Genomic DNA, 71,744 nt, shown 5'->3' with positions numbered 1-71,744 from the left:
CTCTTCCCTCTCACCTTAAACCTATTCCCTCTAGTTTTAGACCCCCCCTACCTTTGTAAAAAAAGTTTATTTATTAGTCACAAGCAGGTTTACATTCACACCGTAATGAAGTTACTGTGAAAATTCCCTACTCACCACACTCCAGCACCTGTTCTTTATTATCTACCTTATCGATGCTCCTCTATCTTATAGACCTCTTATAGGATCACCTCTAAGCCTCCTCTGCTCTAGGGAAAAAAGTCCTGGTATATCCAGCCTATCCTTATAATCAATCAGTCAAGTCCTGGTAGCATCCTAGTAAATCTTTCCTGCGCTCTTTCTAGTTTAATAATATCCTTTCTATAATAGGGGGATCTGAACTATACATTATTCCAAGTGTGGCCTTACCAATGTCTTGTACAACTTCAACAAGACGTCCCAACTCCTGTATTTAATGTTCTGACAAATGAAACCAAGTATGCTAAGTGCCTTCTTCACCACTCTGTCCACCTGTGACTCTACTTTCAAGGAGCTATGAACCTGTACTCCCAGATCTCTTTGTTCTGTGACTCTCGCCAGTGCCCTGCCATTAACTGACTAAGTCCTGCCCTGGTTCAATCTACCAAAATGCATCACCTCGCATTTATCTAAATTAAACCCCATTTGCCATTCGTCAGCCCACTGGCCCAATTGATCAAGATCCTGTTGTAATTGGAGATAACTTTCTTCACAGTCCACAATGCCGCTAATCTTGGTGTCATCTGCAAACCATGCCTCCTAAATTCTCATCCAAATCATTAATATAAATTCATAGATTCATAGAATCCTAAATTCTCATCCAAATCATTAATATAAATGGCAAGTAATAGTGGATCCAGCACCGATCCCTGAGGCACACCGCTGGTTACCGCCTCCAGTTTAAAAAACAACCCTCTACAACCACCCTCTGTCTTGTCAACAAGACAATTTTGTGTCCAATTAGATACCTCACCCTGGATCTCATGATGTCAATTCACCAGCTGGAGTCTAACCAAGCACAGAGACGGGTGAAAACTCTGTCTTTCTAGTCTCTGTTACTTGAAGCATTTTCCCGGTGAGGCACAGGGAGGGAGCAATGTCAATTGAAAGCTACTCTTGATTTTCGATGAGTTGTGAGGGGCTCTCCCTTCTCCCAGTTCCCAATCGTGCAGTCAGCTGCACAAAGGGGAGTTAATGTGACAAAGCTTCACCACAGTGTCCATTTATCCGTTTCTCACCCGTCTGTCCATTGTCACTTCACCAGTTTTGTTTACCTGTTCAGATATCTGTTGTCGACAGCAGCCTTGCTGGGGATCTGCTCCAGTGTCTGTGTGTGTATCGATCTACCTCTGGATATCTGTCTGTGCTGAGCATTTATTGTCCAACTGTAATTGTCCTTGAAAAGGTGGTGGTGAGCTGCTGTGTGTTGGTCTTTGTATGTTAGTCTGTGTTTGTATGTGTGTCCATGTGTCTGTGTGCACATCTGTCTCTATCTATTGGTGTGTGTGTGTCTCTGTGTGTGCATGTGTGTGTTCTGTTGTCTGTCTGTGTCTATGTGTGTGCATTTATCTGTGTCTGTCCATCTGTGTGTCTATATGTGTGCGTGTGTGCCTGGGTCTATCTCTGTCTGTCTACTGGTGTGTGTGTGTGTATGTGTATGTGTCTCTGTGTACGTACATGTGTGTGTGTATCTCTGTCTGTTCACCAATGTGTATGTCTGTGTGTGTGTGTGTGTGTGTGTGTGTATCTCTGTCTGTTCACCAATGTGTATGTCTGTGTGTGTGTGTGTGTGTGTGTGTGTGTGTGTGTGTGTGTGTGTGTATATGTGCATGTGTGTGTGTATCTCTGTCTGTCTACTGGTGTGTGTGTGTGTGTATGTCTGTGTGTGTGTGTATGTGTGTGTATGTCTGTGTGTGCGTGTCTGTGTGTGTATGTCTGTGTGTGTGTATGTCTGTGTGTGTGTCTGTGTGTCTGTGTGTGTGTGTGTGTCTGTGTGTGTGTCTGTGTGTATGTCTGTGTGTCTGTGTGTGTGTGTGTGTCTGTGTGTGTGTGTCTGTGTGTGTGTGTGCCTGTGTGTCTGTGTGTGTGTGTGTGTGTCTGTATGTCTGTGTGTGTGTGTGTGTGTGTGTGTCTGTCTGTGTGTGTGTGTCTGTGTGTGTGTGTGCCTGTGTGTCTGTGTGTGTGTGTGTGTCTGTATGTCTGTGTGTGTGTGTGTGCGTGCGTGTGTTTATCTGTTGTCTGTCTCTGTCCATCAGGCTGTGTGTTTGTTGCAGTTTCTGATGTTACTGTTTTAAACTCACCGAAGTAGAAGGAGCACTGTTTGTGTTTCTTGTTGCGGAAGAAGCTGCCTTTGGCCATGGCATCAACAGCAGCACCGTTTTCCACCAGGAGTTTGACCAGGTCACACCGCCTTCTCTCCACAGCGATATGAAGACTCGTCTGCCCTGGAAACAGGGGCACAGCACGGATTACACTGAATCCTACATAGACTACATGTGTGGGGTGGGTGGGTGTGTGAGTGTTTGTGTGCATGTGACTGTGTGTGTGTGTAAGTGTGTGTGTTGTGAGTGTGTGTGGGAGTGCAAGGGAGTGTGTGTGTGTATGTGTGTGTGAGAGTGTGAGTGTTGGAGTGTGCGTGTGTGTGTGAGTGGGTGTGTGTGTGTAGTGTGTGCGCGTGAGTGTGTGTGTTTGTGAATTTGTGTGTGTCTGTGTGTGCATGTGAGTGTGTATGGGAGTGGGAGTGTGTGTGTGTGTTGTGAGTGTTGTGGGGGAATGTAAGAATGTGTGTGAATGTATGTGTGTATGTGTGGGAGTGTGTGTGTGTATGAGGGTCAGTGTGTGAGTATGTATGTGTTTGTATGCATGTATGTGTGTGAGTGTACATATGAGTGTGCGTGTGTGTGTGTTTGTGAGTGTGTTTGTCTGTGTGTGTGTGTGGGAGTGTGTGAGGGTGTGTGTGTGTGGGAGTGTGTGAGGGTGTGTATGTGTGTGTGTGTGAGGGAGTGTGTGAGGGTGTGTGTGTGTGTGTGTGTGAGGGTGTGTGTGTGTGGGAGTGTGTGAGGGTGTGTGTGTGTGTGTGTGTGTGTGTGGGAGTGTGTGTGTGTGTGTGTGTATGTGTGTATTCCTCTCAGAAAGCGATGAAAAGGAACGATCCCGCACACTTTCTCACCTCTGTAGATCTTGTCGGTGTACGCCGCGTTGATGAAGGCTTTCAGGTCTCCTGTCTTCTCTGAAAAGGAAACTAACTTCTTGACAATTTCCACCATCTTATTATCTTGAGCTAGTTCCTCAGGTTTGTTGGTTATTTTTAGCAGGGCTTTCATCAGACAGGTTTGGCCAGTGTTTGGATCTGTGGTGTGAGAAAGTGTTGGAGTGAGGGAAGATCCATATACCCTGTCCAACCAGCATCCGTCCGATCCCAATCCCAGAGATAACACCCTGCTAATGAACTGAGATACTTCCCAACAGCAAAGTGCCTGAGCACTCAGTCACAGGCACACCTGGGCAGATCACAAAGACATCCTTTGAACCTCTTTTATATCATCCGTCCCAGATACCAACCCTACTGTCCCCATCTGGCTTTCCGGAGTCCAGCTGCCTGGATTCAATCATTTTTCTCACAAATATTCCAGCAGTGGCTGCAAAACTGCATCGATAATCCAACGTTGCCCACCCCTGCAAACACAAACGTGACAGAAAGTTCCCCAAAACCTCATCTCAGTTGATAGTCTCAATAATTTCATGTTTCAAAGTTTGAAACAAGGTTAATGAGTTGACGGCAGAAATCATTGTGAATGAGTATGATTTGGTGACCGTTACAGAGACCTGGTGGCAGGGTGGTCACGATTGGGAGTGAAATATCCAGGGGATTCAGACTGTTTGGAGGGACAGACAGGGAGGTAAGGGCGGTGGTGTAGCTCTGATATTTAAGGATGATATCAGGATGGTAGTGAGAGATGGTATTGGTTCTATAGAAAAAAAAGGTTGAATCCATTAGGATGGAAATTAGAAATAGAAAGGAGAAGAAGTCACTGATAGGCGCAGTCGATAGACCACCAAATAATGACATCACGGTGGGGTGAGAAATAAACAAAGAAATAACTGATGCGTGTAAAACTGGTACAGCAATTATCATGGGGAATTTTAATCTACATATCAAATCAGGTTGGCCAGGCAGCCTTGAAGGGTAGTTATAGAATGTATCCGCGATAGCTTCCCTGAACAGTATATAATGCAACTGACTAGGGAGCAAGCTATCCTAGATCTGGTCCTTTGTAATGAGACAGGAATAATTAGATTCTGGGTGAAGAATTTCCTCCATAACTCAGTCCTAAATCTGCTCCCACTTATTTTGAGGCTATGCCCCCAGTTCTAGTTTCACCCGCCAGTGGAAACAACCTCTCTGCTTCTATCTGATCTATTCCCTTCATAATATGATATGTTTCTATAAGATCCCCTCTTCATACTGAACCCCAATGAGTATAGCCCCAGTCTACTCAGTCTCTCCTCATAAGCCAATCCTCTCAACTCCAGAATCAACCTAGTGAGTCTCCTCTGCACAAACCTGTACACAGTAACTCCAGGTGTGGTCTCACCAGCACCTTACACAGCTGCAACATAACCTCCCTGGGGCACACCCGAGTCACTGATCCCCAACCAGAAGGACACCCATTTACCCCCACTCTTTGCTTTCTGTCAGCTTGTTTGGAGTTTGTACAATTAGCGAGTCACCGCACTTCAATAAAAATCAGCAAATGTAGAGTTTTGAAGAAGTTTCTGAGAGACGGGATTTGGATGTTTTAAAACCACAACTTCTCTATCATCTTTACCTTTTAACTTTTGGTGAGAGAGACAACCATTCGACTCCTCAATCTTTTGAAGTAGAGTGTCGATGGTGTGTAGATCTCCTTCGAATATGGCATCAAATAGCTGAATCCTGTATGCTTTGTAGTCGTGCTGATACCTTGACAGGAGAAGACAAGTTCAGTTTTCTATCAATGTCTTAGTATTTTTGTTATTTGCTAACTGCCCCCTCCCCCATCAACCGCCTGACCCCTTCCAGCAATCACTCCGAGCATCATTGTTTCGCACATCAGTAAGGCGTGGGTTCTGGTTGTATCACAGCTTGGTCTGGGCTCCTGCTCTGTCCACCACCGCTAGAAACTACGAAAGGTCGTGAATGTAGCCCAGTCCATCACACAAACCAGCCTCCCATCCATTGACTCTGTCTACACTTCCCGTTGCCTTGGAAAAGCAGCCAGCATAATCAAGGACCCCACGCACCCCGGACATTCTCTCTCCCACCTTCTTCCCTTGGGAAAAAGATACAAAAGTCTGAGGTCACATACCAACCAACTCAAGAACAGCTTCTTCCCTGCTGCTGTCAGACTTTTGAATGGACCTACCTCGCATTAAGTTGATCTTTCTCTACACCCTCGCTATGACTGTCACACTACATTCTCCACTCTCTCCTTTCCTTCTCTACGTACAATGTGTTTTGTCTGTATAGCGCACAAGAAACAATACTTTTCACTGTATACTAATACATCTGACAATAATAAATCAAATCAAATCAAGCCCCAGCTCAGAATATCGAATACTCGGATGGTGATGGTGACGGTGGTGATACCAGGCTGGCAGCCCCCAGTTTGTGTGTTCAAGAAAAGTGCTGGAAAAACCCAGCGGGTCTGGCAGCATCTGTGGAGAGAGGAACAAGAGTTAACATTTTGAGTCCAATGTCACTCTCCTTCAGAACTTTCTCCTTTGGTTTCAGATCTCCAGGATCCACAGCATTTTGCTTTCTTGGGTTCTTCCCAACTGCGCTGGAGGCTCCTGGGAATATAACTACAAGGATTGCCGGGTGGTTGTAAGATCCTGTCAGAGTAAATGCCAGCAAGAAAGTATTGTCGATTGTGGGAAAATCCTACCTGGTTCACTAGTGTCTTTTAGGGAAGGAAATCTGCCGTCCTTACCCGGTCTGGCCTACATGTGACTCCAGAGCCACGGCAGTGTGGTTGACTCTCAAATGCCCTCTGAAATGAAGGGCAGTTAGGGACGGGCAGTAACTGCTGGCCCAGCCTGAGATGCCCAGGTCCCATAAAAATGAATTGAAAAGGAAATTCTCCCACAGTGAACTCCTGATACTCCGAGGACAAAGTATTTACCCTAAATAGAGAAGAAACAATAGCCCCCCCCAGAGGTTTGAACACGTAGCTCAAGCGGATACTCTTGGGGTCACTACTGAGGGAGTGCTGCCTTGTCAGAGGTGCCGGCTTCCAGATGCGATATTAAACCAAAGTCCTGTCTGGTTCTCTCAGTTGGCGACAGTTGCTATTGGAAGAGGATCAGGGCAGTTCTCCTCAGTGCCCTGGCCAACATTTCTCTGATCTTTAATCACATGCCTTCCTGTGGGACCTTGCCATATGTAAGTTGAAGTCCCAAGTTTCTCTGTTACAATAGTGACTATTCTTCGAGAGTGTTTATTTGGTTTAAAACACTTTGGGTTGTGAAAGGCGACATGGAAATGCAGTTCCTTTCTTTCATTCCATTCTGGTCCTCCCTCCTGAGAAATATGAGGGCCCAGGATGTTTACCATCACTGCCAACAGAGGAAGGAGGAAGCTGCTTACCTGGGTCCATCTGTTGTGTTGTCCCGCTTGACAGGAAACCTGGTCTTACAGCTGCTCAGTGAGGGCAACAGGGTGACAAATTAAAAACAAGAGTTTAAATGTTTTTCCACAGACTGATACACAGATTAAAAATCAGACTTGGGGAGACGGTGGAGGGGAGGCAATGTTATTGGATTAGAGATCCAGGCTGATGTCCTGGCGACATCAGCTCAGTGACTATCACTGATTGCTGTGCAGACACATGGATTTGGGCCGGTGTCTGTGGGAGTTTGCGCATTCTCCCCGTGCTTGCGTGGGTTTTCTCCGGGTGCTCCGGTTTCCTCCCATACCCCAAAGATTAGGCTGATTGGAGGTAATAAATTGTCCCTAAATTAGTTTTCCCTCAATGAGGATTGCCATAAAACAATAGATAAGGGTCATGGGTAGAGGGGGGGACTGGTGGTGTTAAAATGGCAGCGCGGGCTCGTTGGGCCGAAGGGCCTGTTTCCCGGGCTGTATTTTTGTTCTTTCTTTTGACATGGGTTCAAATCCCAACATGGTAGCTGGTGGAATATAGTCTCAGTGATAGTCACCAGGACAATGATCACTGATTGCCATAAAAATCTATCTGGTTCACCAGGAAATTTGCTGTCCTTTCCTGGTCTGCCTTACACGTGACTCCAGGCCCATTGTAAATTTTCAGCTCCGTGCCTGCCAGAGGGTGATTTTTTTAAAATTGAAACTATCTACCACGGTGGGATTCAAGCCAGGAATCCCAGAGCATCGCTCCAGGGTTTGTGTTTTACCAGGTGAGTGACCTGTAACACTAGGCCACAGGAGACTCACAGTAATGTGGTTATGACTCTTACCTGCCCTCTGAATTGGCCTGACAAGTCTGTCTGTTCAAGGTGGCAGCGTAAGGATTTGGACTGATGCCCTCTCATCTTTGGGAGTAAGTTTTAAGCAGAAATGTTGCTTATTCAGCAGTGTTTGGCTGTGTTGGAGGGGCAGTAAGTGCGATGCAGAGGGGAGCAGCTCATGGGCAGTGACTGAGTCAGTGGGCAGCACCGTCCAGTCCAGCGACAGCAACTGAATCAGGAAACCAGAACAAATAAGAACAGGAACAGGCCATTCGGCCCCTCGAGACTGCTCTGCCATTCAATAGGGTCGTGGCTGATCCGACATTCCTCCTGTCCACTTTCCCACCCTTTCCCATCGATTCCCTTACTGATTACTATACACAAGGGGCAACCTCTCTTGAGTGAGATTGCAAAATCCTGCCTGAGGCCAATGGGATTTCCATCCTGCCAGCCTTCCCCACCTCATTCCAGCGATAAAACTCTGGCCAAGGACTCTACCCCCACAGCTCCCTGTAGCAAGGAGTTCCAAAAACTCACAACCCTCTGAAAGAAGAAACTCCTCCTTGTCTCAGTCTTAAATTAGCATCCCTTTATTCTGGGACTCTGCCCTCAGGTCCTAGACACTCCCAATGAAGGGAAACATCTTCTCAGCATTTACCCTGTCAAACCCCTTCAGAATCCTGTCTGTTTCAATGAGATCACCTAAATTCTTGGGGGGATGGGTTTAGGGTTAGGGTTCCAGTGTACACGGGGTGATTATGTGATTCCAGTGCGTCCAATATCCCAGACCGAAGAAACTAACAAACAGAATCCAGCAGCTATAATGTACCTCGATATATAACTACAATCATACAGGAGTTCACAGAATCACAGGATACTACAGTGCAGAAGAGACCCTTCGGCCCATCGAGTCTGCACCAGTGCACGAAAGGCCCTGACCTGCCCCCCGAATCCCATTGCCAGCACTTGGCCCATAGCCCTCAATGTGATGGTGGGCCAAGTGCTCATCCGGGTACTTTTTAAAGGATGTGAGGCATCCCACCTCCAACCCCCCCACCCCGCCCCCCTCCCCCGCCCCCCACCCCCCCAGGCAGCACATTCCAGACCCTCACCACCCTCAAATCCTCCCTAAACCTCTCACCCCTCACTTTTAACTCGTGTCCCCTCGTAACTGACCCTTCAACTAAGAGGAATGGCTGCTCCCTGTCCACCCTGTCCGTGCCCCTCAGCATCTTGAACACCTCAGTCAGGTCACCCCCCCCCTCAGTCTTCTCTGCTCCAGAGAAAACAACCCAAGCCTCTCCTACCTCTCCCTCCATAACTTCAATGCTCCATCCCAGGCAGCACCCTGGTGGATCTCCTCTGCACCCCCTCCAGTGCATTCATGTCCTTCCTTACAAATCTTATGTCTTGGAAATGAAACGAGTACCTGTCTGTTCCAGTTGCATTAACTTGCCAGGTGAGTGTGGTACAACTCTCTCTCACCACTTTCACTTCTTCAGAGAGTTTAGCCAAACTATGAAATGAAATGAAACAAGGGGGGATGAGCACAGCTCTGTTTGGTGGTCCCAGCGACAGGGAGTCCTGCCACCGGTACAATCTTCATCATTGTTTATCGACAGTAAACAAGATTTGTTTTTTTTTCATCACAAATGCCTTTTATAGTAAAAATTAACACAGCACAGCAGAATCCATTGGGTATTTTAGTGAAAAATACACCTAGGTTTGGATTAGAATCATAGAGAGGGCGACACGGTGGCACAGTGGTTAGCACTGCTGCCTCGCAGCGCCAGGGACCCGGGTTCAATCCCCAGCTTGGCTCACTGTTTGTGCGGAGTTTGCACGTTCTCCCCGTGTCTGCGTGGGTTTCCTCCAGGCACTTCAGTTTCCTCCTACAATCCGAAAGACGTGCTGGTTAGGTGGATTGGCCATGCTAAATTCTCCCTCAGTGCATCCACACAGGCGCCAGAGTGTGGTGACTAGGGGAGTTTCACAGTAACTTCATTACACTGTTAATGTAAGCCTACTTGTGACACGAATAGATAAACTTTAAAAATCCCTATAGTGCAGAATGAAGCCATTCAGTCCATCGAGCCTGCAACAACAACAATCTCAACTGAGCCCAATCCCTGTAAACCCATGTATTTATCCGAGCTTGTCCTCGTGACACCAAGGGGCAATTCAGCACGGTTAAACCACCTCACCCGCACATCTTCGGACTGTGGGAGGAAACCGGAGCACCCGGAGGAAGCCCACACAGACACGGGGAGAACGTGCAAACCCCACACAGACAGTGATGCCAGACCGGAATTGAACCTGGGTCCCTGGCACCATGGGGCAGCAGTGCTAACAACCATGAGAGATAGGAACATTGAAGATTGGACAGGCCAGGGGGAAAAATACTCTGTGGGATTAGAGGTAGAGAATGAGAGTAGGTGAAGGATTGTAACTGTAGAGATGGGACTAAGAATTCTACCTGGACAGGTGGCTATACTGACATTAGTAACAAATTGTCAGAAAGATTTTCAGTTTCACAAAAACCCAGCTGTTTTAGAATAAAATAGAATAAAACAGCTAGTTTTAGAATAAAATTCCCCAATCCTCTTTGTGCAAATGATGGATAAGTCGGGTCTCTGATAAACAGTAGTCTGTGTGCTGGATCTGAAAGGACCCGACTGCTCAATAATCACCCCTGGATACGTTACATTTTACACCTGATTGAATGACATGAATGAATCGAATCACATACCTCTTCACTACCCTCTGATCCATCTGCTGACTTAAACATCCATCAATGGTATCCTCGCTGTTAAAATACTCACTGTTGCACAGAATGAATTGTTTAAATATTGAATTATTCTCATCCCATTTCACAGAACAGGATGTATAATCCTGTGACAAATCAGATGGCTCTGGCCATTACCTGATAGTGCTTATCAATTGCAGCATCATATTTGGGACTGCGGGATTGGGGACCTTGTGGAAATTGTCAGATAGGGGTAGAGAAAGCAGCTCTGATATCTCCTTTCACAACAGTTACCTTTACATAGTTAAACAAAATCTACAGCAATTAAAACAGGACACAATCTTATTTAGTGGGGGGGGGCAGGTTTGAGGGGCTGAATGGCCCACTGTAGCTCCTGGTGGTCTGGGTGTGGTTCTGGCCCAGTGAGCAGTATCCCTAACGCAAGCTTTCAGCTCCATATCCCACTCCAGGCCTTGAGTACAAAACTCAGAGTTGAGCCTCCAGTGCAGTACTGAGGGAGTGCTGCACTGTCGGGGGCGCCATCTTGTGGGTGAGACCTTAACCTGCTCGGATAAATATAAAATATCCCACGGCATTATTTCAGAGGAGGGCAGGGGTGTTCTCCTAACCAGGCGGCATGGTGGCACAGTGGGTAGCGCTGCTGTCTCTCAGTGCCAGGGACCCAGGTTCGATTCCCGGCTTGGGTCACTGTCTGTGCGGAGTTTGCACGTTCTCCCTGTGTCTGCGTGGGTTTCCTCCGGGTGCTCAGGTTTCCACCCACAGTCCGAAGATGTGTGGGTTAAGTGGATTGGCCATGCTAAGTTGGCACTGAGTGTCAAGGGGATTAGCAGGGTAAATATGCGGAGCAGGGATAGAGCCTAGTTGGGATTGTTGTTGGTGCAGGTTCGATGGGCTGAATGGTCTCGTTCTGCACTGTAGGGATTCTATGACAATATTTATCCCTCAACCATCACCACAAAAGACAGGTAATTGGATCATTGCTGGTTATGGGATTGTACTGTGCACAAATTGGTAGATGTGTTTCCTGACATAACAACAATGGCAGCACTTCAAAAAATACTTAATTGCCTTTAAATTGCTTTGAGATATCCAGGAAAATGCTGTATAAATGTCATTTCATTGCTGCTTTAGTACTTCAGTGAGGCATCTCAGTTAAAAGTCTCTGGTATCTTGTCTGCTTTCTTGCATCTCTGTAAAAACTTGATGTCTGCGTCGATATGCATATCAACACAGGCATCAAGTTTTTACAGAGATGCAAGAAAGCAGACAAGATACCAGACTTTTTATTGTGTTTACCCCAGTCCAACGCCGGCATATCCACAGCATGTCAGTTACTCAGAGTTGGAGAGTGCACACATTGATGTAACAAAGTAAATACCTGATAGTGTTATTTTTATCCATCTGAAACGGAAAACACTCATAAATGCTGTCCTCTGTTAGCGATTCAATCCCTTCAGGATAGTCCTCTGACCTGTAAGTTTGAACGAAAGCCAACAAAGAAATATAAAACAACAACTGCATCCAAGTTACATCTTCAACAGGACAGAACATCCCCAAGTCCCTCATGGGGTGAAATGGACAGACCTGAGGAAGGAGAGATTGGAAGATTCCCAATCAAAAGACGCGTTTGTGAAGAAAGGTTGGAACTGAGGAGCAGGGAGGGTGGAGACTGACATGGACACAGTTCTGGAGGTGTTTGACAGGGTGGAGGCTGAGAGATTGTCCCCACGGATTGGGGTATTTCTAACACAGCCATCACTTCGAACTGAGATGAGGAGAAATTATTTCAGTCAAAGGGTTGTGAATCTTTGGAATTCTCTGGAGATATTCCATTGTTAAGTTGATTGAAGGCTGGGATAGACAGATTTTTGGTCTCTGGGGAAGTTAGGGATTTGGGGAGTGGGCAGGAAGCTGGAATCAAAGACCAACATCAGCCATGATTGTACAGAATGGGGGAGCAGACTCGATGGGCCGAGTAGTGACCACCCACCCTGTCTCTGCTGATATTTCTTATATTCTTGTGAAAGGAATAGGGAGTGGAATCATAGAATCGTATAATCTCTACAGTGCAGAAGGAGGCCATTTGGCCCATTGAGCCTGCACTGACTCTCAAATAGAGTATCTTACCCAGACCCTCTCCCCCACCTTATTCCCGTAACCCCACACATTTATCATGGCGAACCCACATCTTGGGACACTAAGCAGCAATTTAGCATGGCTAATCCACCTAACCTAATCTTTGGAATATATGAAGAAAGCAGAGGAAGCTCACACCCACATGGGTAGAACGTGTAAACTCCACACAGACAGTCACCCGAGGCTGGAATCGAACCCTGGCGCTGTGAGACAGTAATGCTAACCACTGTGTCACCGTGCCGTGGATTTGAGAGTGTGGGTTCTCGATGGCGGAAGGCATGGATAGCAAAGGTGGGGTGATGGGAGGGTGGCTACTCACAAGAGGCTAGAGATTTGATTTGATTTATTATCGTCACGTATTAACATACGGTGAAAAATATTGTTTCTTGCGCGCTATACAGACAAACCATACCATTCATAGAGAAGGAAAGGAGGGGTTGCAGAATGTAGTGTTACAGTCATAGCGAGGGTGTAGAGAAAGATCAACTTAATGTGAGGTAGGTCTATTTAAAAGACTTGACAGCAGCAGGGAAGAAGCTGTTCTTGAGTTGGTTGGTGCGTGACCTCAGACTTTTGTATCTTTTTCCTGATGGAAAAAGGTGGAAGAGAGAATGTCCGGGTTGCGTGGGCGTTCTAATGATGCTGGCTGCTTTTCCAAGGCAGTGGGAAGTGTAGACAGAGTCAGTGGATGGGAGGCTGGTTTGTGTGATGGATTGGGCTACATTCAGGACCTTTTATAGTTCCTTGCGGTCTTGGGCAGAGCAGGAGCCCAGACCAAGCTGTGACGGAGGAACGCAGAGAGTTTTGTAGGCTTTGGGGAGTTTGTAGGATTGGGGGGGAGGTTAGCGAGTTGGGGAGGGGTGAGACTATGGGGGGATTTGAATACAAGGGTGAGAATTTTAATCTTTAATCGCTCGGACATTGGGAGTGAAGAGGGAGAGCTCAGCAAGGGCTGGAGGGTCAGAGAGAAGGGCAGGAGAGGAAGGAGGGAGGCTGAGGAAGGGGATTGGGGAAGAGGCCAATACCTGATTACGGAATTGGTATCGACCCAGAATGTAAACTTTTCACCATTGCTGTTGCCAGTCGAAGGTGCACTAATCCCCTCAGCAGGGCCAGCGGAACTGTTCAAATCAGATTAAAGACAGACATCACAGACCAATTAGTGTTGTAGCACCCAGCAGGGACAGATACACAGCAATGTTCATAAAAATAACCTGCTTTCCTATAGCATCTCAAAACAAATCACAGCCAATCAATTACTTTGATGTATCGTCATCGCTGCAAAGTAGGAAAGGCGGCTGCCAATTTGTGCACAGCAAGATCCCACAGGTGGCAATGTAATAATGACACACTGACGTTGTTTGGGGGATAGATATTGACCAGTACGCAAGAGAAAACGATGTTGACTGGAGCAGGCCTGAAGGGCCCAATGGCCTCCCCGCTCCTTATCTTTTTGTTTCTTTCAACACTCTGGAAGGATAGTTGGAATTTCCACCTAACATCTCAGCTAAGATCCTGAGAGAGATAGTGACAGGGTGGATGTGGGGAAGGTACGTCCTCTTCTGAGTGAGTCTAAAACGAGGGGGTCACTTAAAAATAAGGGGATGTCCATTTAAAACAGAGGTGAGGAGAATGTTTTCACTCAGAGGGTCTTTGGAACTCACTTCCTGAAAAGCCGACGGAAGCAGAATCTGAGGGCAGAGGTGGATAGATTCTCGGTAAGCAAGGAGGTGAAAGGCAGGGTGCAGATTTAAGGTCAGCCATGGTCTTATCGAATGGCGGAGCAAGCTTGTGAGGTTCACCTCGGATAGGGCAGCACCCCCTCGGCACTGCACTGGAGTGTCAGCCTGGAATTTTGTGCTCAAACCTTAGGAGTGGGATTTGAATCCACAACCTTCTGGCCCAGAGGTGGGATTGCTGCCCAGGTATGATTTATCAGCTGTATGGCCCAGGTTGTTCAGGAATGGAGTAATACACACATCAGGGTATTTCAGATTCAAGCTCCAGTTGATGCAGAATTAGACAAACTCTCCAGAGATTGTGGGAATGGGTTCAGCTCAACTCAATTTCCCCGAGGTTAGACTTCCGGCAATTTCCACACTCTGATTTGGCCTGGTTTGGGGTGAAGGCCTGGTTTGGGAATAAAGGCCTGGTTTGGGAGTGAAGGCCTAGTTTAAGAGTGAAGGCCTGGTTTGGGAGTGAAGGCCTGGTTTGGGAGGGAAAGCCTGGTTTGGAAGTGAAGGCCTGGTTTGGGAGTGAAGGCCTGGTTTGGGAGTGAAGGCCTGGTTTGGGGTGAAGGCCTGGTTTGGGAGTGAAGGCCTGGTTTGGAGTGAAGGCCTGGTTTGGGAGTGAAGGCCTGGTTTGGGATGAAGGCCTGGTTTGGGAGTGAAGGCCTGGTTTGGGGTGAAGGCCTGGTTTGGGAGTGAAGGCCTGGTTTGGGTGTGGTTTGTAAGCCTGGAACCGGCTGTAGTTCAGGTTGTCGGTCTGGTCACCCAGCAACAGAACAGTGCTGTTGTTTCTCTGATTCCATATCGATGATGTTACAATGCTGCTGATCTCAGAGTGAGAGGGAGACTCCCAAAGCTGTCAGTATTCAGCTGTGCACCAATGGAAGTTCTCACTTGAATTTCCTTTTTACACAGGTAAGTAAATGATTATTTACTCAAATATAGGCTTTATCAGTGGCTCACAAAAACCTTGGGATTTGTACTTGCAACGACAGAAATGGGATTTCTTTCCAAAAACAATTCCTTCTAAGAACTTTCCCCTCCTTCTCCTGAAGGAGAACAGTCAGGAAGCTTACTGTTACCTTCTGAAAGTACCTTTCCACACAGGGAATCTCAGACAGCGAGTCCGGTCACACTCACTGACACCCATGGATCAGAGGGTAGCGCTTGTCCCCTAGCAACAGGGCATGAGTTTAACTCCTAATCTAGGGACTCGAACACATAATTCAGGTATTAGTGAGGGACTGTGATACACCAGAGGGTCAGTACTGAGGGAGTGCCGCACTGTCAGAGGGTTAGTGCTGAGGGAGTGCCGCACTGTCAGAGGGTCAGTACTGAGGGAGTGCCGCACTGTCAGAGGGTCAGTGCTGAGGGAGTGCCGCACTGTCAGAGGGTCAGTACTGAGGGAGTGCCGCACTGTCAGAGGGTCAGTACTGAGGGAGTGCCGCACTGTCAGAGGGTCAGTGCTGAGGGAGTGCCGCACTGTCAGAGGGTCAGTACTGAGGGAGTGCCGCACTGTCAGAGGGTCAGTACTGAGGGAGTGCCGCACTGTCAGAGGGTTAGTGCTGAGGGAGTGCCGCACTGTCAGAGGGTCAGTGCTGAGGGAGTGCCGCACTGTCAGAGGGTTAGTGCTGAGGGAGTGCCGCACTGTCAGAGGGTCAGTGCTGAGGGAGTGCCGCACTGTCAGAGGGTCAGTGCTGAGGGAGTGCCGCACTGTCAGAGGGTCAGTGCTGAGGGAGTGCCGCACCGTCAGAGGGTCAGTACTGAGGGAGTGCCGCACTGTCAGAGGGTCAGTGCTGAGGGAGTGCCGCACTGTCAGAGGGTCAGTACTGAGGGAGTGCCGCAGTGTCAGAGGGTCAGTACTGAGGGAGTGCCGCACTGTCAGAGGGTCAGTACTGAGGGAGTGCCGCACTGTCAGAGGGTCAGTGCTGAGGGAGTGCTGCAGTGTCAGAGGGTCAGTACTGAGGGAGTGCCGCACTGTCAGAGGGTCAGTGCTGAGGGAGTGCCGCACTGTCAGAGGGTCAGTACTGAGGGAGTGCCGCACTGTCAGAGGGTCAGTACTGAGGGAGTGCCGCACTGTCAGAGGGTCAGTACTGAGGGAGTGCCGCACTGTCAGAGGGCATGTAGGAGAGAAGATTTAGAAAGGTCCATAAGATCATAAGACACAGGAGCAGAATTAGGCCACTCGGCCCATCGAGTCTGCTCCTGCATTCAATCATGGCTGATATATTTCTCATCCCCATTCTCCTGCCTTTTCCCCATAACCCCCGATCCCCTCTATTAATCAGGAACCTATCTATCTCTGTCTTAAAGACACTCAATGACTCGGCCTCCACAGCCTTCTGTGGTAAAGAGTTCCACAGATTCCCCACTCTCTGAAATTCCTCCTCATCTCTGTTTTAAAGGATTGTCCCTTTAGCCTGAGGTTGTGTCCTCTGGTTCTAGTTTTTCCTACTAGTGGAAACATGCTCTCCACGTCCCACTCTATCCAGGCCTCGCAGTATCCTGTAAGTTTCAATAAGATCCGCCCTCATCCTTCTAAACTATATCGAGTACAGACCCAGAGTCCTCATCTGTTCCTCACAGGTCACAAAGGACTTTGTGAAAGAGAGAGATCCTGTGATGGGAAGTGACACAGAATTTCCTGTTGTGACCTGGGTGAATGTTGCAATGTCAGGGTTATTTGGATAGCTGGTTTTTTTTGCCAGCTCCGGCGAGGCAGGAGCCCGGCTGATTACTCCATCCAGTTTGAGCAGCAGATCTTCCTCACGTGATTGGCTACTTGCCCTATTATTGGCTCAGAGGTTGTCAATGGCAGTAATGAGGAGAGTTTACAACAACGGGAGGGAGGGAGTGGGGGGAGGCCGTGCCCACAGAGACCTCACTCATCAGCATGGCTGGAGCTGCAGCACTTCTCAGAAGAACTGAAGGAAGGAGGCTCATTACTGAATAATCCCGCACAATGCCCAGGCTGTTATCGCACTTAATGGTTGTCATCCTGGGCTCTTCCAAACGGTCGCTACCTCCTGCATCCTTACTCAACTGCTCAGAGAGATGAGGGTTCACTTTGTAACTTAGCATCTCGTGCGGATCGCTGGGACAGTGATGCCACTGCCAGACTTTCTACTTTGTTGTACTATCTGGTTGTCATACTTCCTACTGGAATATACCATCTGGCTCACTTGCATGGTGTTTGACTATAGCATAGAGATCTCCAGCTGCGTGCTAAACTCTGTGGCGTGGGTGGTGTTCAATGTCTTGGACAATGCTGTGTTTTTGCAGCTCTTTCACGCCACGTGGCAGGTCACTCTGTGGTTCTCATATATCGTCCTGGACACCAACCTCTGGCTTGTCTACAGCTTTTCAGACCAAAGCAACTGGTTTCTGTATGTGGCCTATGACTACTTCAAGTGGCTCTCCCACGTCCTGTCCGGCTTCTCCACGTGGTCGGCATATTTTAGAGCCAGGAGCAATCTGTGGCTGGTGTACGTTTGGTCAGATTACCTCAAGTGGCAGGCGTACGTCATCAAAGATTACTCCCTCCTACTCAGCTACACCATCTTCAACTACATGGTCTATTTCTCCTACACCATGCTGGACCTGACCATCAGTCTGTCACAGAACTTGCTGGGCCACGCAGAGTGGGTGTCCTACATCATACCGCTCAACGTGGCCTGGGGGTGCATGACCGATATGCAGTACATCATCTGGCTTCTGTACATCATAAAGGACATGGGTATTAACCTGTGGTACTTCACTGAGGAACGCATGCTCTATCTCTCCTACCTTCTGTCAGAATCCATCAGTTGGCAGATGTATGTTTTGCAGGATTACCTGTTGTGGCTGTCGTACATCTTGACCCAATCTAACGCCAGGCTCTGGTACAAGCTGGGGGCCATCGTCCCTTGGCTCTTTTACATTATCTTTGAGTATGTGATATGGTTCTGGTATCTACTCTTCAAGTATCTGCTCTGGTTGACCTACCTGCTGTTTGACTTCACCTTTGGCCAGTCCTGCTTGCTGTTTTACTACATCATGTACCTGCTGTATATTCTGCTGGATTGCATTGCGCACGAGTCACGGTTCCTAGTGAACTACATCATGTGGTTGTCCATCATCTTGTTGGACTGTATCGAGTGGATGACATCGATTGTGCTGCAGATTTGCTGACAGTTTGACTAACCGTTTGATTTCAGATCCTATTTTCCTAATAAAAGAATTGAAATCCCAGTCTCCCGTTTTTTTTACATACTTTTGATGGTTAATTTCACTTAAATTCCCTACAGCAGACCATTCGGCCCATCGGGTCTGCACTGACTCCTGATAGAACATCTTACCCAGGGCCCAACTCTGTAACCCTAAATATTTACTCTAACCCACACATCTTGGGACACTAAGGGGCAACTTAGCAAGGCCAATCCACCTAACCCGCACATCTTCGGACTACGGTGGCACAGGATTAGCGCTGCTGCTCCACAGTGCCAGGGACTGGGGTTCGATTCCTGGCTTGGGTCACTGTCTGTGTGGAGTTTGCACATTCTCCCCGTGTCTGCGTGGGTTTCCTCTGGGTGCTCCAGTTTCCTCCCACAGTCTGAAAGATGTGCTGGTTAGGGTGCATTGGTCATGCTAAATTTTCCCTCAGTGTACCCGAACAGGCACCGGAGTGTGGCGACTCGGAGATTTTCATTGCAACTTCATTGCAGTGTTTACGTAAACCTACTTGTGACTAATAAATAAACTTTAAAACTGGAGCACCTGGAGGAAACCCACGCAGACACGGGGAGAATGTGCAGACTCTGCACAGACAGTGACCCGAGGCTGGAATTGAACCTGGATCCCTGGCGCTGTGAGGCAGCGGTGCTAACGCACTGTGTCACTGCACCGCCCTAAATCCTGATCCTCCAATGACTCGCTGTCTCACTGTAGCATTGAGTGCGAGAATGAGTGAGGTTCCCTGGCGTCCTGTGGCCAATAATCATCCCTCCACCAATATCACAAACAGCAGATCATCTGCTTGTTGTCTCATCACTGTTAGTGGGATCTTGCTGTGCACATTGCTGCTGTGTTTCCTACATTACCCTGACAACAATCGAAGGGCACATTTCACTGCCTGTAAAACACTCTGGGACATGCTGAGACGCTACAAAAATGCAAGTTTTTTCCATTTTGTTTCCGATGGTCACTGCCTCCGCGCCCCCCTCCTGATTTCTGACTGGTATTTACTCACCCCAGCTGCGCTTGCTGGGATGTTTCTCTGTGTTATATAAATTCAAGCTTTATTTAGGGGCAAGAAGAAGGAGAGGGAGATGGGAGGGAGGAGTTACCTCATCATCCAATATTTGCAACTGGCAGCGAAGACACCAATTTCAACACAGGATAAGAGAGTGCGGGGAAAAGGGCGGGTGAGCTTGTGGAGTGGGGACAGAACCCATAAAACAGCAGGAATTCAGAGAGTGTGTGTGAGAGAGAGAGAGAAAAAAACCAGAGATACAGAGCGAGAGAGAGGGAGAGAGAGAACCAGAGAGACAGAGAGAGAAAAAACCAGAGACACAGAGCAAGAGAGAGGGAGAGAAAGAACCAGAGGGAGAGAGAGAGAGAGGAAGAACCAGAGAGAGACAGGGAGAGAGAGAGAGAGCCAGAAAGAGAGAGAGAGAAAGAGAGCAAGCCAGAGAAAGAGAGATAGAGAGAGCCAGAGAGAGAGAAAAAGAGAGGGAGAAGCAGAGAGAGAGAGAGAGGGGAGAGGGAACCTGAGAGAGAGACTCAGAGAGAGAGGGAGAACCAGAGAAAGAAAGAACCAGAGAGAGAGAGAAAAATACAGAGAGAGAAGAGAGATCCCATAAAGCAGTAGGAGTTCAGAGAGATATAGATGAGCATTTACAGCTAAAATCTAAAAATCACAGGTGTCCTGTAAGTTATTTATTGGTAAGTACAGGCCTTTGAGAGTTGGCACAGAGGAGTGTGAAAGTAAGTGACAGCTAGATTACTATATTAGGCTGATGCTTTGTATAAAGTTTAAGGTATGTCAGCCATGGGTGATATGGGAATCTGTGACTGTCCCTGCAGGGAGTGTCCCCAGGTACAGAAACCTGAGTGCGGGATTGTGGAGTTGGTGCAGTGCCTGGAGTCACTGTGGTGGGTCTGCCAGCTTGAGGATTATGAGGGTAGCATGTTTAGAGAGGTCACTCCACAGCTAAATACACAGACTGAGGTGGGAAAGGTGACCATCATCGAGTATCTGAGAGAAATAGACAGATAGTGCCGGGATTCCCTGAGGCTGCCTCACTCCCAGAATGTTTTCCATTTGCAAACTGGTGAGTGAGATGGTTCCTCAGAGGACGGAGCTAAGGTCATGTCTCAGCTGAATGGGGGAGGAGGGGGGGTGAGAGTGCTGTAGTGATAGGGGATTCTGTAGTTAGCAGAGCAGACTGGTATTTCTGTGGCTGTAGTTGTGATTCCCGGGTGACGTGTTGACTTCCTGGTGCCAGGGTCAATGATGTCACCTTTGGCAGCACAGTGGTTAGCACTGCTGCCTCACAGCGCCAGGGACCCGGGTTCGATTCCCAGCTTGGGTCACTGTCTGTGTGGAGTTTGCATGTTCTCCCCGTGTTGTCAAATAGGAGGCAGAGAGTGGGGGTCAATGGGTGCTATTCGGATTGGCGGTTGGTGACTAGTGGAGTGCCCCAGGGGTCGGTGCTGGGGCCTCAGCTATTTACCATTTATATAGATGATCTGGAGGAGGGAACCGAGTGTAGGGTGTCGAAATTTGCTGATGACACCAAGATTGGTGGAACGGCAAATTGCGCGGAGGGTGTGGAGAGTCTGCAGAAGGATCTAGATAGGCTGGGCGAATGGGCCAGGAAATGGCAAATGGAATTTAATGTTGGCAAGTGTGAGGTGGTCCACTTTGGTAGGAATAATGGTAGGAAGGATTATTACTTACGTGGCGAAAAACTGCAGCAGGCGACGGTGCAGAGGGACCTCGGGGTCCTTGTGCATGAGTCGCAAAAACCCAGCTTGCAGGTGCAGCAGGTGGTCAGGAAGGCGAATGGGATGCTGGCCTTCATAGCGAGGGGGATTGAATATAAAAGTAGGGAGGTCTTGCTGCAGCTGTATAGGGCATTGGTGAGGCCGCAGCTGGAGTACTGTGTGCAGTTTTGGGCGCCGCACTTACGCAAGGATATTTTGGCCTTGGAGGGAGTGCAGAGGAGGTTTACTAGGCTGATGCCGGAGTTGAGGGGGTTGAGCTATGAGGAGAGGCTGAATAAATTAGGCTTGTACTCGTTAGAGTTTAGAAGAATGAGGGGAGATCTCATTGAGACGTATAAGATGATGAATGGGATGGATAGGATAGAGGTGGAGAGACTCTTCCCGCTCAGATAGGACAGTAGGACTAGGGGGCACAGCCTCAAGATAAAGGGGGGGCGGTTTAGAACGGAGTTGAGGAGGAACTTCTTCACTCAAAGGGTGGTGAATCTCTGGAATTCTCTGCCCGTTGAAGTGGTGGAGGCTGCCTCGCTAAATATTTTTAAGACGCGGGTTGATGGATTTTTGATAAGAGAGGGGATTAAGGGTTATGGGAAGAGGGCGGGAAAGTGGAACTGAGCCAAGACAGATCAGCCATGATCTTATTGAATAGCGGGGCAGGCTCGAAGGGCTAGATGGCCTCCTCCTGCTCCTATTTCTTATGTTCTTATGTTCTTATGTCTGTGTGGGTTTCCTCCGGGTGCTCCGGTTTCCTCCCACAGTCCAAAAATGTGCGGGTTAGGTTGATTGGCTGTGCTAAATTGCCCCTTAGTGTCAGGGAGATTAGCAGGGTCATGGGGATAGGGCCTGGGTGGGATTGTGGTCGGTGCAGACTTGATGGGCTGAATGGCCTCTTTCTGCTCTGTAGGATTCTATGATTCTGAGCTGTCACAGTGTGGCTGCAGGACATTCTATTGGGATGGGTTAAAATCCAAAGGACATGATCCACATGCGGACAATGACACAGACAGGAAAAAGGATGAGGTCCTGAATGCAGGTTTTCGAGTTAAGAAGGGAATGAAAAAGCAGGATCTCTATAGCAGGAACCTCAGGGTTACTGACAGTGCCGTGTGTTAGTGAGTATAAGACCAGAGAGGTGGAGCAATCCAACTTGTGACTGGGCTTTAGATTTCTGAGCCATTGGGCTCAGTTCTGGGGTAGGTGGGACCTGTACAAGAAGGATGGGTTACACCTCAACAGGACGGGGACTAATGTCCTTGGTGGGAGGTTGTTGCTGAGGAGGTTGGTGGGGGAATGGGAATCTAAAAGAAATTCAGAGAGCCGAGGAGAAGAACTGGCAGCAAGAAGTGGAGAAGTATTAACTGATCAGGGGGATATATCAGAGATCAGTTTAGAAATATAAAAGATAGCAGCAGGAGGAAGCCATGTGGCCCATCGAGCCTGCTCCGCCATTCATTACGATCGTGGCTGATCATCCAACTCAATAGCCTAATCCTGCTTTTTCCCCATAACCTTTGATCCCATTTGCCCCCAGTGCTGTATCCGGCCACCTCTGGAACACATTCAATGTTTTGGCATCAACTACTTCCTGTGGTAGTGAATTCCACAGTTTCATGGTAAATACAACACTTGGAGAGTCTGATAGAATTAGAAGTAGGAAAGAGTAAGACATTAGGTGGGGTCAGAGTAAAGGGGGGAGTAATTGGTACACTAAAATGATTTACAATTGAGGAGGAGGAGATGTTAGAAAGATTATCTTAAAATAGATAAGAAGCCAGGACCAGACGCGATGCATCCAAGGATAGTGAGAGTGGGAATTGCAGAGACACTGGTGATAACCTTCCAGTCCTCCTTAGACAGAGGGATGGTGCCAGAGGACTGGGGAATTGTGAATGTTAAACCCTTGTTCAGAAAGGGATGCAAGGATAAAGCCAACAACTACTGACCAATCAGTTTGACTTCAGTGGTAGTGAAACTCCTGGAAACTATAGTTCAAAACAAAATGTCACTTACATAAGTGCAACACAACGAAGGAAAGCCAGCATGGATTCACTCAGGGTAAATCATGTTTAAATAACTTGCTGGAGGTTATTGAGGAGGTAACAGAGAGGGTTGATAAGGGCAATACTGTTGATGTGATATATATGGATTTTCAAAAGGCATTTAATACAGTGCCTCACAACAGACTTGTCAGCAAAATTCCAGCTCATGGAATGAAAGGGACAGTCGGCATTTGGAGAAGAAATTGGCTGAGTGACAAGAAGGAGAGAGCAGTGATAAATGGGTGTGTTTCAGATTAAACAACTGTGTACAGTTCTGATCATCCTATTATGGAAAGGATATTACTAAATTAGAAAGAATGCAGAAAAGATTTATTATGATGTTACCAGGATTGATGGTTTGATTTATAAGGAGATGCTGGATAATTGAGACTTTTTTCCCTGGAATGTAGGAGACTGAGGGGTGATTTTATAGAGGCCTATAAAATAATGAGGGGCACAATCAGCTAGATAATCAATATCTTTTCCCAAAGGTAGGGAAGTCTAAAACTAGAGGGCATAGGTTTAAGGTGAGAGGGGAGAGACACAAAAGGGTCCAGAGGGGCAATTTTTTCACACAGAGGGTGGTGAGTGTCTGGAACGAGCTGCCAGAGGCAGTAGTAGAGGTGGGTACAATTTTGTCTTTTAAAAAGCGTTTAGACAGTTACACAGGTACAATGGGTATAGAGGGATATGGGCCAAATGAAGGCAATTGGGATTAGCTTAGGGGTTTAAAAAAAGGGGCAGCATGGAGAAGCTGGGCTGAAGGGCCTGTTTCCATACTGTAAACCTCTCTGACTCCATGAGATTAGAGGGAGGTTTGTAGTGGGGTCCCCGGGGGTCAGTGATCTTCCTGATATAAACTAATGACCCAGACTGTGGTGTTCAAGGCCTGATTTCAAACTTGCCGATGATACAAAGATTGGAAACATTGTCGATTGTGAAGAGAAGAATCAACTTTGAAAGGACAGAGACATGTTGGTGAATTGGGCAGACAAGCAGCAGATGAAGTTTAATGCAGAGAAATGTGAGGTGATTGATTTTGACAGGAAGGATGTGGAGAGACAGGATAAAGTAAAGGGAGAAACTCTAAAGAAGATGCAGGATTAGAGGGACCTTGGTGTATTTATACACGAATCATTGAAGACAGCAGGGCAGGTTGGAAGGTTAAGAAAGTATAAAGTATCTGAGGCTTTATTAACGGGACATTGAGTACAAGAATAAAATCATGTTGAACTTGTATAAGACACTAGTTAGGCCTCATCTGGAGACTGCATCAGTTCTGGGCACCATACTTGAGGAAGGATGTGAAGACATTGTACAGAGGAGATTCACAAGAATGATTCCAGGGCTCTGAGGGTAGATTGGAGAGATTGGGACTGTTTTCCTTAGAGAAGAGTGAGAAGCTGTTCCCACTCAAGAACATCAAGAACTAGAGGACACAGAAGCAAACAGAGTAACGATGATCTGAGGGAAATACTCTTCACCCAGAGGGCGGGTGGAGTCTGGAAAGAACTTGCTGATAGGCTGGAGGAGGCAGGTTTGAACGAGGTGTTCAAAAGGGAATTGGATTTCTATCTGAAAAAAAGAATGTGCAAGGTTACGGGGATAAGGAAGGAGAGTGGGACTGGGCAGAATAATCATTCAGAGAGGCAGCACAGAGTCAATGGGCTGAATGGCCTTCTTGCACTGTAAAGGTTCGAGATTCTGTGACCAACTCGTATTTAAAAAAACACCTTGAACATTTTAACATGCTTTAGAGCAGTGTTATTGGACTAAAGATGAATGAAAGTGATAAGTTTTAAATAACATCAGCGTGGAGGAAAGAGAATCAGAGACAGAGGGAAAGGTTCACGGAGGGAATTCTGGAGTTTGAGGGCCAGGTAGCTGAGATTGTCCATCGTATCTCCAACTGAGTCCAAAAATCAATTTCTTACCCATTCTGCTTCTCAAACTCTGCTTCATAATTGCACAAGATTTTGTTAATGTAAATGTCATCAGGAAAGTTCCAGAAATCCTCCGTTGGGCTGAGATTATCTGAATCTAAGTTCATTCTTAACGTACTGCTGTCTTTTTATTCGGAATCTGCAGCAATGAGAAATTGTCTGTCAATAATTCAGAGAATCCACATTCAGACTCAGTCTGAGGGGATGAAATCTCCCCCTCTGCTTGCCCTCTCTCTCCCCTCATCTTCCTCAGAGAGACTGATATGCATTCAGGCACCCTCTGGGTGCGGCTCTCCTTTTGTGGGAAGAGTGAGGTCAGCATGCTGTTCGACTGCATGAGGCATCGTGGCCGAGCTGTCGCCCGGCTACCTGGTGTTAGCAGCGCGGGAACCGTTGCTCCAATCCCAGTTAGCGTTTAGTCTGGCAAGCCCATCCCTTTAAAAGCTCCAGCCCCCTCAGTATATCCTTCACTATTCACAGCTCCCTTGCCAGTGTGAGACAGTGTGGCAGACACTCTCCAGAACCGGCAAAGCTCCAGGTTAATGGAACCAGCACTCACACTGGAACTGGACACAGCCAGATTGACACATTCACACTTACTGTTTTATAAATATAATTCCCAGAACAATATCTAACAGGCTGGGTTGTAGAAAACTTACAGGAAGCCACTCAGCCCATCAGGGGCCAACCTCTACCTCAGTTACATCTTCCCACACTATCCGTGTATCTCCTGACTCCCTCCCTCAGTTTCCAAAAGTCTAGGAAGATCTGACTCAACAATTGTCTCCCAGGGGGAGCGTTCCAAAGATTCACAACTCCCTAATGAAGAGATTCTTCCTTATCTCATTTTATCCTGTGTCTACGCCTCCCCACCCCCCGCCCCACCCCTCGTGGGCTCGATGCCCCAGTGCTGGAGACAGCCTCCCAACATCTACCCCGTCAAACCCCTGAACATTTTAACAAGGTCACCTCACTCTTCCAAACTCCGGGATCCGGATCCAGTTTATTCAATCCCACTTCATGGAACTGACTATTCCTCTTATCTCAGGAACCAGCACTGGAAGTGGTTCCCCTTCACAAGGCTGAACAAACTGCAGCTAACAGCTCCCAGTTCAAGCATAAAATGGGGAAATAGCAACTGGAAATGCAATCAGATGTCCAAAAACAGCTTCCGCCACCAAACCCTTAAAGGAACAACCACACAGATTTAGAAAAATCCAGAACGTTTTATCCAAAGCTCTTTGTGATGGAGAATTTGTTGGAGGCTGATGATCTTGTAGCCCAGTCCATCACTCAAACCAGCCTCTCATCCATTGACTCTGTCTACACTTCCCACTGCTTTGGCAAAGCAGCCAGTATAATTAAGGACCCCACGCACCCCAGACATTCTCTCTTCCACCTTCTTCTGCCGGGAAAAAGATACAGAAGTCTGAGGTCATGTATTAACCGACTCAAGAACAGTTTCTTCCTGCTGCAGTCAGACTTTTGAATGGACCTACCTCGCATTAAGTTGATCTTTCCCTACACCCTACCTATGACTGTAACACTACATTTTGCACTCCCCTCCTTTCCTTCTCTATGAATGGTATGCTTTGTCTGTATAGTGTGCTAGAAACGATTCTTTTCACTGTAAACTAACACATGTGACAATAATAAATCAAATCAAATCAAAAAATTTTCCCTCAGTGAGTTGTGTTAATGATATGGATTGGAAACTCCGGGATGTGTTACGAAGCCCAACTGGACCCAAACAGCTTTTCTATCTTGGCATTAGTGTGAGGATAAAGGGCAGGATTCTCCAGCCACACTCACTCAAAACCAGAGATTCCCACCTGAGGTCAATGGACCTTTGCATTGTCTGCCCACCATCCCCCCCTCCTCACATCCCACCCTCATCCCTACAATTTCCATGGCAGGTTGAATGGGAGAATTCCAGCCAAGGTGTTTCACTCCAGCTGTGATTCTATTGGCCCACTAGGAAGATTTTATCAAAACAAACTTTATTTAACAATTCTGTTTAAATATAACAAATGAATTACCTTAACTTTTAACAACAGGGTGGCACAGTGGTTAGCACTGCTGCCTCACAGCACCAGGGACCTGGGTTCAATGCCCGGCTTGGGTCACTGTCTGTGCAGAGTCTGCACATTCTCCCTGTGTCTACGTGGGTTTCCCCTGAGTGTTCCGGTTTCCTCCACAGTCCGAAAGATGTGCTGGTTAGGTGCACTGGCTGTGCTAAATTCTCCCTCAGTGTACCCAAACAGGTGCCGGAGTATATTGACTCGGGGATTTTCACAGTAACTTCATTGCAGTGTTAATGTAAACCTACTTGTGACAAATAAATAAATAAGCTTTAACTTTAAACTATTTTATTAGTTGCAATTCAAACAATATTCCTCTTATAGATGTAAACTCATCTGAAAAATCAATTAACTTGTACCTGGGCTGCTAATCCTTGAGTTTTCAGAATATCGCTGGAGAGAGAGACAGAGACAGAGAGAAAGACCTATTTCTCCAAACAGGTCCCAAACAGCAGCCACCAGAGACAGAAAGAAAGAAAGAGACACCTCCTGGATCTTTCAGAACCCAGCAGTAACTGCTTGCTTTTTCCTGTAAACCGAGCTGTTTCCCTTAAGCACGTGACTCTGTCAATCAGCATAATCTAACCACAACTCTGAAATCCCAAGCAGAAAAACAAACAAAAATGCATTAACTCAGATTGAAACAAACACATCACCGACTAAAATCCATCATCACCTGTATCCTCAGCACGTGAACTGCCTGGTGCAGACAAATTGGCTTTGTGTAAGACAGAGCTGAATTTTAAACATACCCTTTAAAAATGAATACATTTCTTAAAGGCACAGTATCATCACATTTGGAAACAAATCCATTTCTAATAGTAACTTTTGCAACATAAGGGCATCAAAAATGCTCCACAGCAATGATGTTCTTTTTGAACTGTAGTCACTGTTACAATGCAGGAAATGTGGCAGCAAATTTATGAAAAGTAAGTCCTCACAATGGCCAACCAATCATTTTAGTGACATTGGTTAAGATATAAATATTGGCCTATCAGGATGCAGATCTTTCCTGGCCTGCTTTAAAATGGAGACATGTGATCTTTAATGTCACCTGACAGTGCGGCACTCACTCAGTACTGACCCTCTGACAGTGCGGCACTCCCTCAGTACTGACTCTCTGACAGTGCGGCACTCCCTCAGCACTGACCCTCTGACAGTACGGCACTCCCTCAGCACTGACCCTCTGACAGTGCGGCACTCCCTCAGTACTGACCCTCTGACAGTGTGGCACTCCCTCAGCACTGACCCTCTGACAGTGCGGCACTCCCTCAGTACTGACCCTCTGACAGTGCGGCACTCCCTCAGCACTGACCCTCTGACAGTGCGGCACTCCCTCAGCACTGACCCTCTGACAGTGCAGCACTCCCTCAGCACTGACCCTCTGACAGTGCGGCACTCCCTCAGCACTGACCCTCTGACAGTGCAGCCTATATAATTGTTGATGGAGAATGTGGGTGTATAAAACCTGAACATTAATGAAAAGGGAGACATGTTGCATTTATCGGGACAAACACAAGAATGCCAAATTTCAAATACTCATAGCAATTTATTGAATTTGACAGACTTAATTCCTCCTGAATGAAAAACTAAAAAAACTCCAGCGACGTTTCTCTGTCCAGCAATATTCAGGAAAATGGTTTGTTTAACTGCGTCGAGATTAATGCCAGCAAAGAATCTGCGCTATTTCCAATTGGCTGCCAGAATGCCATGTTCCTGGAGGACTGGCCAATAGTGGGAATGCAGGAATGGAGGCAGGAAGTCATGTGATGGGATCTCCAGGATTCCACCCAACCAGTGTTGGCAACCAACCAGTCTTGGATAGAGCAGTAAATCAAGACAGCATTTCATTTAACATCTGTTTTTGCGCAGTTTTGTTAAAGTTCTGATTGACTCAGTGTTGTGTCACTTTCTCGGTGGCCTTTTGACCGCGTTCTCTCTCTCTCTGTTTCAACTCGTGTCCAGTAAACCAACAGCCAACAGGATGTTATAATTGACAAAGAACAAACCAAGATCATGCACTCTTTCAGTGACAGCACGGTGGCACAGTGGTTAGCACCGCTGCCTCAGGGCACCAGAGTCCCAGATTCAATCCTAGCCTTGGGTAACTCTCTGTGCAGAGTCTGCACATTCCCCTCGTGTCTGCATGGGTTTCCTCCCACACTCCAAAGACATGTAGGTTAAGGGGATAGGCCATGGTAAATGCGCAGGGTTACAGTGGGAGGTGGGATGCTCTCTTGGAGAGTACGGATTCTGTAATTTGAGAATTTTCCTGTCTGTTGTCTATCTATCCAAGACCAGGTTCTGACAGGAGGAAGTGAGACGTGGAGAGAGGTCAAACCACAAAGCCTTCCTGAAGTTAAAGCAAGGCAATGTGGAGATTCTGCAGCTGCTTGCACTGTTTCCTCTCCACGGCAACCGGGTGTCCAGCAGAGTTTGCTTTGCAAAAAGCGGAGACTTCCTCTAATTTCTTGTTGCACTTGCTGGAAGTTAACTAACACAGTGTATCATTCCCTCAGCACTGACCCTCTGACAGTGCGGCACTCCCTCAGCACTGACCCTCTGACAGTGCGGCACTCCCTCAGCACTGACCCTCTGACAGTGCGGCGCTCCCTCAGCACTGACCCTCTGACAGTGCGGCACTCCCTCAGCACTGACCCTCTGACAGTGCGGCACTCCCTCAGCACTGACCCTCTGACAGTGCGGCACTCCCTCAGCACTGACCCTCTGACAGTGCGGCGCTCCCTCAGCACTGACCCTCTGACAGTGCGGCACTCCCTCAGCACTGACCCTCTGACAGTGCGGCACTCCCTCAGCACTGACCCTCTGACAGTGCGGCACTCCCTCAGCACTGACCCTCTGACAGTGCGGCGCTCCCTCAGCACTGACCCTCTGACAGTGCGGCACTCCCTCAGCACTGACGCTCTGACAGTGCGGCACTCCCTCAGCACTGACCCTCTGACAGTGCGGCACTCCTTCAGCACTGACCCTCTGACAGTGCGACTGTCCCTCAGCACTGACCCTCTGACAGTGCGGCACTCCTTCAGCACTGACCCTCTGACAGTGCGGCACTCCCTCAGCACTGACCCTCTGACAGTGCGGCACTCCTTCAGCACTGACCCTCTGACAGTGCGGCACTCCCTCAGCACTGACCCTCTGACAGTGTGATTGTCCCTCAGCACTGACCCTCTGACAGTGCGGCACTCCCTCAGCACTGACCCTCTGACAGTGCGGCACTCCCTCAGCACTGACCCTCTGACGGTGTGGCACTCCCTCAGCACTGACCCTCTGACGGTGCGACACTCCCTCACTTGGAAAATTGACATGTATTCTGTACTTAAATCTTCAGAATCCACAACTCTCTGATTCAGAAGTTAAAGTTCCAGCAACAGAGTCAACTTACACTCAGTAAATCCTTCACATTGACCGCTCTTGAATCAAACATTGGCTAATTGAATAAATGCATACAGAGACAGTGTTCCAACACAGCCACATCTTTTACTGAAACTATAATCAGTGATAACACAGTGCAGGCAGACTCAAGCAGATGAAAGAAAGTGTGAACAGTCTCCCCTCACCAGAGATTGCCACGCCTGCTCTCAGCTAGTTGCAGCTGTCGAAGTGTTTCACATCCGGTCTGATTTCATCCGTGTAGATCAGGGTACAGAGATCATTCTACAGAGGGGAAAGGCCATTGATCCATTGCCTCTATTTCAGGATCTAGTTATCAATTTGTCCAATATCACAGGCAGGTCACGGGTAATTTCTGTGACCGTCATACAACTCAGAAGGCATGATGTGGAGTTGCTGACATTGGACTCGGGTAGGCACAGTCAGTCGTCTCACAACACCAGGTTAAAGTCCAACAGGTTTATTTGGTAGCACGAACTTTCAGAGCTCTGCTCTGGTGAGTACTCTGCAGGAGATTTACGTAGCATCAAGTTACTGGAGACAATCCACTTTTGCATTGGGAGATGAGGGAGAGAAAAGGAGAGACAGTGCGGCCTCTGATCTTCCATCTGATCAAATTCGATTTGCCTTTCACACTATTTCAGCTGCAGGAGGCAGTCAGTATCTTTGTAAGAAATTATTTGGAAACTTCTTGTCTTCCCCTTCAGAGGGGAAATAGAGTAAAAAGACTTTCCTGAAACTCTAACGCATGCATGTTTCAATCTGAAGGTAAAGTTAAAAGTTAAAGTTAATTTATTTGTCACAACTAAGGCTTACATTAATATTGCAATGAAGTTCCTGTGAAATTCCCCTATTCACCATAATCCGGTGCCTGTTCGGGTCAATACACCTCACCAGCACGCCTTTTGGACTGTGGGAGGAAACCAGAGCACTCAGAGAAAACCCAAGCAGACACGGGGAGAACATGCAGATTACACACAGACAGCGACCCGAGCTGGGAATCGGACCTGGGACCCTGGCACTGTGAAGAAGTAATGCTAACCATCGTGCCACTGTCACAATTTGATTGCTTGTAAACCAAGGGGACTTGGCATCGCCCTTGGTGGAATGCAGTTAATGTGTTATATCAGCTCTGTGGCCTTGGCTTTCTGAGAGCATTAACTCACTCAATGTACATACACAGTGGAACTGTTCCAATTCATTCATTATTTAACAAAGATGGATGTTTGATCCATTAGGCCCATGGGCAGCATGGTAGCACAGTGGATTAGCACTGCTGCTTCACAGCATCAGGGACCTGGGTTCGATTCCTGGCTTGGGTCACTGTCTGTTCAGAGTTTGCACATTTTCCCCGTGTCTGTATGGGTATCCTCCAGGTGCTCCAGTTTCCTCCCAGAGCATAAAGATATGCAGGTTAGGTGAATTCGCCATGATAAATTGCCCCTTAGAGGCCTAGCAAGGTAATTATGTGGGGCTCATAGAATCCTACAGTGCAGAAGGAGGCCATTTGGTCCATCGAGTCCCCAATCCCACCCAGGCCCTATCCCCATGAACCCACGCATCTTTGGAATGTGGGAGGAAACTGGAGCACCCGAGGAAACTGGAGCACCCAAGGAAACCCTCACTGATACAGGGGGAATGTGCAAACTCCACACAGACGGTGAACCAAGCTGGGAATCAAACCTGGGTCCCTGGTGCTGTGAGGCAGCGGTGCCAACCATGGTGCTGTCGTGCCATCCAACCTGGGTGGGATAGTTGTCAGTGCAGACTCAACGGGCCAAATGGCCTTCTTCTGCACTGTCAGGATTCTATGATGATGCCCAATCACTAGCCAGACATTGCCAATTTTATCTTTGATTAGTAAATGATAAGTCGCTGATCATGTAATCTTGATAATCATTTACACAAGGCTGTGTCTGAGTGAATTATAATCTTTGTTGGTAAAATGGGGATTTGAAAAGCAGGGCGTGCGAGCGTTTTTTCACCATGGTGGTTTCTTTGTCTTTTCGGTTACCGAATGGCGGGAAATGTTTACTCAGTATATTTACACATGGTGAATGAAGCTTGCCTCTAATATGTGTGAGGTGTTGTCAGAAATGGGGCTATAACTGGTATCATTGCCTCCTCCAGTGCTGTACTGAGTGACACTGCTATCTGACCCAACAGCAACAAGGCGAGACAGAGAATTGGATCGTCAATAGCCTCTGTGAATATAAGATTAATCTTCTAGGACACTGCTGGAAACCAAACCCAAGAGAAAGAACTATTCAGACATTCAAAGACAAATGGCATGTGACTTCTCTACATTTTTATTATTGGAGATGGAATAAAAATCTGCATGCCTGACCATCCAATCAGGTACAAGAAGTCTATAGGCATTCTGATTTTTAATTCATTTACGGTATGTGTATTGTTGGCTGGATCAGTATTTATTTCCCATCCCTAATTGCCCCTTGAGAAGGTGATGATAAGCTGCCTTCTTGAACCGCTGCAGCTGTAGGTACACGCATAGTACTGTTAGGGAGGGAGTTCCAGGATTTTGACCCAGTGACAGTGATGGAACGCTGATATATTTCCAAGACAAGAGTTCCCAAGCGTTTGCTGCCCTCATCCTTTTATAGAATCACTACAGTGCAGAAGGAGGCCTTTCAAACCATTGTGTCTGCACCAGCAACAATCTCACCCAGGCCCTATCCCTGTAATCCCACACATTTACCCTACCAATCCCCCAGACATGAAAGAATATTTTATTTAGCATGGTCAGTCAACCTAACCTGCACATTTTTTGGACTGTGGGAAGAAACCAGAGCACCCGTAGGAAACCCACGCAGACACGGGGAGAACATACAAACTTCACACAGACAGTGACCTCAGCCGGGAATTGAACCCAGGTCTCTGACACTGTGAGGCAGCAGTACTGACCACTGTGCCACCCCAGTTTTAGGCTGTCGATGGGCAAATGTTTGATTAGTTGTTGGAAGTTGGAATAGTGTGAGGATGCATCCAATGGCGGGGCAATTGAGGAGGGGGGGGTGGGGGTGGGGTTGGGGCAGGGGGCAGGTCTGATGGAGTGGGAGATCATGTGACAAAACTTTCAGGAAACTTCCAATTCGAGAAGACCATGGTACTGGAAGAATATAGTTAGACTGTCCCATAATTGTGTAGAAACAGGAACTACACTCTCACTAATATACAACGGGAGGAATGAGTGAAAAGCATTGGTTCTGGGCGTGACCTTACCGCTCATTCATGCCTCACTGCCACTGCAGCAAAGTCAGAGAATTTGGCGGCTAGCCAAATCCCTGTTTATTGCGGCGTGATGGGAAAATCCTACCGGTATGAACGGCTGTCACATTCCGGTCTCTATTAATCCCTGGTCAAGAGTTCTACACCTACAGGTAAGAAACATGGATACAAGTATTTGGTACAGTTGCATAGTGGTTATGTTATTGGACCAATAATCCAGAGACCTGCTGCACTAATGATCTGGAGATACGGTTCAAGTCCCACCATGGCAGCTGGAGGAATTGGGTGCAGTGGGTGGGGGAACTGGGGGATATGTGGGATGGAGTGGGTGAGAGGGATAGCTAGCATCAGCAATGGTGACCACGGAACTACCGGATTGCTGTAAAAAGGCAACTGGTTCACCTATTTATCTCAGGGACACGGACCAGCCACCCTGACCCAGTCTGGACTGCATATCAACTCAGATCCACAGCAATGGGGCTGAGTCTCTGCTGAAAGACTGAGCCAGCCTGTATCCCAGGCAGTGCACCATCACCTTCTCAATGGCAATAAGGACGTGCAGTAACTTGCATTTCTATAGCGCCTTTCACAACCTCAGGATGTCACAAAGCACTATGCAGCCAGTCAAGAACAATCCCTGTTGAAGGAGAGGAAACTCGGCAGCTAATTGGCACCCAGCAAGATTCCACAAACAGCAATGTGATAATGACCCAGATAATTTGTCATTTTCATAGAATCTCTACAGGATAGAAGGAGGGCATTTAGTCCACTGAGTCTGCACTGACCACAATCCCACCCAGGCCCTATTCCCGTAAACCTACGTATCTACCCTAGCTAGTCCCCCTGACAGTAAGGGTCAATTTAACATGGCCAATGCACCATGAAAGAACAAAATTTTCTTTATTTTGGAAGAACAGAATAAAATTTGGCAAGGCCAGCCAAGCGGGTCGGCATGGTGGCTGAGTGGTTAGCACTGCTGCCTCACAGCGCCAAGGACCTGGGTTTGATTCCTGGCGTGGGCCACTGTCTGTGTGGAGTTTGCATGTTCTCCGTGCGTTTATGTGAGTTTCCTCCGAGTGCCTGGTTTCCTCCCACAGGGCAAGGATGTGCAGATTAGATGGATTGGCCATGCTAAATTTTCCCTCAGTGTACCCAAACAGGCGCTGGAGTGTGGCAACTAGGGGATTTTCACAGTAACTTCATTGCAGTGTTAATGCAAGCCTACTTGTGACACTAATAAATAAACTTTACTTTGATTCGACCGGCCAGTCTTTTTCCTCCAACTGAATTTTCCAATCCCTTCCCATCTGACAATAAACAACTTCAAGCCCTAGAAAGTTAGTTTGATGTCTGTGACAGTCATTATGCAGCCACATTCCCAACTCTAAGGCTTAGTTGGGGGATATTTGGTTATCTGTAAGGGTTGCTAATGCGACCTGGATGTTATTGTTCAGTTTATTTATTAGTGTCACAAGCAGGCTTACATTAACACTGCAATGAAGTTACTGTGAAAATCCCCTAGTTGTCACACTCTGGTGCCTGTTTGGGTACACTGAGGGAGAATTTAGCATGGCCAATGCATCCTAACCAGCACGTCTTTCAGACTGTGGGAGGGAGGTAACTGGAGCACCCGGAGGAAAGCCACGCAGACATGGGGAGAATGTGCGGACTCCGCACACAGACAGTGACCCCCAGGCCAGGATTGGACCCGGTGCTGTGAGGCAGCAGCGCTAACGCACTGTGTCAGCGTGCCGCCCCATGTCCTGGAGGCTTCATCACATGACACTCGTTTCAACTGTCCCGCCCCCACACTCCCGCCATTGGTCACCTGCCACAGGACCCCACCTTCGCAGCCAATCAGAATGTCAACAGCCTTTTCCTTTCCTGGTTGGATGATTGCTGTCAGTTACTCCGCAATGTTTTCCCCATCAACAATATTAAAACGAATAAAACAAAAGTCTTTAAAGAAATTTAGTAAACTAAAAGCACATTCCTTTCAGCGCTCTGAGTGATTTAACCCCACTGCTTGGGAGATTCATCTTCAAGGCCACGGAACTCCAGGGCAATCCTGGAGGGTTGGCAACCCCAATATAGGAGGATTCGGAAGGTTTGATTATATGAGTTGCTGTGAGGGAGGAAACCGTGCATTGCTCTCACACACACACACACACACACACACACAGTTCTGAGGTTAAATTCCTTCTGCAGTTGTGCCCCGTGAGTGTCTGAGAAGCTGTCCTGCCCAGGAAGAGTTGATCTCTTGCAATGGCACCTCCTCCTCCAGTTTGTTCAGTTCCTTCACTTGAGGCAGAAGTCCCCGCCAACCCCTCTCTGTGACAGGGCAGAAAACAAGAAAGCATCAACGGTGGGGAGATGGAGGGAGCAAAACCTCTTCCAACGTCCCAAACATATAGATCACAGAGGTGATGGTTACTTGAATAATAAACCGGAACCACTTAATGCTGCGGAGACAAGGGCTCAATCTCAATGCGGAATTGGTTAAATTTAATTTCAGTCAATAAATCTAAAATATTGTCTCATTGATGTGGCCATCAATTGTTATCAAAGACCCTCCCACTGGTACACTAACCCTATCCAGTACTCTCCCACTGGTACACTAACCCTATCCAATACCCTCCCTCTGGTACACTAACCCTATCCAGTACTCTCCCTCTGGTACACTAACCCTATCCAATACCCTCCCTCTGGTACACTAACCCTATCCAATACCCTCCCTCTGGTACACTAACCCTATCCAATACCCTCCCTCTGGTACACTAACCCTATCCAATACCCTCCCTCTGGTACACTAACCCTATCCAATACCCTCCCTCTGGTACACTAACCCTATCCAATACCCTCCCTCTGGTACACTAACCCTATCCAATACCCTCCCTCTGGTACACTAACCTTATCCGATACCCTCCCTCTGGTACACTAACCCTATCGAATACCCTCCCTCTGGTACACTAACCTTATCCGATACCCTCCCTCTGGTACACTAACTTTATCCAATACCCTCCCTCTGGTACACTAACCTTATCTGATATCCTCCCTCTGGTACACTAACCCTATCCGATACCCTCCCTCTGGTACACTAACCTTATCCAATACCCTCCCTCTGGTACACTAACCTTATCTGATATCCTCCCTCTGGTACACTAACCTTATCCGATACCCTCCCTCTGGTACACTAACCTTATCCAATACCCTCCCTCTGGTACACTAACCCTATCCAATACCCTCCCTCTGGTACACTAACCTTATCCGATACCCTCCCTCTGGTACACTAACCCTATCCAATACCCTCCCTCTGGTACACTAACCTTATCTGATATCCTCCCTCTGGTACACTAACCCGATCCAATACCCTCCCTCTGGTACACTAACCCTACCCAATACCCTCCCTCTGGTACACTAACCTTATCCGATACCCTCCCTCTGGTAAACTAAACCTATCCAATACCCTCCCTCTGGTACACTAACCCTATCCAATACCCTCCCTCTGGTACACTAACTCTATCCAATACCCTCTCTCTGGTAAACTAACCCTATCCAATACCCTCCCTCTGGTAAACTAACCCTATCCAATACCCTCCCTCTGGTACACTGACCCTATCCAATACCCTCCCTCTGGTACACTAACTCTATCCAATACCCTCTCTCTGGTACACTAACCCTATCCAATACCCTCCCTCTGGTACACTAACCCTATCCAATACCCTCCCTCTGGTACACTAACCCTATACAATACCCTCTCTCTGGTACACCAACCCTATCCAATACCCTCCCTCTGGTACACTAACCCTATACAATATCCTCCCTCTGGTACACTAACCCTATCCAATACCCTCTCTCTGGTACACTAACCCTATCCAATACCCTCCCTCTGGTACACTAACCCTATCCAATACCCTCTCTCTGGTACACCAACCCTATCCGATACCCTCCCTCTGGTACACTAACCCTATCCAGTACCCTCCCTCTGGTACACTAACCCTATCCAATACCCTCCCTCTGGTACACTAACCCTATTCGATACCCTCCCTCTGGTACACTAACCCTATACAATACCCTCCCTCTGGTACACTAACCCTATCCAATACCCTCCCTCTGGTACACTAACCCTATTCGATGCCCTCCCTCTGGTACACTAACCCTATACAATACCCTCCCTCTGGTACACTAACCCTATACAATACCCTCCCTCTGGTACACTAACCCTATACAATACCCTTCCTCTGGTACACTAACCCTATCCGATACCCTCCCTCTGGTACACTAACCCTATACAATATCCTCCCTCTGGTAAACTAACCCTATCCAATACCCTCCCTCTGGTACACTAACCCTATCCAAGCTTCTTTGGCTCTGTGTTGTGTTGAATGTGGACTCCTAGCTGTGAACCTGCGTGCTGCTGTAAGCTGATGCACCTTCCAATCCCTGATCATACCCAGACGAACCACAAAGCCCCCAAGTCAGGGCTGACCTCTCAACTCTGCTGCTGGATTCTGGGAGAGACTGTGAGCCTTACCTGAGCATCAGAGTCAAAACGATCATTCAAGAACTGAACTGGGCAATTTGACGAACGGCAGCAGGACACAGCACAACAACAGTGTGCATTTAAAAGGGACATTCATGTAGGTAAGTAATGATAGAGCCATAGAGAATCATAGAGACCCTACAGTGCAGAAGGAGGCCATTTGGCCCATCGAGTCTGCACCGACAACAATCCCACCCAGGTCCTATCAATATAATCCCACATATTTGCCCTGCTAATCCCTCTAACCTATGCAGCCCAGGATGCTGAGGGAGAACTTAGCATGGTCGATCAATCTAACCCACACATCTTCGGACTGTGGGAGGAAGCCGGAGCACCCAGAGGAAACCCACGCAGACACGAGGAGAATGTGCAAACTCCACACAGACAGTGACCCAAGCTGGGAATTGAACCTGCATCCTTGATGCCGTGAGGCAGCAGTGCTGACCACTGCGCTACCGTGGATAAAAGAAAAATGGAAGGAGATATTAATATTGGCTTGATAGGGTCAAGATGGAGAAGGTTTTTCCACTTGCAGGTGAGACCAGAACTCGGGCCCTCAATATCCCATCGTGACTAATAAATTCAATGGGAATTCAGGAGAAACCTGTTTATCCAGAGGGTGGGGAGGAAGTGGAACTCACTCCCACAGGGATGGTTAAGGTGTTGATATATTTAAGAGGGAAGCTGAAGAAAGTTATAAGGGAGAGGGGATTAGAAGATTTGGTGATTGGGTGAGATGAAGAGTGCAAAGGTGATTCAGGAGGAACGTAAGCACCAGTACAGAGCAGATAGGCCAAGTTCCTGTCCCTGTCAATTCTGTCATTCTATTTAAGGTGGAAGAGACCAAAGGCTTGGTCAAAAAGAGGGGGTTTTAAGGTGGGTTTTGAAAGAGGAACAAGGTCTGGTTGATGCAGTTGGGCATGTTTAATATTCTGACATGAAGTAGCTGCCTCCTCTTACCCCCGTGAGCTGTCATCCGCCTGCTCCCCGTGTTCCGTCTGACAATCTCAGAGTTTCCTGGTTCTTCGTTGATGAGCCCTAGGTTGGTGTTCCACCTTGTCCAGTTAACTTCGTCAACTCTGTGCAGACAATATATGGCAGTTCCCTGTTATTGCTAAGTATCTGCAGATGGAACGCCATCCCCACAGTCCCCTGTCTCCCACCCCCCCAACACCCATCTCACCCTACCTTCACCCCCACCGTCCCCACATATCTCCCACCCTCTACAGCACCAGAATGAACTGCGGTCAGTGCAGGTCGGAGCCAACTATATCCAACACATCAGCAGCTCTGAGCATAATGAAAACATCACAATGTGACAACGAACTACAGTGGAACAATTGTTTCAGGGGTTTGAGGTTCATAGAAACATAGAAGATAGAAGCAGGAGGAGCCATTTGACCCTTCGAGCCTACTCTGCTATTTATCACAATCAGGGCTGATCTTCCAACTCAATAGCCTAATCCTACATTTTCCTCATAACCTTTGATCCCAGTTGCCCCCAAATGCTATACATAAAGCTTTTAAAATTTGTTTATTAGTCACAAGTAGGCTTTTATTAACCCTGCAATGAAGTTACTGTGAAAATCCCCTGGTTGCCACACTCCAGCGCCTGTTAGGGTACACTGAGGGAGAATTTAGCATGGCACCCAACCAGCACGTCATTTGGACTGTGGGAGGAAACCAGGGCACTTGGAGGAAACCCACACAGACATGGGGAGAATGTGCAGACTCTACACAGACAATGGCCCAAGCTGGGAATTGAACCTGGGTGCCTGGCGCTATGAGGCAGCAGTGCTAACCACTGTGCCACCGGGCCGCCCCCACCTCTTGAACACATTCAATGTTTTGGCATCAAATTACTTCCTGTGGTAATAAATTCCACAGGCTCGCCACTCCTTTAAGAATGAACATTAATCCCAGAAAATGGGTGGAAAAAGGCTTGTATTCATGATGCAGCTTTCAAGGGTGGAGTGACATTGACAGAATTTTGTTGGTAAAGTTATTGAGGAGTTGAGTGTCTAAATGGAATTGAGATACGGAATGGCCGTGATATAACAGAAAGAAGAAACTGATGGAAAACCTCAGCAACTTTGGTGGCATCGGTGGAGAGTCAATGGTCCAGGTCCACTGTGACTCTTCTCCAGATTAAGGTCCTGTTTCTGTTTTTGTTTCTCTCTCTGTGGATGCTGCCAGACCTGCTGAATTATTCCAGCATTTTCTGTTTAATTTTAGATCACCAGTAGAGGGCAGGGTCATCAAGGAGTCAGAATGTGACCATCCCATCCTCCACGGGATCGGAGCGGGAGAGGGGCGGACAACAGAAAGCTCCGTTGACCTCGGGAGGGAATTTCTGGTCTTTCTTGAGCGGGGGCGTGAGTTCCCATCCAGAGTAAAGCTCCGCCGCATTTTGCGTTTCTGATTTAGCGGAATGTTGGAACAGATTTGAGGGGCTGAATGGCCTCCTCCTGTATTCCAGGTTCCTTACTGTGTGACCCCCACCAGGGAGCCCTCGTTGGATCTGTGCCCAGGGGCATTGCAATTACTGAGAAATGAACGGGATGCCTCATTTACGTTGCACCTTTTATGACTTCAGGTCACTGCTAATTGATTTGTCAGACTAATTAATTACTTTGAAGTTTAGACATGTTGGATTGTACGGAATGTGGCAGCCAGTTTGTTCACAGCTATCTCTCACAGACAGCAATGTTAAAATGATCAGATATCTGATTCCTTGTTTGTAGCGATTTACATAGAAGAGGAGAGTTACACAGAAGAGATATAGAATCCCTATAGTGCAGGAGGAGGGCACTGAGTCCATCGAATCTGCATCAAGAACAATCCCACCCAGCCCCTATCCCTATAGCACCATGTATTGATCCTGCTAGTGCCCCTGATGCTAAAGGGCAATTTATCCTAGGCAATCAACCTAACCTGCACATCTTTTGGACTGTGGGAGGAAACTGGAGCACCCAGAGGAAACCCATGCAGATATGGGGAGAACGTGTAAACTCCACACAGACAGTGACCCAAGACCGGAATTGAACCTGGGTCCCTGGCGCTGTGAGGCAGCAGCACTAACCACTGTGCCACCGTGCCGCCCAACTGATGGATGATTAATAATGGACAGGACACAAGGGAGAACACTCCTGCAGCCCATCCCACCCCCAATCCCAAACACCACCACAGTGGCGCACCCAGCCCTCCACCACTACCTTCCTACGTACTCCCCATACATACACCTGAAATGACAGCCAGGGCCTCACTTTAACAGCTCATTTGAAAGACGGCACTTGAGGCAGAGCAGCACTCCCTCTGTACTGCACTGGAGTGTCAGCCTGAACCAATCTGCTTCAATCTTTAACAATGCAACTTCCTGACTCAGAGGCGAGAATGCGCCCATAGGAGCCATGGTGAGCACAGTAATGAGACTGAGTCACTGGGACATTGAGCAGTGTGTCTGCAGGTTGGTTTTGGAGCAGAATCAGAAAATGCTGGAAAATCCCAGCAGGTCTGACAGCACCTGTGGAGAGAGAACAGAGCCAACATTTCAAGTCTGGATGAAGCTTTGTCAGAGCTGGTTTTGGAGCCTGGCGCCAGAACTGGAACTTCCCCAAGTGAGATTAAATAATCGGGGAGAGTTTTATGCAGCAATTTCAGAAATGGATCAACTGGTGATATTCGTAGCTAATTGTGAAAATGAGTTACTCTAAAATCTTGCTCCAGATTGTGAGTGGCTCTTCCTTGTCATCTACCGTGTTGGCTCTGCTAAACAGCTCTGGCTCAGCTGCTGCATGGACATTTCTGGATGAAGGTTGGTGCTTGCCGCACTGTGAATTGACATTGCCCTTACCTGAAGCACTGTCTCTGGTCTTCCTTTCCATCGAACGTAAGGCCAACAATCACAGGCTCACCCGAACGCAACCTCGCTCGGAGAAACCTCGGCAGACTTTTCTCCAAATCCAAAATAGTGATTGCTCGCTGGAAAATGCCAGAAATTTGAGAAGCAAATGCACACCATTTCCCAAAAAAATGATCATTAAACTTTAGCAATTTCACTAGTGAAGATCGACTGAATTCAGAGAAATGGAAATGACAAATTGGAACCTTCTCTTTCTGATTGGTGCTAAGGCACCAATTGGAGCTTTACTCTGCATCTAACCCCGTGCTGTACCTGTCCTGGGAGTGTTTGATGGGGGACAGTGTAGAGGGAGCTTTACTCTGTATCTAACCCCGTGCTGTACCTGTCCTGGGAGTGTTTGATGGGGACAGTGTAGAGGGAGCTTTACTCTGTATCTAACTCCGTGCTGTACCTGTCCTGGGAGTGTTTGATGGGGACAGTGTAGAGGGAGCTTTACTCTGTATCTAACTCCGTGCTGTACCTGTCCTGGGAGTGTTTGATGGGGACAGTGTAGAGGGAGCTTTACTCTGTATCTAACCCCGTGCTGTACCTGTCCTGGGAGTGTTTGATGGGGACAGTGTAGAGGGAGCTTTACTCTGTATCTAACCCCGTGCTGTACCTGTCCTGGGAGTGTTTGATGGGGACAGTGTAGAGGGAGCTTTACTCTGTATCTAACCCCATACTGTACCTGTCCTGGGAGTGTTTGATGGGGACAGTGTAGAGGGAGCTTTACTCTGTGTCTAACCCCGTGCTGTACCTGTCCTGGGAGTGTTTGATGGGGGACAGTGTAGAGGGAGCTTTACTCTGTATCTAACCCCATACTGTACCTGTCCTGGGAGTGTTTGATGGGGACAGTGTAGAGGGAGCTTTACTCTGTATCTAACCCCATACTGTACCTGTCCTGGGAGTGTTTGATGGGGACAGTGTAGAGGGAGCTTTACTCTGTATCTAACCCCGTGCTGTACCTGTCCTGGGAGTGTTCGATGGGGACAGTGTAGAGGAAGCTTTACTCTGTATCTAACCCCATACTGTACCTGTCCTGGGAGTGTTTGATGGGGACAGTGTAGAGGGAGCTTTACTCTGTATCTAACCCCGTGCTGTACCTGTCCTGGGAGTGTTTGATGGGGACAGTGTAGAGGGAGCTTTACTCTGTATCTAACCCTGTGCTGTACCTGTCCTGGGAGTGTTTGTTGGGTATGATCCCTCCACCACTGACGTACAGTGGCAGACGTATGTACCATCTACAGGATATACTGCAGAAACTCACCAAGGTTCCTCCGTTCAAACTGATGATCATTATCATCTTGAAAGACAAGGGCAGCAGCCACCTGGGAACACTGGGGGCTCCCTTCTGTCTCACTCACCATCCTGACCTGGAAATATTATCCTCGTTCCTTCACTGTCAATGGGTCAAATTGCTTGAACACCCTCCCTAACAGCACAGTGGATGTACCTACACTTCAGGCGCAGCATAGAAACATAGAAAAACTACAGCACAATACAGGCCCTTTGGCCCACGAAGTTGTGCCGAACATGTCCTTACCTTAGAGATTACTAGGCTTACCCATAACCCTCTCTCTTACTAAGTTCCATGTACTGATCTAAAAGTCTCTTAAAAGACCCTATTGAATCCGCCTCCACCACCGTTGCTGGCAGCCCGTTCCACGCACCCATCACTGCGAGTGAAAAACATACTCCTGACATCTCCTCTGTATCTACTCCCCAGCACCTTAAACTTATGTCCTCCTGTGGCAACCATTTCAGCAGAGTGAAGGCAGCTTCTCTGGCACCTTTACAAGGCTGTTCGCGAACAGCAATCAAATGCTAGCCTAGCCAGCAATGCCCACAGCCCATCAATGAATAAATATTTAGAAAACTCTGTGTGTAATCTGTTCTAGTTTAGGAAGGAGGGAGGGAGCTGACAGGAGATCGCTCCTTACCTGAAGTTTCCAGACACTTTTACTGTCTTTGGAAATATTTTCCACTGTCTTGCTCATCAATGCAATCAGCATGTTAAGGAGGAGGATGTAGGTTAGGATGACGTACGATATCAGCAGGAAGATGAACACTTCTTTGAACCTGTAATTCTCAGTGAACTCCAGATCTCCCATCCCAATGGTGAACCGGAAAAGCTCCAAGAAAGTGGTCCAAAACCTCTTGTACGTGGTGTCCTTGTGACAACCCGGTTTTGTGTTGTTGTAAACACGGTCTTCGATAAGCACCACTAGAGCTGTGTGGAGAAGGTCATAAGGTTGAGAGGGCAGCTCTGAGGATATAGGAATATAGGAACCAGGAGCAGGCCATTCAGCCCCTCAAGCCTGTCCTACCATTTAATGAGATCATTTGAATAGACAAGAGAAGATTAGCTCAGGTTGATTCCTGGGATGAAGGGGTTTGTCATGAGGAAGGATTGAGCATCTAAATGCTTTGATACTTGGAAGAATGAGAGATGATGCCACCGTGCTGTCCTGTTATTTAATCACTTCATTTTGCAAACAGAAAGTCAGCAAAAGGCAGGAAAACTCACCAGCTCCAAATCCAAAGAGGAAGACCACATACACAAGAAGAAAACTCATAATATCCGTCAAGAAAATCTGTAGCAAATACAGGAAACAAGTTTTAATCAGATGAAATAAATAACATTGTGAAACGTTTGTGCATTCTTCTGTTCACAAACCTATGTGTGCTCACAAAAAACACACACTCTCTCACACCCTCTCATACAGACTCGCACACACTTTCACACACACACAAACACCCTCTCACACAGACTCGCACACCACACTCTCACACACACACACACACACACACACACACACACACACACACACACACACACACACACACACCCATCGTGTACACATGTGTACTCACACAACACATCTGTTCACACACAGGCATGCCTGTGTGCTTGTACTCACATGTAAAGCCTATGTGAAACACATATACACACAAATGTGCACACACACACAAACACTCATGCATGTACACAATTAAGCTCGCACAGAAACACACTTTGCTCACGATAAATGGTAGTGTGTATATGATATCATCTGGCAGCTGTTCTGAGGGAGACAGGAACACAGAATGGACACTGCGCTTGGAGAACTTTCATTTCCATTAGGAAGAGTGGTTTGCGAGTGCCGCCGGAGGCCAGATCCTGATGGATACGACTGTCAGACAGCAAGAAAATAACAGGTGAAAGTAACCTCCACAAGTCTCCTGACCATCCCCAATCTCACTCACTCCACCACTGGCAGCTGTGCCTTCAACTGCCTGGGTCCCAAACTCTGGAATTCCCTCTTGAAATCTCTCCTCCTTTAAGATGTGTCTGAGAAATAAGAACGTAAGAACTAGGTGCAGGAGAAGGCCATCTGGCTCCTCAAGCTTGCTCTGCCATGCAATAAGGTCATGGACTCAGCTCCACTTACCCGCCCACTCACCATAACCCTTAATTCCTTTCCTGTTCAAAAATTTATCTATCCTTGCCTTAAAAACATTCAATGAGGGAGCCTCAACTGCTTCACTGGGCCGAGAATTCCACAGATTCACAACCCTTTGTGTGAAGAAGTTCCTCCTCAACTCAGTCCCAAATCTGCTTCTCCTTATTTTCAGGCTATGCCCCCCTACTCTAGTTTCACCCACTGGTGGAAACAACTTCCTTGTTCTATCTTATCTATTCCCTTCATAATCTTATATGTTCCTATAAGATCTCGCCTCAGTCTTTTGAATTCCAATGAGTATAGCCCCAGTCTACTCAGTCTCTCCTCATAAGCCAACTCTTCCAACTCCGGAATCAACCTAGTGAATCTCCTCTGCACCCCCTCCAGTGCCAGTATATTCTTTCTCAAGTAAAGAGACCAAAATGTACACAGTACTCCAGGTGTGGCCTCACCAGCACCTTATACAGCTGCAACATAACCTCGCTGTTTTTAAACTCCATCCCTCTGGCAATGAAGGGCAAAATTCCATTTGCTGCTTAACTACCTGCTGCACCTGCAAACCAACTCCTTGAGATTCCTGCACAAGGACACCCAGATCCCTCTGCACAGCAGCATGCTGCAATTTTTTACCATTTAAATAATAGTCCATTTTGCTGTTATTCCGAACAAAATGGATGACCTCACATTTACCAATGTTGTACTCCACCTGCCAGACCCTCACCCACTCACTTAGACTATCTATATCCCTTTGCAGACTTTCAGTGTTCTCTGCCCACTTTGCTCTTCCACTCATCTTAGTATCATCTGCAAATTTTGACACGACACTTGGTCCTCAACTCCAAATCATCTATGTAAATCATAAACAACTGTGGTCCCAACACTGATCCCTGAGGCACTAATCGCCAACCAGAAAAACACCCATTTACCCCAGCTCTTTGCTTTCTGTTAGTTAACCAATCCTCTATCCATGCTAATTCATTACCCATAACACTGTGCACCTTTATCTTATGTAGCAGTCTTTGGTGCGGCACCTTGTCAAATGCATTCTGGAAATCCAGATACACCACATCCACAGGTTCCTCATTGTCCACTGCACATGTAATGTTCTCAAAGAATTCCACTACATTAGCCAAACATAACCTTCCCTTCATGAACACATGCTGCGTCTTACCAATGGGACAATTTATATCCAGATGTCTCGATATTTCTTCCTTAATGATAGATTCAAGAATTTTCCCTACTACAGAAGTGAAGCTAACCGGGTTATAGTTATCTGCCTTTTGTCTACCTCCTTTTTCAAACAGTGGTGTCACATTTGCTCAGCAAGAGAAGCAAGCCTACTTTGAGAGCGGAGGGGAAGGCAGAAGCAGTAAGTCTGTGCAGCAGGTCTGGGCAGGAACAGTGGGTCTGGATGGGCAGTAGGTCTCGGCAGTGCATCTGGGCAGGAGCAGTGGATTTATTCCCATAGAAAGGGCAATTCACAGTAACAAGGCTATCAGTTAACAGAGAAATGGTAGGGCTACACCAGCTTCAAGGGTGCCCATCCTGTGCTATGTGGGAACTCCAGGATGATTCCCATGTCCTGAATAACAATTTGTGCAGGAAGTGTCATCAGTTGCAGCAGCTTGAGATCTGGGTTTTGGAACTTGAGCAACAGCTGGTGTCACTGCAGGGTATCCGTGAAGTTGAGAGTTGTGTGGATAACAGGTTTGTAGATGTGTCTAGGGGATTACAAGGAGGTCAGAAAGAGCAATGGTGATTAGGAGGACAGACAGGCATTTCTAGGCCAGAGACATGAATCCAGGAGGGTGTGTCACCTTCCTGATGCCAGGGTCAAGGATGTCACCAAGTGGCTGCACAGAACCCTGACGTGGGAGGGTGAACAGCCAGTAGTCATGATCCATATTTGTACCAACAACATAGGCAGAGAGAGGGATGTGGTCCTGCAGTCTGAATTTAGGGAACTAGACATAAAACTAGCAAACGGAACCTCATCAGGAGCAACCTGCGGATTACTCTCAGTGCTGCGTTAACGTGAGTGTGCGGCTGGAAAGATGGTGCAGGAGGGAGGGCTTTGTGAGACACTGGGACTTGCTCTGGGGGCAATGGGACCCATACAGCGTGTGTGTGAGGGGGGTGCACCTGAACAGCACTGAGTTCCTTATGGAACGTTCTGTATGTGAAAGAATGGGTCTGGGCTGAATAAAGTGCTCATAGGTTAGTAGGAACCATGGTGTCTGTGATCAACAGACTATCTTCAATGAAGGGATGGTTTGGATGCAGCCAAGGTACATTCCCTCATAAGAGAGGGGTGGAGTAAACAAATCCAGAGCTTCCTGAATGACAGAGGAGATAGAAATTAAGATGAAGAAGTGACGGATTTCAAAAAATATAACCACACCAAGGTGAATATGAGAAGTTCAGGGGAGATGTGTATAGTATAAGAGTCTGCTACATAAAGGGTTAATGTGGGATTGAATACAGTTCCACCCAAACAGTGATACAAGAGAACACTCTATTGGATTGGAAGTTGATAAGTTCCCTGGACCAGACGAATTACATCCCAGAATGTTGAAGGTGGTGGCAAAAGATTCTAAAATTCTACAGGTTCTGGAAAAGTTTCCAGATTAATGCACTCTTATTCTTGTTTGTTGGATTGACAAAGTCATCCTGATGTCTGAAGCCATTAGTGAAGCCTTAACCAGCTTTAAGAAAATATTAAAATCCTTTAAGAAATACTTTAACTTTTAATGTTGTGTGAATTCACGAAGAAATTAGATATTGTTCTTGGGGCTAAAGGGATCAAGGATATGAGGGGAAGGAGGAATCAGGATCTTGAATCTGATAATCAGTCATGATCATAATGAATGGTAGAGCAGGCTCAAAGGGCCGAATGGCCACTCCTGCTTCTAGTTTCTATGTTTCCATGTAGAGTGCACAAAGTTTCAAAAAAAGTGATAGCGACAGAAGGGAAAAAGATACCATACAAACAAGCCGCAAGAGGGCAGCAGAGAGGTAGGGAAACTTTCACAGTGACAGAGTGGTGAGCACTGCTGCCTCACAGCACCAGGGACCGGGGTTCGATTCCCGGCTTGGGTCACTGTCTGTTGGAGTTTGCACGTTCCCCCCGTGTCTGCATGGGTTTCCTCCGGGTGCTCCGGTTTCCTCCCACAGTCTGAAAGATTAACAGGGGCACAGTGTACAAGAGCAAGGAGGTTATATTGAATTTGTAGAAATTGCTAATTCAGCCTCAGTCAGAGTGTTGAGCTCAGTTCTGGATTCTCCACTTTAGGAAGAATGTGAAGGTATTGGAAAGAAACAAATGGCTCCAGGGATGAAGAACTTTGGTTCTGAAGATAGATTGGAGACACAGTGCAGACATGATGGGCCAAATGGCTTCCTTCTGCACTGTAACAATCCTGTGATTCAGTGATTTACCCTGGAGAAGAGAAGCCAAGAGGGGATTTGATAAAGATGTTCAAAATCATGAGGGGTCTGGACAGAGTAAACAGAGAGAAACTGTTCTCGCTCATGAAAGGATCGAGAGTGAGAAGGCACAGATTTAAAGTAATTACTAAAAGAAACGAAAGCAACAATAGGAGAAACATTTCCGCGCAGTGAGTCCAGAATGCAATGTCCGAGAGTGTGGTGGAGACAGGTTCACTCGAAGCATTCAAAAGGGAATTAGACTCTTATCTAAATGAGATGAATGTGTCGGGTTACCGGGAGAAGGCGGGGGAGAGGCACCGTGTGAATTGCTCTTTTAGAGAGCCAGAACAGGCACAATGGGCAGAATGGTCTCATTCTGCACAGTAACAATTCTGTGATTAAAACCTACCATTTGACCAAGCTTTCGGTCACCTGTCCTCATTCTTTTTATGTGGATCAATGTCAAATTATAGTTTATTAATTCTCCGGTGAAGCGCTATATAAATGCAAGTTGTTGTAGCAGTTTTGTACCTACTTTCTGCATCATGACGCTATAGATGCCCATTTGCTGGAAGCCTCGTGTGTAATAGAGAAGATTGATCCAGCCTATCGCCAGTCCAATCACCATAAATCCCACGTATTCTTCCCGTCCAGTTACATACAACACCGAAGAGGCCAGTAGCAGCAGAGACTGAAGAAAACTGCAAATAAAAAGCAGACAGACGCAGCTCTTTAGGCAAAGGTCTCAGTTTGTTTTAATTCTTTGTGCCCATCCCTACTTATCTTTAATCTGAGTGCCTCGCTCAGCCATTTCACAGGGTAGGTAAGAGTCTCCCACACTGCTGGGGCTAGACCAGGTAAAACGGCAGATTTTTAACCATTAACTACAACGATAGAAGCCCTACAGTGCAGAAATAGGCCATTCAGCCCATGAGTCTGTACTGACAGCAATCCAAGCCAGGTTCCGTTCTTTTAAGTCCACATATTAGCCTACTATTCCCCTGACACTAGGGTCAATTTAGCTTGGCCAACCCACCTAACCCGCACATTTCTGGATTGTGGGAGGAAACCGGAGCACCAGGAAGAAACCCACGCTGACGCAGGGAGAATATGCAAACTCCACACAGGCAGTGATCTGAGCCAGAACTAAACCTGGGTCCCTGGTGCCGTGAGGCAGCAGTGCTAACCACTGTGCGACTGTTTCCTTCCCTTGAAGGACGTTAATGAACCAGATGGGTTTTTATGACAATCAATGATAGTCTAGGTTTTATGTTCCCACATTGGGTAAGAAAGAGACAGAGGGAGAGACCGAGCACAGCAACAGCCAGGAAATGAAGAGGATGGGGGGGACTCACAATAAAATGTCACAATAACCATCAATTGTGATTGATTTTGGGGTTCGCCGTCTTCGCAGAAAAACTTCTTCGATCTGTGGAGTCAATTAAAACACTTCTTTTAAAAAGTAAGACTTTTCTTTCACATAATATCCTTCACAATCTCTACACGCCCCACAATATTGTACAGCCAATGAGCTTCTCAAAGGCAGTTAGGGATAGGAGTAAAAATGTTTCCTAACTCCCATGAAATTCTCTGCGGAACGTGGTGGTGAGCGCCTTCTTGAACCATGACAATCCATGCTGTGTAGATACACCCACAGTGCTGTGAGGGAGGGAGTTCTAGTGAAGGAACAGTGAGATAGTCAGGATTACGTAATTATAACAACTAAAATTTCTCTGTAGCCACAATAAAAGTTGGATTTCCACAATTTAATAGGTTAATTAGCGCAATAATTCCCATTTAATTCAGACCAATATTGAAACATAGGGCTCAGGATCAGGAGAAGGTCATTTGGCCCCTTGAACAGATGCTGCTGTTCCGTAAGATCATGGTAGGTGCAATCGTGGATTTATATGCACTCTCCTCTCTGTCCCTCCAATCTTTGATTTCTTTGTCCATCAAAAATCTAACTCAGCCTTCAATTTCTGTGACTAAACGCAACACAGAACAGATAGAATGATCAGAATAGCATGTGCCTACAAAAAACAAGCAAATCATACCATCTTCAGTAAGGTGTTTCTTTTCAAGTAGAAAGATTAAGATACTGTGATCTACTTGAATGGCAGGGAACAGAATCACGTGGCTGAATGGTTTCCTTCTCTTCCTTTCATTTTACACATTTGTGAGATATGGGTGTCACTGGCTGGCCAGCATTTATTACCCATCCCCAGTTATCCTTGAACTGAGTGGCTGCTCGGCCACTTCAGAGGGCAATTGAAAGTCAACCACATTGCTGTGGCTCTGGAATCACATATAGGCCAGGCCATGTAAGGACAGGAGATTTTCTTCCCAAAAGGACATTAGTGAACCAGATGGGTTTTACCTGACAGTCATGGTCATCAGTAGATTCTTAGTTCCAGATTTTTTTTTATTGAATTCAAATTCCACCAGCTACTGTGGTGGGATTTGAACCTGGGTCCCCAGGACATTAGCTGAGTTTCTGAATTAATAGTCTAGCAACAATACCACTAGGCCATTACCTTCCTAAATACTTCAGAGCTCATTAATCCTTCCTCTGTTACTAAGCCAGAAAAGATAAGGTAGTTGCTTGGAGTGCAGTGTTATAATTCCAGTTGATGTTACCATTGAATTACCACCAATGTCTCTACTTTCTCAGAAGACTAAGGAAATTTGGCATGTCCACTACGACTCTCACTAACTTTTACAGATGCCCCATAGAAAGCATTCTTTCTGGTTGTATCACAGCTTGGTATGGGCTCCTGCTCTGCCCAAGACCGCAAGGAACTACAAAAGGTCGTGAATGTATCCCAATCCCTCACGCAAACTAGCCTCCGTTGACTCTGTCTACACTTCCCGCTCCCTTGGCAAAGCAGCCAGCATAATTAAGGACCCCACAGCCCGGATATTCTCTCTTCCACCTTCTCCCATCAGGAAAAAGATACAAAAGTCTGAGATCACATACCAACCAACTCAAGAATAGCTTCTTCCTTGCTGCTGTCAGACTTTTAAATGGACCTGCTTCGCATTAAGTTGATCTTTCTCTACAGCCTAGACTGTAACACTACATTCTGCACTCCTTTGTTTCCTTCTCCATGAATGGTATGTTTTGTCTGTATAATGCGTAAGAAACAATACTTTTTGCTGTATGTTAATACAAATCAAATCAAATCAAAAAAAATCACAAGACTGTCAGATTCCAGACAAGAACCCAGCACGACAGATCCGAGCTTTGGTTTTTTATTAGGAGATATGGATGAGCAATTACAGGACTGCCGACTGACTTTTAACAAAAGAATAAAACTTTAATAAATATGGAAAGATTAACAATAATATACTACTCCTTCACCCCTGCTATCCCTTCATAGATACACTCAGATTTACAAAGGTAACACAAGTTACAGAATGTATCTTGTATTCAAATGTCCTCAGTACACAGTCTGTGTAAATCAATCAGTGAAATGTGGTCAGACACGCCACTCTCTGAAACCAGATGCCACCCAATTCAATCTCTGTGGCTCTCTTCTCGATTCCCCAGATGCTCATCACTGGAACTCTGACTTCCACATGAGGGTTTCCAAACTCAACTCTCAAAAAGAACACACTTTTCAATCTTCTCCCACACAAGGCTTTCTGTCGGCTGCCTTCACCAAGGATCCACATCCATGATTTCAACCTCTTTTCAGTATTCCTATACCTTGGATCACCACGTGCATTCATTATCCACACAATCTCTCAGGTACCAGTCACATTAACAGAATACCTCTGCTTCACCGGCTGCATTAAGGTGTCACCCACTTTCGGGTCACAACGGATGTCTTGTTTTTTGCTGGCTACCTTCTCCAGGTCTGCACCAAGCAGCTCTGTCTTTTACTGGGAGCCTCTTGCTCTGCTCCTGACTTTTGTGCCTAGTACCTTTTTTCGATTCTGATTCTTTGTCTTTTGAATTTGGTTTTCCAGGGGTGTTCCTCCTTTGTCATTCCCTTGTTTCTGGAACTTTCTGTTCTTTAGATTCTGTGACGTGTTTTCTGTCCCTCTGTATTCTCCTGCCTGGTATTGGCAGTGTCTGTGGAAAGCTTCTTGCTGGTTCCAACTGAAGCTAAGATGCTTCTGCTATTCAATGTACATCTCTGGTCGATAGGCAACAGCTTAGTTTTTTTTAAATCCTGTGTTTGCTTTAAGGGACATAAAACCTGACTGCAATGCATGGAAAGCTTAAAGTGGAACTAAATTCGATGGATGTGTAGGGACCTTCGTTTGACATGAAGCTAACTGAAGTTTTGACTCTTTCTTAGCACACAAATATAGAAGCACAAATTAAGCTTAAATGAAGACCTTATTCTGAATACACATCGTACAATGACTGGACCACCATATTCTGCACTCTCTCCTTTCCTTCTCCCCTATGTACAGTATGCTTTGCCTTCTCTTTTATTCATTTGTGGGACATGAGCGTCACTGACTGTCAGCATTTATTGCCCATCCCTAGCTGCTCTTGAGACTTTATAGTGATTGATTTACACAGACTGTATACTGAGAATATTTGAATATAAGACACATTCTGTAACTTGTGTTACCCTTGTAAATCTGAGTGGATCTATGAAGGGTTATCAGGGGTGAAGACAATAATTTCCATATTTATTAAATGTTTTATTCTTTAGTTAGAAGTCAGTCAGCAGTCCTGTAATTACTCATCCACATCTCCCAATAAAAAACAAAAGCTCGGATCTCATGTTGGGTTCTTGTCTGGAATCTGACAACCTTATGATTTTTTTTGATTTGATTTGATTTGATTTATTCTTGTCACATGTATTAACATACAGTGAAAAGTATTGGTTCTTGCGCATTACAGAGACAAAACATACCATTCATGGAGAAGGAAACGAAAGGCTGCCGAATGTAGTGTTACAGTCACAGCTCGGACCATTTCACATTGCTGTGGCTCTGGAGTCACAGCTAGGCCAGACCGGGTAAGGACAGCAGGTTTTCTTCCCTAAAGGACATCAGTGAACCAGGTGGGTTTTTCCAACAATGGTTTCATGGTCATCAGTAGATACTAAATTCCAGATTGTTTTAATTGAATTCAAATGCCTCCATTTGCACGGTGGGATTCCAAGTCCCCAGAGCATTAGCTGAGCTAGCGATAATATCACAAGGCCATCACTGCTCCCTATAGCGCGCAAGAAACAATACTTTTCACAGTATACCAATGCATTTGATAATAATAAATAAAATCAAAATTTAGATTTTTCAACGATCTCTGCGTCTTAAAAATAGAATTTGAATATCACTGAGACAGAGCCATGTTATTAAAGCTTTTGGTCCTGCGCTCATCACTACAGATGCAAGAATACCAAACCTCAAAGCCAGTAGCAACAACAGTGGTATTCTCTGTGAACAGGATGCTGCCAACAAGCCAAAAAAACTATTTTCCCACCACAGAAACGCGCAATGTGGTAAACAGATTTCAGTGCCGGTGTGAGGCTAGGGAAGGAGATCTAATGACTGGTGGATCGTATCAGATAGCATGTCCCTTTGGCAGTTCACAACAAGCCAAGTACCGACCACACTCAACCGACGCACGTTTGCAGAACTCAAAACGTAGGGCGGACTTTTACCAGTACGTCTGCCCGAGGTTCGTACGATCCCACCCAATGCCAATGGAGAATCCGTTCTCCGAGCCTTGCCCACCACCCGGAATCAGGGCAGGCGTGCCAGTAAAATTCGGGCCATGGTCTTGATGTGATTCTTTGATTGGACAACACTTACGAAACAATCCTGATTTTGCTCAAAATGACACTGGTATCAATTGAATGTTATCAGTCAGACTCACAGTGTGGGTCACTTGTTAGACGCTACATGTATTCACACACAGGGCTCTGTCCCTGGTAAACAGAGAAAACATATCCATGTCCTGCACATCCTTCAACTAACTCTCAACTGAACAGAAATAATTCCTCTGAGGCCAGTGCTCCCTTCACCACATCTAGATTTATTTACCTAGTCAGCAACACTCACACAGCTACTTCCTTGCACCAAGTATAAACCCAGAGTGCCAGTAACCCTGACACGCTATAATATGTACACATGCAGGGCTCCCTGATTGAGCAAACCAATACTGCCTTAATCTGGGAGCTCGTATTCTAAGAGGTCCACATTGTGGGCCTCGTTAAAGTCATTACATAAACAATAGTTTAGGGTACAGCAGTTCTTTCCCCGACCAACCAGAGTCAAAGGTTTGAATTTATAAAACATTTGGCAGTTAACTGTTCCCTGGTACATTCTCTATGGCAATTCAGAGTTCACTAGTGAACCAATCAGCACCCTCTTCTCATGCAGTATAAATTGTTGCTTCACTTTGAGATCTATCCTGATGAGTACAGGATGAAAAGCTTTGATGACCTGTTTAACAACAAAAATATCAATGAACTTGCACAAGACTCACCCCTTGAAAGAAAAGGTACAGTGCTCCAAGGATCGTCGTGACTTGTCCAGCAACCCGCAGGTAGCCTTTTACTGTGGCCTCAATTTTAAAAGGGGGCTGTGTGAGGAATAAAGTGAAACAATGTTTTACTGGGGAGGATATGTGCAGAGTTGATGTGAGGATTCATCTCCTACACATCACCATGACTGAGAGAACAAGGCTACATTTACAAGAACGCCAAACTATAGTGCAACAAACTGAGTGAGTGGACAGCCAATTACCTGACCCTCTGACAGTGCGGCACTCCCTCAGCACGGACCCTCTGACAGTGCGGCACTCCCTCAGCACTGACCCTCTGACAGTGCGGCACTCCCTCAGCACTGACCCTCTGACAGTGCGGCGCTCCCTCAGCACTGACCCTCTGACAGTGCGGCACTCCCTCAGCACTGACCCTCTGACAGTGCGGCACTCCCTCAGCACTGACCCTCTGACAGTGCGGCACTCTCTCAGCACTGACCCTCTGACAGTGCGGCACTCCCTCAGCACTGACCCTCTGACAGTGCGGCACTCTCTCAGCACTGACCCTCTGACAGCGCGGCACTCCCTCAGCACTGACCCTCTGACAGTGCGGCACTCCCTCAGCACTGACCCTCTGACAGTGCGGCACTCCCTCAGCACTGACCCTCTGACAGTGCGGCACTCTCTCAGCACTGACCCTCTGACAGTGCGGCACTCCCTCAGCACTGACCCTCTGACAGTGCGGCACTCTCTCAGCACTGACCCTCTGACAGTGCGGCACTCCCTCAGCACTGACCCTCTGACAGTGTGGCACTCCCTCAGCACTGACCCTCTGACAGTACGGCACTCCCTCAGTACTGACCCGCTGACAGTGCGGCACTCCCTCAGTACTGACCCCCTGAAAGTGCGGCACTGCCTCAGTACTGACCCTCTGACAGTGCGGCACTCCCTCAGTACTGACCCTCTGACAGTGCGGCACTCCCTCAGTACTGACCCTCTGACAGTGCGGCACTCCCTCAATACTGACCCCCTGAAAGTGCGGCACTGCCTCAGTACTGACCCTCTGACAGTGTGGCACTCCCTCAGTACTGACCCTCTGACAGTGCGGCACTCCCTCAGTACTGACCCTCTGACAGTGCGGCACTCCCTCAGTACTGACCCTCTGACAGTGCGGCACTCCCTCAGTACTGACCCTCTGACAGTGCGGCACTCCCTCAGTACTGACCCTCTGACAGTGCGGCACTCCCTCAGCACTGACCCTCTGACAGTGCGGCACTCCCTCAGTACTGACCCTCTGACAGTGCGGCACTCCCTCAGCACTGACCCTCTGACAGTGCGGCACTCCCTCAGCACTGACCCTCTGACAGTGCGGCACTCCCTCATATTGCACTGAGTGTCTGCCTGCTTTCAAGGCTCTGAGAGAGCTTCAAGCCCATGACCTTCTCACTCGGGGAGTTCAATACTTGTGAGTAAATCAGACATGCGCAGGTCAGTTTGAGGAAGGTAGCTGCACCTTGGCATCTTCAATCCTGTTGTAGGCTGTGGTGGTGAAGATGATCATGTAGGTCAAATAAATGAAGAACTTCACATAGAAGATGTAGCTGGCAAAGGTGTTCCACTTGTCCTGCAATAGGTGCTTCAGTGGCTCCAGGCTTAACATCTCATGTCGGTTCTGAGAAGATATAAACAAATCAGTTCACAAGGCTGTTAGTTAATCCCCGATACAAACCCCAGCATTGGACTCCGAGGTCTGGAAGGAGGATTGGTTTAATGAGGGCAAATTATCGCACAGGCATAGTGGGCCACTGGGCTTCTAAGCACTGTTCATAACCGTGGGGCAAAACAGAGGGAGCTTTCCTCTGTATCTAACCCCGTGCTGTACCTGTCCTGGGAGTGTTTGATGGGGGACAGTGTAGAGGGAGCTTTCCTCTGTATCTAACCCCATGCTGTACCTGTCCTGGGACTGCTTGATGGGGACAGTGTAGAGGGAGCTTTACTCTGTATCTAACCCCGTGCTGTACCTGTCCTGGGAGTGTTTGATGGAGGACAGTGTAGAGGGAGCTTTCCTCTGTATCTAACCCCGTGCTGTACCTGTCCTGGGACTGCTTGATGGGGACAGTGTAGAGGGAGCTTTCCTCTGTATCTAACCCTGTGCTGTACCTGCCCTGGGAGTGTTTGATGGGGGACAGTGTAGAGGGAGCTTTACTCTGTACCTAACCCCGTGCTGTACCTGTCCTGGGAGTGTTTAATGGGGACAGTGTAGAGGGAGCTTTACTCTGTACCTAACCATGGAAATATTGAATCTGTGAGAAAACAGAAAAAGATTGGCAAAACAGAGAAATAATATTCCCAAAAGGCCTAAGGATCTCTGATATGTACAGGGTACATATTGTAAGCTAATCATTATCTGGAGTTTTCAGATAGAGTCAGAGATGTTACCAGCATGGAAATAGGCCCTTTGGCCCAACTTGTTCGTGCCACCCAGTTTCTCCCACTAAGCTAATCCCAATTGCCCGCATTTGGCCTATATCCATCTTACCCATGTAACTGTCTTTTTAAAAGACAAAATTGTACCTGCCTCTACTACTACCTCTGGCAGCTTGTTCCAGACACTCACCACCCTCTGAATGAAAAAAATGCCCCTTTGGACCCTTTTCTATCTCTTCCCTCTTATTTTCAATCTATGCTCTCTAGTTTTAGACTCCCCTATCTTTGGGAAAAGATACTGACTATCTAGCTGATCTATGTCCCTTATTATTTTATAGACCTCTATATGATCACCCCTCAGCCTTCTGTGCTCCAAAGAAAAAAGTCCCAGTCTATCCAGCCTCTCCTCATGACTCAAACCATCAAGTCGCAGTAGCATCCGAGTAAACCTTATCTATGCCTCTCATTATTTTATAGATTTCTATAAGATCACTCCTTAGTCTCTTACAGATCACATCCATCTGGATATTATGCTCACAGAACCATAGATGGACATGGCACTGAACAAGGTGATTTGATCTATTAGACCCCCTCACACCCATCGTCCTTCAAATATTCCCTCTCCCTCAGCTGATGCAGTAATCTGTTGAAAGTTCATGCTTCTGTTGACTTTGGATGAAAAGTGCCTTCTGATCTAATGGCATTGGATGTTACAGATAGTTCTATGGCTTGGTAGGTATAGATGTGATCGGTGCAACTTGTGGGCCGAAGGGCCTGTTTGTGCTGTAGTGTTCTATATTCTATCTCCCCTTTTACCTTTTTACGGCCGATTATATTAAACCTGCCCCCTCAGGTTACTGCCCCCTTGTCAGATAATGCAGGGAACGTACCGGAGTCTCACTGCCATACACGATAATCTCCAACACCGATTTCTCCTCGTATGTATCGAGGGCGGAGAGGTCGTACAGCGAGGAGTGAACTGGTCCATACGCCCATTCCGTAAATTTCCTGGACAGGTGGCGACATTCCTCATCATTGATCTCCCTCCCAATGATGTGTTTCAACACCTGAAAATCAGACAGCTTTCAACAAAATGTACATCCAAGCGGGGGGGCTTTACAGAGCATAATGTCTCAATGTGGTCATCATCTCTGTGGCAGCTCTGATGGTGGGTCAGTGCTGAGGTTGTGTCGGACTGTCAGAAGGTCAGTACTGAGGGAGTGCCGTGCTGTCAGAGGGTCAGTATTAATGGAGTGCTGTATTGTCAGAGGGTCAGTATTGAGGGAGGGCCACGCTGTCAGAGGATCAGTACTGAGGGAGTGCTGCACCGTCAGAGGGTCAGTACTGACGGAGTGTCACACTGTCAGGGGTCAGTACCAAGGGAATGTTGCACTGTCAGAGGGTCAGTACAGAGGGAGCGCTGCACTGTCAGAGGGTCAGTATTGAGGGAGCGCTGCTATGTTAGTGGGCCTGTAGTGATCGGATCTCTGTATTGTTGGAAGTACCACCTTTAGAATGAGATGCTGAATTGAAATTTTGGAGCGGATTTCCTCCAGTGTCCCGGCCAATATATATTCCCCAACTCAGGTTACTGATGTCGATAATCAGGTCAGAATAACTCTGCAGGACGTATTGAGAGTCTCTCTTTGTTGCTCTTTGTTTTTCTATCATCCCTTGCAGACAATAATCCTTTTCCCAGCGCATTTTGTGAGCTTTTCCAAACTCCCTCTGTTACTGTGATGGATTCTTATCCTCAATGTCTGTAGCAATATTTTTATCAACTTCTCACTGTGTTACAATCTTCCCTGTCTCTCTGTCAATCACTCTCTGTCTTTCTGAAGTATATCACTTCCTCTGAATTGGTGTTTCTCTCTTTCTTACTTCTGGTATCACTTTCAATCTTTTAGTTTACATCTGTTTTGTACAAGCTTTATCTGTCTGTCTGGTTCAGTGTCCCAGTCCCTCGTTCTCCGTGTGATAATGTCACAATCTCTTTGCGTTCTGTCTGTCACAGGTTCTCTGTTATTTTCTGTTTTGCTGTTATATCGACCCTGCCTCTCTTACAGTTTCTCCTGCATTCATACCCTGAATTTCTGTAATTTTTACCACAGCTGAAGTGGAGATTTAATCCTGTCACCTATAACTTCTTCAGAACATTGAAAATATTAAAATGGCTTTGAGCTCTGATGATGTGAAGTTAATGAAAGAAGTTTTAGACTTTCCTTGCAACAAGAGGCCACTTTGGTACACAAATAGCGGCCTCACTGCCCCCTCCACTTACCTCGATTTTGCCCGTCTTTGCAGCCAATTTGATGGGAGTCAGCCCCTTCTTGTTCTTCACACCTTCCAGGTTCAGCTCTGGCTTGATCTTCACCCCCATCCTCAGCAGGTAATTGTACATCTGGGTGACAAACTTGGTGTTCTCCTTGGTGTTATCAGAGATGGACACCAGCGCATGGAGCACATTGTTCCCTATTGAGTCTGTGGCTGCGATATCTGCCGGGTGATAGGGGTTTTCCAGCAAGTGTGTCACTACTTCCAACTGGTTTGTGCAGGCGGCCAGAGACAGAGGCAGCTCCCCTATTGGAGGAAGAGATCCAGTCACCAGAACAACAGTTATACACCAGTTGTACAGCACCCTTAAACACATTAAGGGAATTTCACAGTTTTACCATCAGACCCAATTTGATACTGAGACTCACCAACTTTTACAGATGCACCATAGAAAACATTCTTTCTGGATGTAAAGTTAAAGTTTATTTATTAGTCACAAGTAAGGCTTACATTAACACTGCGATGACATTACTGTGAAATTCCCCTAGTCGCCACAGTCCAGCGCCTGTTCAGGTCAATGCACCTGACCAGCATATCTTTCAGAATGAGGGAGGAAACTGGAGCACTCGGAGGAAACCCACACAGACATGGGGAGAACATGCAAACTCCACACAGACAGTGACCCAAGCCTGGAATCGAACCCAGGTTCCCGGCTCTGTGAAGCAACAGTGCTAATCACTGTGCTACCATGCTGCCCAATGTATCACAGCTTGGTATGGCTCCTGCTCTGACCAAGACTTCATGAAACTACAAAGGGCTGTGAATGAAGCCCAGTCCATCATGCAAACCAGCCCCCCATCTACTGCCTTGGAAAAGCAGCCAGCATAATTAAGGACCCTCATGCACCCCAGACATTCTCTCTTCCACCTTCTTCCATTGGAAAAAAAATACAAAAGTCTGAGACCAAGTACCAACCAACTGAAGAACAGCTTCTTCCCTGTTGCCATTAGACTTTTGAATGGACTTACCTAGCATTAAGTTGATCTTTCTCTACACCCCAGCTATGACTGTAACATTCTGCACTCTCTTCTTTCCTTCCCTATGTACGGTATGCTTTGTTCATAGTGTACAAGAAATAATACTTTTCACTGTATGTTAATACATGACAATAATAAATCAAATCAAATAAGGTCAAATTAGGATTAGTGACCCAAAGCTTAGTCAAAGAGGGAGGTTTTAAGGAGCTGAGAGAGAGAGAGAGAGGTTCTAGGAGGGAATTCCAGACCTTCAGATCCAGGCAGCTGAAGGTTTGGTTGCCAACGTGGGGTGACTGAAACTGACAATGTGAAAAGGCCAGAATCAAAGAGAGCTTGCAGGATTGTGGAGCTGGAGTGAAGCACAGGGACGAGGCCATGGAGGGATTTGAAAACAAGGATGAGAAACTGGGGCATCACTGGGAGCTAATGTTGATGAATGAACACGAGGGTAAGTGAAACTTGGCGCAAGTTAGAACATGGGCAGCACAGCTTTGGATCAGCTCAAGCTTGTGTTGTGAGGAAAATAGGAGGCAGGTCAGGGAATTGTTAGAATAGTCCAGTCAAGAGATAACAAAGGGATAAATGAGGGTTTGAGCAGCAGATAAACACATGAAAAGGCAGAGATAATGTTTCAGAGGAGGAAATAAGTAGTTCTGGTTTTGGAGGAGTTATGGGGTCAGAAGCTTGTTCTGAGTCTGATTCAGTTTTTGACAATTGGTAGGGAGAGGGATGGAGCCAGTGATGAGCAGAGATGGTGATGGTAATATCACTGAACTAATAACCCAGAGGCACAGGCTTCTACACCAAGGGGACACAATTTCAAATCCCAGTTCAGAACTGGTGGAATTTGAATTAAATGAATAAATCTGGAATTGAAAGCTTGTTTGATTTGATTTGATTTATTATTCTTACATGTATTAACATACAGTGATAAGTATTGTTTCTTGCATGCTATACAGACAAAGCATACCGTTCACAGAGAAGGAAACAAGACAGTGCAGAAGGTAGTGTTACAGTCATAGCTAGGGTGCAGAGAAAGATCAACTTAATGCAAGGTAGGTTCATTCAACAGTGTGACAGCAGCAAGGAAGAAGCTGTTCTTGAGTCCGTTGGTACATGACTTCAGACTTTTGTATCTTTTTCCCGATGGAAGAAGGTGGAAGAGAGAATGTCCGGGGTGCATGGGGTCTTTAATTATGCTGGCTGCTTTGCCAAGGCAGCGGCAAGTGCAGGCAGAGTCAATGGATGGGAAGCTGCTTTGCGCGATGGACTGGGCTACATTCATGACTTTTTGTAGTTCTTTGCAGTATTGGGCAGAGCAGGAGCCCATACCAAGCTGTGATACAATCAGTAAGAATGCTTTCTATGGTACATCTATAAAAGTTGGTGAGAGTTGTAGCTGACATGCCAAATTTCCTTAGTCTTCTGAGAAAGTAGAGGCATTGGTGGGCCTTTTTAATTATTGCTCCTGTGTGGGGGGACTAGGACAGATTGTTGGTGATATGGACACCTAAAAACTTGAAGCTCTCAGCCCTTTCTACTTTGTCCCCATTGATGTCGACAGGGGCATGTTCTCCTCATGTCTCATAACAGTGACCATGACAACTATCAGCATTGTTGTAAAAACCCATCTGCTTCACTAATGTCCTTTGGGGAAGGAAATCTGCCGTCCTTACTTGGTTCTGGCCTACATGTGACTCCAGACCCCCAGCGATGTGGTTGACTTTTAATTACCCTCTGAAATAGTCTTGCAAGAGCAATTGGGGAGGGCAACAAATGCTGGTCTTGCCAGTGATGCCCAGATTAGGGATGGCAGAGTTATGGGACTTACTGGGAGTGTGTGTGTCTGTGTGAATTTTCTCAGTGGTCTTTGTCAGGGTTTTTTTGTTCTAATTGCTTCCTCCCTGCCACCCCAGCCCCAGCAATCCACATTGTAACCCGCGTTGCTCTGCTCTCACCAAAATAAAATCCAGCTTGCCCTTTGTTTTGCATGAAGAATATCCCGTTGGCCCTGGCATGGACATCAGCACCATTCTGAAGCAGGAGGGCCACAAAATGCAAACAGCGGCGCTCAATGGCGATGTGCAGCGCAGTCTGACCTGGGGTGGGATTCACAAGAAGTTATTCAGCAGACTGACAGAGCGACACTTGGAACAGATCATAGAGTCAAACAGTGGCTCTTAAACTGGTGTGTGTGTGTGTGTGTGTGTGTGTGTAAGAGGGTGTGTGAGGGTATGTGTTAGTGTGTGTGTGTGTGTGTGTGCACATGCGCGCATGTGTGCGCGCGTGTGTGTGTGCATGTGTGTGCATGTGTGCGCATGTGTGTGTGCATGTGTGTGTGTGGGCGTGTGGGTGCGTGTGTGTGAGGGTGTGTATGTGTGTGTGTGTGTATGTGGGTGTGTGTATGAGGATGTGTGTTTGTGTGTGAGGGTATGTGTTAGTGTGTGTGTGAGGGCGTGTGTGTGTGTATGAAGTGTGTATGCGTGAAGGTGTTTATGTGTGTGAGAGAGTGTGTGTGTGAGTGTGTGAGGGTGTGTGTGCGTGTGCATGTGTGAGGATGTGTGTGAGGTTGTGTGTGTGCGCATGTGTGTATGTGTGCAAGCGTGTGGATGTGTGTGTGGGTGTACATGAGCGTCTGTGTGAGGGAGCGTGGTGTATGTGGAGTGGCCTGTGATGGTTAAAGGTAATAATGTAATCTATGTTTTCCGCAGCTAATATTAATCCACCCTCAGGCAATCCCTGTAAATATTAACACACTACACAGGGGATCATTGGAAATATTAACTCATGCCCAGGGAATATCACTGTAAATATTACAAATTCCAGGGAATCCCTGTAGTTACTGAAATATTCCCAGGGTTATCTCGGTCGGGTCACCGCTCTGCCATCTGTTTTGTTGAATCCCAGCAGCTTTGTCAGTTCCCAGGAGACCCTGCCTGCCGCTGTGAGCAGTGCGTACCCTTGTAGTAGCTGTCACTATAGGCCGTGTTGATCAGTTGCTTCAGGTTGTCAGTTTTCTCCGCGATTTCCAGGAGCACGGGGATAGTATCGTTCTGCTGGTTTGTCAGGTTTAACAGTGCCTTCAACAAAACCGTTTTCCCAGTGTCTGGGTCTGAAAGGCATAACACGAGAGATTGTAACAGAACCCTGCAGCCCGTCAAAATGTTCCTTTCAGCGTCCCCACTGGAGCTCTGTCCATATTTACCACGGGGTCAGGAGGACAGCATTCAACATCTTGGGATTATTCTGCCACTGAATCATTCAGGTCCGCAATCGCTGGAGGTGGCAGGATAGATTGAGAAAGGGGTTAATAAAGCTCATGGGACCCTGAGCTTTATAAATAGGGACATGGAGTTATGATAAACATTTATAAAACTCTGATTCAAGTGTATCTGCAGTGCTGTGTGCAGTTCTCAGCAATACACCTGAAGGAGGGTGTGAAGGGAATGAGAGAGGGCGCAGAAAAGATTTACTAGACTTGGTCCCAGGATGAAGGATTTCTGTTATACAGAGAGATTGGAAAAAGTGGAACTGTTTCACTTGGAGAGGAGGTTGGGAGGAGATTTGATAGATGAGATCAAAATCATGGTGGGGGGTGGGAGGGTGCGGAAATGGTCTGAACAGATGGAGAGAAACTGTTCCCAGTGGTGGAAGGGAGAAGATTTATGATGATTAGCAGAAGTACTAAGGGTAATATGAGGGAAATCTTTTTACGCAGTGAATATTTAGGATCAGGAATGTGTTGCCTGAGAGTATGATGGAGGCAGGCTCTGTTAGATCAAAGTGTTCAATAATTATCTGAAGAGTTTTAGAGTTACTCAGGGTAAAGGCAGGAGGAGTGGGAGGAGGTAGGCTGCTCTAGCAAAGGGCCAGCACAAATATAATGGGTCAAATTGCCACCTACTTTGCCACAACCATCTAAGATTCTGTGATTATGCGGATCTGTATCATAACTCCATCCACCCAATTTAGTTCTGTAACTTTTAATATTCTTTGTCTCATAAAGATCTATAAATCAGTTGACCCACAGACTATTTTGGGAGACAGAATTCCAGATGTCACCTGCTTTGTGTGAAGAAATACTTCCGGACTGCACCCATGGAAGGACCTTTTTCTATGATTTTTAAGGTTATGCCTCCTAACAGAAGTCCTAACAGGGTGGCACGGTGGTTAGCACTGCTGCCTCACAGCGCCAAGGACCTGGTTTCAAATCCCGGTTTGGATCACTGTCCATGTGGAGTTTGCACATTCTCCTTGTGTCTGCAAAATTCTCAGGGGAGAATTCAGCCATCAGCAACCTCGAGTGTGAGGAGTTTGCTTCTGTTGAATACCTGGGTACAAACAACACTTGGCACTAAGAATACTCATGCTTTCAAGTTTTAATAACTTATGCACAAGTGAGAACACAATACAGTACAAAGCATTGCAGGGTATTCTGTTGATTCATATAGAAAGTATAACAGTTATAGTTCACTGTATCTTGCTTCTAGGAATTTTGTTATTGAAAAGAGTCTTATTTTCATCCTGTGGCCAAGCTTGGAAGCAGAGTTTATGGAACTAACACAAGGTTTAGATTTAGTCATTTATCCTGAGTAGGTAAGTGCTGGCCTCACTAAAGGCCTTGTTTTGCTAATAATCATTTTTCATTAGAATCATAGAAACCCGACAAAGCAGAGAGAGAGGCCACATGGCCCATTGAGACTGCACTGACTACAATTCCACCCAGGCCCTACTCCCATATCCCAACATATTTTACCCACTAATCTCTCTAACCTACTCAGGACACCAAGGGGCAATTTTAGCATGGCCAATTAACCCGCACATCTTTGGACTGTGGGAGGAAACCAGAGAAAACCCACGTAGACACGAGGAGAATGTGCAAGTTCCACACAGACAGTGACCCAAGCCGGGAATCGAACCTGGGCCTCTGGCACTGTGAAGCAGCAGTGTTAACCACTTAACTTCACAGGGTTGTTTGTTAAAACTTAATTTCCACAATTGTTGTAACTTAATGGCCAGAATTTTACCGGCACGCCTCCACAGCACCGATTCCGTGGGAGGGCGAGGCTCGGAGAACGGCATTTTCCATTGGTCTCGAGCGGGATTGTACGAACCTCAGGCTGCCATATACGTGTCGTAAAAGTCCGCCCATTTTTCCATACCAGCTTCTGCATTTTAAAGCTGCTTTTAACTATTCTTTCACGATATTTATTGCTTTATTTGAAGTGAGCATCCTTAATCTTGTAGAACATAGAAACAGAATTAAATATTTGGCCATCATTGGAATCACTGCTTCATTCTCACATTTAAGTTCCTGCTGTGGCTGTAATTTTAGCTGATATCGTGCGAATCTGTACCCACAGCAGCATCTTATCCTGCTGTCATCTAGGAAGAACTCAATATTTGGTTCCTCTTTCATAATGCACCACTGTCTCTGGAGAGGGACACAAACCCACAAGCTTCTGAGTCAGACACACGAGTGATACTCGCTGAGCCATGGCCCACAGGGCGAATCTCTTAAGTTTAAGGTTACTTATTAGTGTCACAAGTCGGATTACTTTAACACTGCAATGAAATTACTGTGAAAATTCCCTAGTCGCGATAGACCAGCGTCTGCTTGGGTACACTGAGGGAGAATTTAGCATGGCCAATGCACCTAACCAGCATGTCTTTAGGACTGTGGGATGAAATCAGAGCATTCGGAGGAAACCCACGCAGGCACAGGGAGAATGTGCTCTGGGTAACATCCCAACCACTATCTCTCCTCCAAAGTCTCACTCCAAGATCTTGAGCCCATAATCCAGAATGATGCTCCCAGTGTCAGTGCTGAAGGAGTGCCGCACTGTCAGAGGGTCAGTGCTGAGGGAGTGCCGCACTGTCAGAGGATCAGTACTGAGGGAGTGCCGCACTGTCAGAGGGTCAGTACCGAGGGAGTGCCGCACTGTCAGAGGGTCAATGCTGAAGGAGTGCCGCACTGTCAGAGGGTCAGTGCTGAGGGAGTGCCGCACTGTCAGAGGGTCAGTGCTGAGGGAGTGCCGCACTGTCAGAGGGTCAGTACCGAGGGAGTGCCGCACTGTCAGAGGGTCAATGCTGAAGGAGTGCCGCACTGTCAGAGGGTCAGTACTGAGGGAGTGCTGCATTATTGGAAGTATTGGATTTTGGATGAAATGCTAAGTCGAGCTCCCACCTGGCTCTCAGGTGCTCGCAAAAGATTCCATGGCCATTGTTCAAAGAGGATCAAAGGGAGCCCTTTCCAGTCCCCTGGGGCCAATAGTTATCCCATCCTATGAAGAAGAGATTATCTGGCTGTTGTCATGATATTGCTGTTTGTGGGATCTTGCTGTGTACAAATTGGCTCCCGTGTTTCTTAAATTACAAGAGGAATGGCACTTCAAAAAGTACTTCACTTGCTGTGTAGCACTTTTCAGAATTCCTGAGGTTGTGAGAAGTCCTTTGATTTCTCCTTTGGATTCACACTTGGGATGAGGTACTGAGGGGTAGCTGGCACCCACGTGACAGTAAGTTCAGTAAAAAGTCTCACAACACCAGGTTACAGTCCAGCAGGTTTATTGGGTAGCATGAGTTTTCGGAGCACTGCCCCTTCATCAGGTGAATGAGTAAGCACTCTGAAAGCTCGTGATACCAAATAAACCCGCTGGACTTTAACCTGGTGCTGTGAGACTTCTTACTGTGCCCACCCCAGTCCAACGCCGGCATCTCCACATCATAGTAAGTTCAGAACCGGGAAGGAGAGGAGAAATCAGGAAGGAAAGGAAGAAACGGTACCTCTAAATTTCCAGTCGGTTAGACGCTGGTTGTTTTTGATCAGGTGCTCCAGTAACCCATCTAACTCAGCGGCATTGCCTTTGGATACTACTTCAAACAGCCAATGCCGCTCATAGGTTTTCAGCACTGAATTGCCCTCACTGCTTCTGACTGAACTCAAGGGTTGGGTCCTATGGAAACCAAAGATGCTTCAATGAAACAGAACACATCAAACATCCAAAGGCAAAACAGGTTTAAATGCACTCAATGACTTCATAGAATCCCTACAGTGCAGAAGGAGGCCATTGGGCCCATTGTGTCTTCATCTACCACAATCCCACCATATCCCCATAACCATGCCGACACTATAGTCAAGAAGGCCCACCCATGTCTCTACTTTCTCAGAAGACCAAGGAAACTTGGCATGTCAGCTATGACTTTTACCAACTTTTACAGATGCACCATAGAAAGCATTCTTTCTGGTTGTACCACAGTTTGGTATGGGCTCCTGCTCTGCCCAAGACTGCAAGAAACTACAAAAGGTTGTCAATTTAGCCCAAACCATCACGCAAACCAGCCTCCCATCTATTGACTCTGTCTACACTCTCCACTGGCTCAACAAAACAGCCAGCATAATTAAGGATCCCACACATCCTGGACATTCTCTCTTCCATCTTCTTCCTTCGGGAAAAAGTCTGAGGTCATGTACCAACTGACTCAAGAGCAGCTTCTTCCCTGCTGCTGTCAGACTTTTGAATGGACCTACCTTGCATTAAGTTGATCTTTCTCCGTACCTTAGCTATGACTGTAACACTACATTCTGCACTCTCTCCTTTCCTTCTCTATGACTGGTATGCTTTGTCTGTATAGTGCGCTAGAAACAATACTTTTTACCGTATGTTAATACATGCGACAATAATAAATCAAATCAAATAATCCCACGTATTAACCCTGCTCGTTCGCCTAACACTATAAAGCAATTTAACATGGCAAATTAACCTAGCCTGCACCTCTTTGGACTGTGGGAGGAAATCGGAGCACCCAAAGAAAACCCATGCAGGCATGGGGAAATGTGCAAGCTCCACACAGACAGTGACCTGAGCCAGGAATCGAACCCGGGTCCTTGGTGCTGTGAGGCAGCAGTGCTAACCACTGTGCCGCCACGCAGCCCCACTTATCAAGGTCCATCAACACCTCAAGTTTAAAATTCTCATCCCTGTTTCCAAACCCCTCCAAGTCCTTACCCACCCCCTGCCTATCGCTCTAATCTCCGTCAGCAGGTCTGCACTCGTCCAAACCCACTGCCTTGTACATTGCCTGATTTCCATCACTCCACCGTTGGTGGCTGTGTCTCCAGCTGCCCTGGTCCCTAAGCTCTGGAATTCTCTCCCTAATCTTCTCTGGTCCCTTCCTCCCTTTTTGGAAGACACCCCAAAAATTCTGCTTCTGAGATCAAGCTTCCGGTTACCCGTCCTGATATCTCCTGTGGCTCCGTGTCAAATTTTATGGGAAAACATTCCTGTGAAGCACCTTGAGGCAGTTCCTATGTTGAAGGTGCTACATAAATACAGTTGTTGTTGATGTGGTGGAACACAGCAACAGAGTGAGAAAACATTGCATAGCCTCAGTGGTGGTGCTTGACACTAGATAACTACAAAACTCCATCTGTTAAGTAACTGAGAAATAAACCATATCATTGAGTCCTGTCTTGTTGCAGCTTTGTAAATCTTTAAAAACAGTCTGTGAGTCACGTATTAAGTCGAGAAAGACAAATTGCGTGTTTACAGGGCCCAGTGTCTGTTAACCGCTTGAGCATTCGAAACAAGTTGCATTGTGTACAAAACCTCACAGACCCTCAGTCACATTTCATTTTGTGTCCCCTGATCTCTCTAGATTTTTTTTCACTTTCTGGTCAGCCTTCCTGTGCTGTAACCATTCTGTGATTCCATTCTATAACCCTGTTTCTGCTGTCATACAATACTTTATAAAGATATGGTGCCTTTGGATACAACTTCAAACAGCCACTGCCACTCATAGTTTCCAGCACTGCAGCACAGTGGCACAGTGGTTAGCACTGCTGCCTCACAACCCCAGGGACCTGGGCTCGATCCTGGCCTCAGGTCACTATCTGAGTGAAGTTTGCACATTCTCCCCATGTCTGTGTGGGTTTCCTCCAGCTGGTCTGGTTTCCTCCCACAGTCCAAAGATGTGCTGGTTAGGTGGATTGGCCATGCTAAATTGACCCTGGTATCAGGGGGATTGGCAGAGTAAATATGTGTGGTTATGGGAACAGGACCTGGGTGGGACTGTGGTTGGTGCAGACTTGATGGGCTGAATGGCCTCCTCCTGCAGTATAGAAATTCTATGAGTATTTAACATTCCAAGATGTTTCACAGAACACTGTAACACTAAGCATGACACCCAGGGACGTAAGGAGATACTGGTTCTGATGATCATCAGAAGCTGTCCACTTACTTCATCTTCTCCTGAGCCACTGGGCTACTGGCTTTCTGTAAAGGATAACCCTTCGAGAAAACGGAATCCATCGGTGCCTTGACCTTTGAAGCATCACCTTCGCGGAAGAGGTTTGGTTGCTGTGTCCTTTTTAAAAGGTTGGGGGTGAATGGCAACGCGCCCTTGGACACAGCAGGATACCCCGGAGCTGTAAAGGAATTTTCCAGCTCCTCATCCTCGGTGAACACCTCATCCGTGTCCGGATTCAAACCGGTTTCGTCAGTGACCTCGGACTGGTCAGCATCGTCACTTTGAAGGCGTTTCATTCTAACAGCGCAAGCTGTGTTCGGCACAGGGTCATCCAACCAGGAGAAGATTGGGAAGAGGGCTTGTTACAATCTTCAAACACTCTGGAAAAGAGAAACATTCAACAAGAAACACATTCAATATCCAATTAGATCCAATGATGCAAAGTGTATTGTGTAAGGAAATATTCTACCCAATATCACAGTGTGCTATATAATATATACAGTATTTTTACCCAAGAATACAAAGTGTTATTCATACAGGAACTTTGATTACACCTCTCTGAAGTTCTTCACTTTTCATTTTTCTCTGCTGAAGACCTGATGTAAATACAACTTGTCTCTACACCGCTACCATCTTCCGCAGTGGCCCAGTGACTGCGGTTAAATTCACAAGGTGTATTTTTCTGTTGAGGGACCACTATCGATATCTCTGGGACCTGACAAGCCCATGGCCCGACTCCTGAGAGTGTCAACTACTCTAAGGGGAAACAGGGTCTTCTATCATTAAGTCTCTTTATTAAGTGAATGGCAATATAATTAATAAACAATACTTGATCAAGAAAAAGAATGCAGAAGTCTCATGATATCATGCATGTCTCTCATTCTGTGTTCTGTCCTGGGGTTGATAGCAATCTGGTGAATCCCCCCAATGATAGGTCCCCAATTCCACCCCCCCCCACAACTCCCCAGAGTGTGTATACCCCAGTTGTCGTTGTCAGTATCTGTCAGAGTGTTAAGAATTTCGGTTTGTTCGCAGTGATACAATGTGCTGTCAGCGCTAAGGTTTCAGAGGCTGGATTTTAAAAAATTCAAATCCCCAATCAGCATGCAGTCGACCTTTCTCAGATCCCAGACAAGATCAGCAATGAAACTGAAATAATTAAGTAAGGAAATTGTAACACAGC

General features: G+C 46.8%; 2 protein-coding genes across 2 annotated transcripts in view; both read right to left on the bottom strand.

Annotated features, from left to right (window-relative positions):
• Positions 1-17,175, bottom strand: part of LOC145339029 (transient receptor potential cation channel subfamily V member 1-like) — a gene marked incomplete at its 3' end in the record, with an annotated part of 23,190 nt that extends 6,015 nt beyond the window's left edge. Inside the window, exons 1-9 of the mRNA XM_080183454.1 lie at positions 17,041-17,175; positions 14,469-14,923; positions 13,393-13,488; positions 11,610-11,702; positions 8,894-8,980; positions 6,626-6,676; positions 4,827-4,960; positions 3,167-3,346; positions 2,298-2,441 (exon numbers count right to left, since the gene is read on the bottom strand). Of these exons, the coding sequence (XP_080039580.1) occupies positions 2,298-2,441; positions 3,167-3,346; positions 4,827-4,960; positions 6,626-6,676; positions 8,894-8,980; positions 11,610-11,702; positions 13,393-13,488; positions 14,469-14,923; positions 17,041-17,175 (1,375 nt within the window). The remainder of the gene's footprint in view (positions 1-2,297; positions 2,442-3,166; positions 3,347-4,826; positions 4,961-6,625; positions 6,677-8,893; positions 8,981-11,609; positions 11,703-13,392; positions 13,489-14,468; positions 14,924-17,040) is intronic.
• Positions 17,176-35,426: 18,251 nt separating this feature from the next.
• On the bottom strand, positions 35,427-70,934 carry LOC145339024 (transient receptor potential cation channel subfamily V member 1-like). Its single transcript, XM_080183450.1, has 15 exons — positions 70,553-70,934; positions 68,099-68,268; positions 64,272-64,424; positions 63,271-63,411; positions 60,283-60,581; positions 58,892-59,068; positions 57,088-57,246; positions 55,578-55,673; positions 50,473-50,546; positions 49,653-49,818; positions 44,773-44,839; positions 44,186-44,475; positions 42,198-42,325; positions 39,305-39,423; positions 35,427-36,132 (listed from the first exon to the last, which is right to left on the bottom strand). The coding sequence occupies exons 1-15, from the start codon at positions 70,855-70,857 to the stop codon at positions 35,993-35,995; spliced, it is 2,484 nt and encodes an 827-aa protein (XP_080039576.1). The 5' UTR covers positions 70,858-70,934; the 3' UTR covers positions 35,427-35,992.
• Between the last annotated feature and the right edge of the window lie 810 nt (positions 70,935-71,744).

The sequence above is a fragment of the Carcharhinus amblyrhynchos genome, unplaced genomic scaffold, assembly GCF_965287045.1.
Source record: "Carcharhinus amblyrhynchos unplaced genomic scaffold, sCarAmb.v2.hapA chromosome_291, whole genome shotgun sequence".
Classification (NCBI taxonomy): domain Eukaryota; kingdom Metazoa; phylum Chordata; class Chondrichthyes; order Carcharhiniformes; family Carcharhinidae; genus Carcharhinus; species Carcharhinus amblyrhynchos.
This window is presented reverse-complemented; position numbering and strand designations above follow the sequence as displayed.

What these genes read in the sequence shown, in the direction of transcription:
- LOC145339024 (XM_080183450.1), bottom strand. Translation starts at nt 70,857, where the DNA reads ATGAAACGCCTTCAAAGTGACGATGCTGACCAGTCCGAGGTCACTGAC. An exon ending in ATAGCGTCATGATGCAGAAA is followed by an intron (nt 44,840 to 49,652) that starts GTAGGTACAAAA and finishes TATTTGCTACAG; the next exon opens with ATTTTCTTGACGGATATTAT. An exon ending in GCGGATGACAGCTCACGGGG is followed by an intron (nt 36,133 to 39,304) that starts GTAAGAGGAGGC and finishes GCCCTGTCACAG; the next exon opens with AGAGGGGTTGGCGGGGACTT.